General features: G+C 39.8%; 2 protein-coding genes across 2 annotated transcripts; both read right to left on the reverse strand.

Moving 5' to 3' along the window:
* Positions 1-279: 279 nt before the first annotated feature.
* On the reverse strand, positions 280-16,344 carry LOC309588477 (carbonic anhydrase 3-like; the record flags this gene model as incomplete). The annotated part of the gene is made up of 7 exons (XM_082307861.1): positions 280-399; positions 4,335-4,490; positions 5,406-5,471; positions 6,389-6,481; positions 7,329-7,447; positions 15,152-15,349; positions 16,299-16,344. 7 exons carry the CDS (start codon positions 16,342-16,344, stop codon positions 280-282), a joined length of 798 nt encoding a protein of 265 aa, XP_082163987.1.
* A 19,718-nt stretch (positions 16,345-36,062) lies between these two features.
* Positions 36,063-47,300, reverse strand: LOC309593371 (carbonic anhydrase 3-like; the record flags this gene model as incomplete). The annotated part of the gene is made up of 7 exons (XM_082317786.1): positions 36,063-36,182; positions 37,392-37,547; positions 40,113-40,178; positions 42,083-42,175; positions 43,748-43,866; positions 46,992-47,189; positions 47,264-47,300. 7 exons carry the CDS (start codon positions 47,298-47,300, stop codon positions 36,063-36,065), a joined length of 789 nt encoding a protein of 262 aa, XP_082173912.1.
* Between the last annotated feature and the right edge of the window lie 18,342 nt (positions 47,301-65,642).

Genomic DNA, 65,642 nt, shown 5'->3' on the forward strand with positions numbered 1-65,642 from the left:
GTAGTTGTTAGTAGCATCTTCTTTCTTCCTTTGTACTATTAACAAAAGCTAATGTTAAAGCAGTTATGAAAAGCCAAACAGATTCTTTACTTCCATTTTAATGATAGGATTTGCCTAAGTAAATGTTATCCTCTGAAAGTGAAATTCACATTTCACGACTCAGAAGTTTCAGCCTCTGGACTTACAGCTGGCATTCTGGCTAAATGCAACAGAGGACGCAAACCAAAACCATCTCTTAGTTCTAGAGGCCACTCAGGGACACACAACCTGAGCCAGGTCCTAGAGGAATGATGCGCTCACCATCCTGAAATACCGAGGCTGAGTCGGGCGCCAGTTATCAACCAGAGGGAGATCAGGTTCATTCTCTGCATTCTTGGATAGGCTGCGGAGCTTCGCCATCTGCAAGAGAGTAAAAATCGAAGCGTCCTGATGGAAATTCCTTGGGATCAAATCCACAGCCCAACAATTAAACCGAGGAGGCTGGCCTAGCCCCAGAAGTTGGGGAGAAAGTCTCCTTCAAAGCTGTGAAGATATCCTTCACCCCATCACCACAAGAACTGTACTCATGTTCTTTTCCTAGCTGTAATATTCTTAGAAATAGTCAAGACAGAAAAAAATCGGTCCTATCTGAACAGGATTGTGAAAAGTACTGTCATTTATGTACCGTCTACAGAACTGTGTACAGCCACAGGAACTGCAGGAAGTCCTCAGAAAATGTGCACAGAACAGCCTATGCCCTAATCAACCTCTCCTACTCTAACCCTGCCTTAGTGTCTGATTGTTAAGAAGCCCCTGGAATTGCAAGGTGTTAAGGCTAAATTATAAACTAATTGTTCATTTCCATGGTGGGTCTGTAGCAGAGATTCTGCTGCAGTGACACAAAAAAAGTCCATTACTAACAACAGGAATGTAAATCTGGATAATGACTTGGTCAAAATTTCAAATGCTTTGTAAACAGGGTCTGCAGCTTGACTCTTCTTGGCCATTTTTTTTTTTAACCAAGGTATGTTTTTTTTGAGGGATGCCGTAAGAAGAGTTCTACCCATACTCTTCAAAACTGTATAATGCTCTTCCTCTACTGCTTTTTGATTTTCAAAGGATGAACACATATCCACTTACAGATATATTATGTTCATTTGTTCTCACTGCCATGGACAACATCAGCCAGAAAGCACATCAGCTGTGATTCAGACACTTGACACTTCCCTGTTCGAACGGCTTACCATGAAAAGGATGCATACATTTTCCCATGCGTAAATTTGAAAATGTAGCCTCATGCATGGCACGCATCAACTTTGTTCGCAACTAGCTTCAACAGAAGGATCTGCCTTTTACGGTACAGAGTTTAAGTCCAATAGAAGCAGAACTTTTGTCTGGGCTGTAAAAGCTGGGTTCACTGTGACTATACTAATTCCAGTTTACGGACTGAGCCAGCTCAGGCATCTCAACATTGCTCTTCACTACACGGCTCAGAAAAGCCAGCTATCTCAGTTTGCCTGAACAATGATGAGGTCACATTTATAACCAGTATAATATGCACCAGCTGGATTATTCATCTGAAATTGAATTTCAGATTTCAGATCACGACTAATTTGTATGAGAACAATAGGAGATTAAAACAGTTCATCAGTTTCGTTAACACTGATAAAGTACTATTGGAGAAGAGATTGCTGGGCTTTATTATTATTTGTGGAAGACCTGCCCTACTCAGTAAAAAAAAAAAAAAAAAGCATATATTCAGCCTATCGCTACATAAAGGTGAAAAAATTAGTCTCCAATTGGGTAGAGTTATTCCACAGTTAAATTCCTATGCTTTCATTAAAAGTAATCTGAGCAGCTAGGCCACCCACTCCACACCTCACAGGGATTTCTGGTGAATTGATTTTTCCTGCAGAGTACTGATTTGCAGTGACTGCACTTATCCTTGTGGCTAATATACTATTACCATCTGTCTGCAAAAGCATCCAAGCAATCCACTGTAAATGCATGTGCACTTAAAATAATTACTATTAATGAGGCTGCCATGGTAGTACACTTTCTAGGATTAGAAATAATTGGTAACACAATCCTCTTTTATGAATACATTATTTAGACTGCAGGCAGTCTGGAGTGAGGAAAGTCTTTCTATTGTATCTGTATACAGCACCGCACATACACTGCCAATTCTGCCTGAAAAGCGGTTATCTCAGGATAAGAGCCAATGTCCCATCATATGTAGTAATTTCCTTTTTACCTTAAATGCTCCATCTTTTCTACAGTAGGGCCAGTTAGAAAACAGTCTGTCTGTTTCCCAAAACTCACTGACTTTGTGTAAGCCAAAAAAAAGGCCATGACCCAAATACAGCGGCAATCGAGAAGTCTTTTCATGAAGCTGGACTAATGATGTGGTTAGTTATTCCTTTAAAAACGCATTTTAAATCAGAGATGCTCAGTAACGACTACACTATTCCCAACAAAGTCTGTAGTTGATCTTCTGTAATATAAACCTCTAAGCAGATTTATTTTGTGGAAACCAGTCAGACCATATTTGTATTTTTCACACAAGCACCGGCTTCAAAATAGCCCACATATTTTGATTTTCAGATGGGCAAGGAAACAGGAGGCAGATCAATTCAATAAGCTGTGAAAATTAAGCTGTAAGTTATATGAATACGTTACCATATTTCATCTCTTGCCAGCTAAGGTTCCCATCAAACCTGAGTTCTATTCTTTAAAAGATAAAGAACCACATAAATACAAAGTAGTAGAAAATATATTTTTTTTTGGTGATACATGCACATCAATCAATGCAACAAAACACCTTATCACCTCGAGATCCTAAAATGAAAAGTTATATGTCTACATATAATATCTACATAATATATCAGTCACTTGATTAATGTTCATGTTCTCACTATTCTGGAGTCTTGAAATTTGTGATATCATATCATTATAGTCTGCTGAGTAGAGGAATAATCTCAGATGAGAAAACTGACTTGGGTGGTGCAAGTAGACTCATAGGCTGAAATGTGATGAAAGAGGGCATTCAAATTTCTATAAATGGGATTGAGGGGGAATGAGGATTAACAAGAAATACTTCTTTATGGTAAGTGACCAGAGAAGGCTTTCAAATTAACAAGAAATTATAGTTATCTGATGTTGCTCCTGTTTGTGAAAATTTAGCTGGTATACCTTCCAGAAACAGGGGTATCAAGCACCTGATACAACACTTCCGTAATTTTCTTGGTTACGTGATGCCATCTAGAATACGGGGCAGACAGAATCACCAATCCCATGAAATTTGTATTCTGATAAAAGATGTTTTTGAAAGAAGCATGCTATAAGAGACAGTTGTAAAGCAGAATGTTCAAAAAGTTGGAAATGCTGAGCTGCATTAGGTGAGAACATTGGACTCCTGCTTCATTCAGTGTGCAATGTCGTTAGGGTACCTGACTGTCCTGCTGCATTTCATTGCAGATGGTCACTTTTTCACAGCAGCTCTATTTCATAATTTGTCCCGTGATTACCCTCAAACATTCATCATAAGCAATGAGCACTTTGTGTGAGGAAGCTCGAGACAATATAAATCATTGAAAAAATCCTGTATAATCAAAGTTGTTGGTGCAAACCTAACATAAGCTTTAGCTAAATGTGTCAATGTTTTGATGATTTAAATGGTTGCAGGAGAATACAAGTTAATGGCTTGAGCTTTCCTACATTGGCTCTTGGTGTAATGCAGTTTTGAGCTCTGTGTAAAATAAAAGGTATGAGCCACATCCAACTCCATCCTTTCCTACTAGCAATATCTGGGAACACAGGGACTGGGAAACAAAAGAACTACACTTTTCTTTAGTTGATGTTGCAAGAAGTCTCCTGCCGATGGGAGCAAGAACTCTCATAAACAGTAACTACTACTTGCTGCCAGTCACACTCTAAACTGCTATAAACTCTTACCATCTACACTGTATTATGATTTTACTGATTTATAAAGCTCTCTCACGTCTGTGGATTTGAACCACCATGATGTCTGACATGTGCTAGGAAACAATGAGCTGTTCCTAGTACGGAAGGTCATCATCTCTGCTCAATGTAGGACTCATAAAGAAACAGAGAGAGAGATGGGTCTAATAGGTTGATTGCACATATTAGGTTGTAGACTGCAGTCCTTTGAAGATTTTTACAGGTTCCCTATGGAGACCCAAGGTAGTTTCTAAGGCATTCAGTTCTTCACTGTCCTTTTAATCATGCAATTTCTCACAGAATCCAATGAGCATTTTCCTTGTCAAAAGAATAAGATCAGGTTATGGCATGTAACTAAAAAGAAGTGGGTAAAATATTAGCTATTTGAAGTTTACCTGGTCTGAGCTGACTATGATAGGCTCTCTAAGAATAATCCAGGTGATGCACTCTTCGCAAGGTGGAGTAGTGAAAGACCCATGGTATGTCCAGTAGTCATGAGATTTTGGGAAAAGAATTGAAGGATCGAAGTTTGGAAAAGGAGCTTCTTTGCCCTTTAAAAAAAAAAAAAACAAAACCCACACGACAAAAACACACAGAAAACTCTTCAACAGCTCCAGTCAAGATTAGGTAAAGATGCAGCTCTGGTATTTTAAGAAACAGAGAGTGACTCCATGACTCAAAGGTATGAACTAAGGAAACTAAGCACACATCTGCACAAGACATAATGATGCAGTGTAAAGATAAGTGGACTGAATGACCCTCACAGATGGGTCCAGAGAAGCATGACACAACATACAACTCCATGATGCTGCTTCTTGTACCTGAGCTAACCTGACTCACATGCTTAACGCCATGTGAAGTGGCGTCCAGCACCAATGCACTTCACTCATTTCTGTGCAGAAACACTCTTCCTTCTGGCCTCCTTGCTTATGGAAATTCTGCCTATCTATTGAATACTGGATTAGGTCACCATATAATTAAGTGAGACAGGTACTCTAGATTTATAATGTTTGTGCTAATAACAAACAAAACAGCCTATGAAATGTGAGATTCTTATCACATAACGTTATCTGAGACACAGATGTCTAGTCAGTGGCATTTCCAGAGGTCCCTTAGGCAGGCTATTTCAAGACCCAATGGACCAATTTCCAAAGGTGCCTTTCTTTTGTCACTGACCACTGAGGGAATAAGAGTCCATGCCCAGTTTTCAGGCGAGTAAAGTCTGGTGAGACGACTCTCATTTTCACAAAATTATAAGGTCCAATAAAGCCAAAGAAGGCTCATATGTAAGTGGAAGAAAGGACTCTTCTTGTTAAGGAAAAGCTACTCATGGTTTTATTCACAAGTATATGCTGGCAATGTTGCAGACCAGAATTTGAAAACCAGAAAGTCACGCATCTTGATTTTTTTTTTTGTCCTGAGAATTTGCAGCAATCTTCCTATAATGAAAAGCCCAACGTTGTTACCTTTGTTTTGATAGCATTTATTTCTTCGAGAATTCTCTTCATCTCCGGTTTGGGAGTTTTCCCTACCTGTAAAGAAGAAAGCATGAGCTAACCAAAGAGTTCTGATCAATCAATTTTCTTCTTTCTCCTATTTTTTATATGTGCATCTAAACATGTATCAACTATAAAATTACAATGCATTAACCCAACTTATCACCCCTACCAGCTTAGTAAGCTATGTCTTCTGTCTGTACCCCAACAGATATTATGATCCAAATGAGGAAATTATATCAGTACAGAAACTCAGCATCACGAGTCATTTCACAATACAGATATTCCTGTTGACATTGAATTTTAGCCTAAGAAAGATAAACAACTCTTCAGACTCAAGTACAGAATTTGGAAAAAGTTTCATTCTAGTTTAAAAACCAGATTTCATGGTCAGGTCTACTGTTTGCAATTGTTGATCGCAACACAGATGTCCATCTTTCTACCTCTAGTTGAATATTAAGCATGAGAGAGCAAAGGCCAATATTTCAGGCTAAAGACTGCAGGCCCCCAAAAGGATTTTAAAAAAGGATGAGTTACATGTGTTGTCTGTGAGTTAGTTTTGCCTGGGAGAAAGTTCATGAAAAGCCTAGGAATGGTATCTGTCCTTGAAATCAGTCCATGGTTAGCACAGAAGACAGTTGACTGCTATTGGTCAGAGGTTCACTACTGACATCATGTCCCCAAAGCAGGGGCAAATACATCTGGATTTACAGCTTCCACCAGCCACATAGTGACACAATAGCTGCTGGGACAAGTCTGGGTAGTATTGGATACCATTTGAAATAACATGACTCATGCTCTATTACTTGAAAAGCATGCATTACTGAAAGTCAAGCCCTTCAATGTGGTATGATCCCTAGAAAATATATACAGAGGGTTTTGCTTTTTTAACCCTGTAACAATAGAAAACTCTACAATAGCAGTACAAAGAAGGGTTGCATGCTTCTGCTTACTTGCAAAAATATGGCCAAAACAGCTATTCCATCAGTTCTTTTCACAGCATCAAGGTAATTACTGTATTTGGGATTCCAGTGTAACAAATGTAGCTGGAAACAAAGAAAAATGTAAAAAAAGCCATTATTGAATAGCAAGCCATCAGAGGCTGAATTTCGAGTTCCTCATATACATGTGAGAGTTTGGGGCAACAAAGAATGAGGATTAGGCCTTCCAAAAAAAGAGGAAAAAAAAGGGACAGCAATTCATATATGAATTATATCAGCCATATATTACCATTTAGACTACTATTTGCTTTAAAATAAACTATAAACATCTTAATACAGAAATTGCAAAAAAGAACAGAAATCTCATCTTAAAGCTGAAGAACACAGAAAAGATGCTTAAGTAAGCAGGTAGAACATGCAGTTCAGAAGTCCTCTACTGATACGTGATTCACTTCCATTTGGCTTTCAAATTACAGCAATTCTGGCAAAGAATCCATGTGAATGTAAGATCTCTATATTATTAGTCTACAGTTCTCATCTTCCCTTACAATCCTAAAGTGGTAGAAAATCAAGGTAACACATTCTTCCTCCTTTCTGTTGTTACAATTTTATACTTCTGCTATAATACTATACTTTCAGAATACTGTTTTAGTAAGTTTGCATTGCTTCTTCGTAATTCAGGCTTGCTGCCCTATGTTTCAAGCCACGTTGGTTTGAGAACATGGAAACTTTTGTTTCACATAGTATTTTTCTTTTCTTATGCTGTGAGAATTACTTCAACCTGATTCACATTTATAAGAGTTGATGGGAATAAGAATAAAATGTCACAGATGATAAATAAATAGAAAGAACTCCTTGAAAAGCAGACAAGTGACAAATTTTGTCCCACCTGAATGATAATGACAAATGTTATTTCACACCCTATTTTAAAGTAAAAAGTGGTGAGTCTTACCTCTCCTGCATATCTCACTCCATTCACAACATGCTCAGAGCCATGGTCATCAGATGAACCCCAATGAAAGTGAAGCTGACGCAGTCTGTAGACTCCTACAAGTGGCCCACCTCTCAGCACTGCAATTGATAATCTGCAACAGCATTAGACTCAAGTATCTTCCAATTCTTTTAAAAGAAATATACATATATTTAAAATATTTACATACATATTTACTGTACAGATGCTCTACGTTCTGAGAGTACTGAGTACCTCTTGGAAATCTGCACTGATTTTAGCAGCACCTCAGGCAACCATCTTCAGCTATATGCACTTACACGCAGATGAAAATTTTTTGTGTCTAGGCTTCCATTACAGTCAATAGAGATCATTGTTTTAATTTAGCTGCATAAATGTGCATCTAGTACCTTCTGGGATATTCCAAAGACACCTGGGCAGGACTGGAAGATGTGATACAGGATCTGTAGAAGAACTGTACTTATCTAAAGCAGTATCGGAGGCAAGGTGAAATACATTAGGTTATCAAAAATGGCATGAGATACCTATGTTTGGGTAACTGAAGTAAGCCCCTAATCAGAACAGTCAAGCCTCTAGAGTAATTCTGCTTCCCTTAAGGTAGACACTCAACAGATGGTGACCTGAATTGCTGTCTAGACTCCATTGATTAAGTGTGACTCCATTTCTGTTGACTAGAATGGGAGTTTAGAGACATAACCCACCTACTTTTAAAAGCGCACATAAGACACCTAAATTTAGATGTCTTAATCTCCCCCTGAATTCCATCTAATATCTACCGATATCAAAGCACACAAAAATAGCCATGATTAAGATCAACTATTGAAGTGCAAGATGATAAATAAATTCCCACAAAACACTACAAATTGTGTCTCTTACTGCAGGCTATGACTTATTTGTTTAAAAAGCTACGAAGTTACTGATGCTGCTTCTGCTATAATGGCTGCTCCCTCCGGCTATGGAGGAGGAGAAAGAAAACAGCAAATAAGCCAGAAAAGCAATCACTGAGAAGGCAAGCTATTTTCCTAAAGAAAAGTTCAGTCTATGATGAACAATACCATGTATTCTGAACAGTCTTAACATTTTTACATTATATACCAAATGAAGGTGATACATTTGAAAGGATCTCACAATAAAAAGGGAAGAACTTCACATTCACCAAATACTAATTAATGTTAAATTGTCATTCACTTTATTTGGCGACAGAAGTTATAGCATTCGTATAAACCATTCAGCAGTTCTCAAGAACAGGTGTTTATATGCTAGAGAAAAATATCCTTAAATCTGAAAAGGAATGAAATCCATTATCATCTCAAGAAATAAAGTACTAAGAGTATTCTTTACTGAACATAAAGAGCAAGCTGTTATTCTCAAAAAATTCCTTTTACTTGTTCCCACAGACATTCAGTACTGTGGCCGATGCAGACATGGTAACAGTAGTAGCTAACAAGGCCATCAATTCTTCATTAAAATAGATCCGTAAGACCAAATAATCCAGTTTAAGGTAAAAATGTGTCATTACTTCCACTGATGGGCCATCAGCAAACATTTTCGATTGCGCATTAGGTGAAGCTCTGCATCACCTCGTGCCAACACATTCCTGTTTCACTCATCTATAAATAGGCAGTAGTTTTTACTTAGCACCCTTTAAACAGATAGAATGATGCAAAGACTAAGATGCCTATAAACCAACATCTCCTGAAGGACAAAAGGTGTTTTCTTTCTTTTAATTGCAAATATGTAGTATAAAATACAGAAATACGTGAAATGATCATGTAAGTAAACTAAATTTCCCTATGTCACTAAATGAAATTTCCCTATGCTTTAAAAAAGGTAAACAGAACAGTTACAAGAATGCAGTTCTCCAATATCTAAAACAAAAAATCCCAAACTATGTCCGCACAGCTCAAAGTTAGTAAAAGAAATCTTTATTTTTTTAAACATGTGGCTTGGAACCTAAATTCTAAAGGTATCTTTATCCTCTTGTGTTTTTGTTTTCAGAAAATACTAACACAAATAAATACACACCCATGTAACAGAAAAAGAACATGAACTAGAAGTTTATAAAAGAAACTATGGTATCTTTAAATCGTTTTTCAGTGGTGTTAAAATATAGCTTTATATTTATATACTTACATATTTATATGTAACAGGGAATTATTATAACAATTGTTACAAAGGAAATGTTCACCTCAAATGTATGAGACTGAGTTTTAAGGCTGCGATAGCTGTTTTCCTACCACAAAACACTTACAAAAGGATGCTTTTCTAGAAGGCCCCATAATTCACTCTGAGATCCTACCTGTGACACTGCATGAAACAAAAAGCAAGAGCTTTAAAAAAGGAGCCTGCAGGCTCACTCCCTGATATATGTGCAGCCAGCTTTTCTCTTAGTCCTTTGAAATACTGCATAATCCTTTTCACTTGGCTAGCTGAATGGCTGGACTTACTTCTGAACATTGGAAACGTGGCATTTCTGTTCCTCCTTCTGCTCTACAAGAAGTAACAGGATGCCACAACAGACTTACCAAAATGTAACTCCAGCAAACTTGCTGTCATTAAACTAACATGGCCCAGCTGCAGGAATATAAAAACCAGTCCAGGAAGAAAAGGGAGAAAAGTATTCACTCCTTTTGGTGCGTTATCATTGCAAACTCTCATCCCATTGCTCAATGACTGACTCTTTTTATATGGGTTTCACATCACCCTCCACCAGTGCCTGATACCAGACATAAAAATGTCATGTCAGTCTGAAGCACTTGCTCAAATCCTATGTCCCTCCCCATCCACACTGAAGAACGGTGCAGTCCTACATGGACACACATGTGGACATCAGTTCCAGTAAAAAAGCTCACCTTTTATTTGATCCGTCATAAACTGAGCAGCATGAGACAGAACTGGCTAATAAAATACTGTTTTTTTTTCCCACTCTCTATGTAATGACTGGGGCAGATGTTTGCCGCAGAGAGGACAAGTGTTGTACAGAAGGATGTAACTAAGGCGAGAAAAAACTGTGTATCTCACTCTCTATGTTTACACAGCAAAAGGAAGGTGTGATGCAGTTTGAGTGGAGATGACCACTCCACTCACTTTACCTTAGTTAGCAGAGTGTCCTTAACAACAGAAATGTGACAAGAAGGTTTTGAAGTAAGTGCAGCCACTTGCTGAGCGGCTTAGGTAGGGGTCTGGTTGTTAATCTGCACTAATGTCAATTGTCATCTATCCTCACTAAGGTAAAATTGGCAAAGTTATGCCTACACAAATGCCTTCCCTGCCTGCTGTGAAGGCATACTGTGAAAGCCAGGTGGAAAAAATGCAAGGAGCACCAAACAGACTCATGAGGAGAGTTGTGTTTATAAACATGAGAAGAAATAACTGTTCTTATAAGATTTATGATGAACTGGTAAACCACAGTGAAATTGAATTAGTAAGGTATTACTGCATAACAACTGAAAAAGACTCATTACCTTCGTAACGCTGCTTTGTAACAGAATCTAACAGTGCCATGTAAAAACCGCAGCTTTTAAATGTCAGTGCCACATTTTAGATGTTATAAAAAAGCCTCTGCTCAAAAGAGGATCTCTGTACTGAAACAGTCTGGCTAACTGCAGGGATAAAATGTGTTCCCTAAAAGCTTTAGAAACTGAAATTTCAGTTCTCACTGAAATTTTCTTTAAGCAAGCACTGAATAGATATGCAGAAGAATTACTTTTGTTTGTATTTGAACTTTGTACTCTTAACAGGGACAGACTGGCAAAGAGAAGTGTCTGACAGAAGCCTGTCAGCATGCCACCTACCCTCACCTGCACTGCAACACACCTTTTCCAGTTTCGTGCCTCTTAATCACAACCTGTTCATCAGTGAGCTCCCAAATGATCTTTGTTTGTGATCTACGGTAGGGCTGAAATCCCCATCTCCAGGGGCAGAAAACTGACGGTCCACTATGTAACTGTAGCCTCAGTAGACCCTTGACTGTTCAAGCATTTTTACCTCTAAATGGAAGTTCAAGGTTAACAGAAACTCAACTCCTAAATTCCCCGTACCCAAGCTCTGCGGTGCTCATATTAACGCTCAGTACCTTCACGCAGACACTACAAATGACACGTGTTTAACACTGAAGGAAGAATTTAACTTTGCTGCCTTTTGCGGTACGCGGTATAGCCATTGAGTGGTAAGTACCACAGCTACGCAAGCACTGGGATTTAGCTGTGCTACTCTTGTAATGGCTACTGGCTTGTTCCAGTGTAAATTCAGTACACAAAACGTTAAGTAACTTTTTGCAGGAATCAACCAGAACTTGAGTGTCTATGGACAGACTTCCCCCATTTTTCATTATAGTAACTGGATTTTGTCCTCATTGTTTTAGCACCAGTCAACAAATAAATGTTTGTGCACCAGGAACTGATAATCAGAATGTCATTTGCAAAGATAAATTAGTTTTCCTACAAAGTGTTACTCTAGGAAATGCTGTCCACAAGCACTAGTCATGCTAAAAGAGACTGATAAGCAACAAGCTCTCACTGCTTACAGTAACTGTCTCCTTACATTTTTTTTGCATCATCCACTTCCAAAGGCACACATTCCTTTGATAAGAACTGGAAAGATTCTGCAAACAGCATCAAGGTAACCTTGTAAGAAAGTGTACCTGCACTGAGGTACTCCAAGCCCTTAAATGTCACCCATCAGAAAGTCAGTAAAAGGAGAAGTAGGAATCTGTTTGGCCGATGAACTTCCATAGAAAGTGCCAAGGAGATGACAAAAACAACAAAATGAAAAGATGAAAGAAGGCATCCATTTGACATAGCCTTAGTGTATCTCTCCCCAGCTGCTGTGTCTGGGTTCCAGTACAAGACTTACGTATCTTTACTGTTTATTAAACAACTTAACTCCTTGATCTAACCATCTAACAAAGGCATTATAAAGAAAGTCAAAGAGTCATTAATTGTAAGGAAGTTACAAGCTATATATCTCACACAGCATCATGACAATGGTCTCACCAGTTAGGTGCTCTCAGGACACTACTCTGGCATGAATATTTTTGGAATTTTAAAAGCAAATGGACTCTGCTAGTAGAAATAAGATTGCAGCCCTAATTCAAAACAAAACCAGAGTCACTGTTGGATGTAAGAGTATCTGAGTTGCCATTCAGGCCAAAAAACATAGCAGTGGTAGGCTGCCAAAGTACCCAAGTTCTGGTATGGGCTTTATTGAGCACAGCCACCTAGAGGTTTTGATTTCAGCTCCCCGTTCTTTCCTAGATTTTGAGACTCCAGCCTCCACCTGCAATGATTTTACAGTGCTTAAGGTCCTTCTTCCACATAGGTATGGTAAGACAGGCAACTGAGTCCACAACAATCCATTAACTTCATGCAGGCAGCAGAGGCATGGCACAGCTCCTAAAGCAAATATCTGTCAACAAAGCCTTCAATAGTATAGCAGATTCTCAAAGTCAACCAGACTTTATAAATAGCTGGAGATAAATTCTCCAATTCGTTCCACTAGACTAACTCCAAAGATAACAGTAATAAGGCCTTTTTCAACATAATATGTGAATTACATTGGATGGCACTTTCCCCAGAAGCTTCTCTCCAATCATTTGGGTTTAAGAAACTGTCCCAATGGTGAATATTCAAAGTATTCCTGGCAGAAAAGACACAATGGAAGTAAAACTTGGAGACATCCAAAGTAATTTGTTTTATCACTCACCTCTGCAATTTATTCAGCAATCTATTTCATCTACCACTAATGAAAATCTAGATAGAACTACAGATAGGGGTATGGCCACTCTAACTGAATAAGTTAAGAAAATAAAGGAAGCCCTTAGTTTTCTGGTTAACTCAGAAATAATTCAGATAGACAGATAGAGTGATAGATGGATAGATAGACAGAATGTTTTTGTTCCAAAGGAATAAAAACTTCAAGTCTATATGATTGCTATTACATATGTATGTATTATGCAGCTGGTGGTTCCTTTACACAAAAAATAAGTCACTGTACATATCCTAAAAAACTTAAAACATGCTCAAGTCAGTAGGAGTATGCACAGTGGAATTCGTCCTGCAATTAGCATTATATTAGAGAAGGAACACCACCCACAGACTCTGCAGGCAATGGTATAACAAAGGAGACATAACAATAAACACTGAATGTTTCTTGCCTTCAAAGAGTTGAGAAATACACCTACTTTTTTTCCAGTGAGTCACTTTTTATTTCTGAGATCAGAACACCAACAGTTACTGAGCAGTTCCTCTGAAAAAAACTTCAGAACATTCCAAAGCTTTCTGCTTTTTGTGGCCACAGCGTTGAATCCATGCTGTAGACTGCTGTGCCTGGATACACCCTCCCGTGAAAAATCTGAGTAATTATAACAATAATTACTCTGACATTCACGCAGAAGATGCAACCATTGATATATCTGATGGTGTTCCAACAAATACAAGAGAGTAAAAAATGGTAAGTAATGGTCATGGAGGTCTTCTCATACGCCACAACTACATCTCTTTACTGATGTTTTGTGTTATCTGACGTTAAAAATGTATTTATTCAAGTAACATTAAAGATTCCCACTTTGCTAGAAAAGTAATCAAACTCTTGACTGCCTAGTCACTTGTGAGTTTCGATAGTGAATTAACTAGTCCAGCTTACATACATTTTGATCCTCAGTTTTCACGAAACTGAAGTGATTCATTAAAAATCCGTTAAATTAAATCCATGCCCATAGATATTTAAGATCAATCAACCTACTAGTAAAACTCTTCCTAGTAATTATAGCTGTCAATCCTACTTATAGTGTAATAGAAATTGGAACTTTAAATGCAGTTAAGAAATAAGTCTCATCACTGTGGAAGACAGACTTTCCAATATTTTACTGAAATTGACATTTCTTTTTCCTTTTCTTACCATCCCATGTACTATAAATAATAACACAATTCTGTTGACCTTGATACAAGAATAAAGAGTGAGGTATGCATTTGATTTTTCCTTTTTATCACAGTACTAATGCAATTTCATACTTCTTTCAGTCATGTTTTTTCCTTTGAAATATAGCCAACAGTATTAACATGAAATGTCAGTGGTTCTGCCAACATAAACTAAATATTTCTAGCACCTGTTAAACAGAACAAACATATCTCTTCAAAATATATAACCCACTAACTCTTAAAAGCTAGGCATTACATATACAGCACATTGTATGTTGTCATAACTATGAGTAGATAAAAGATTTTGGACATTAAAGCTGAAACACTGGAATTTCTCAGCCCTATAATCCTCATTAAGACAAAGTCTCATGAATGCTAAAGGGAGTTTTAACTGATTAAATACTGTGACTTTGTGGTAACATCTGGTTCATTACTTCATTTATCAGAAATCACATGGGTACAGTTTTCAAATATTGTAACTTCAGCCACATACACAGTTGAAGATGTTCTGCTGGGCATCTCAAATAGCTTGAATGGAATTCAGTCCTCATAGGTAAAGCGTGGACTCCCTGCTCCTGGAAAGCAACACAACTGCAATGGCTTTTGCAAGCTCAGAAATTTACCTTACACCTTAATTCATCCTGCACTAAGCTTGTTTGCAGCTCTCTCCATTCCCTCGGATTCTACCTATGGACTTCAAAAGTAGTCCCAGGCCTTTCCCACCAGTTGTGCAGGGCACTGGAGTCACAGAAACCTGTACGTCACACGCAGGCAGTACACAGAGACCTTCTGACAGCCATGAGCATTCAGAGCACACTCTGTCCTCCAAGCAGCTTCAGAAATAGTCACTGATATATAATGACAGCTTGAGATGAAAACAAAACTCACCTGATCTATCGAAAGAATCATCAAATACAACTCTGCAGGTTTTCCCATTATTGAGGATGGTCTTAGCTGCACCAGGATCATAACTAGCAAACCATGGTAGTAGGGAGCGATCATAATGAACCTCTTTGTTATTGATTTCAATAGGTGACTGATGGCGTCCTTTGGCAATCGGGTAATTTTTGTGCCACTGATCTGGTCCTAGGAAAAAATACAGAGAAATATCATGACAACCTTTTCCAGCTATGTATGAATTATACCTGTGTTACAATAAATGCAAGTTTGGCTTTGCTTAGCTACAGAACATCAATTAAATGTATTAATAAGTAGGTTACTAATTGCCTGGTTGTTAGTCATGCCCTGTCAAGAGCTTCACTATATAAAGAAAGCAATTAGATTACTCTGGCTGGAATACTGGATACTGCAAGTCATTCAACTGTACCTAAACTCTCATAGCAACCTCAGGACTTTACTTATTAGGAGACTGACAATAGGCCAAGGAAGGAAACTAGAGGGGTATACTCCAAGTCCAGCAGTGGCTAGAAATATGATGGGATATACCCAAATGATTCAAATGTGGCACCATGTACCCATCTGGAGAGAGGAAAGGCCACCGATATCTGAAGAAGGCAGGAATTTGAAACATGGATTTAAAATGTCATGGTTTTATCAAGAACTTCATGTGGGAAAAGCCTGACAGAGGCCGTGCTGTTGTTCCTACAGCAGGGGAGAGTGGGGGAACAACAGGCCACCCAGGTTTCCAACCTCCAAAGGCAGGAGGGACGGTGGCCATGCTGCAGACCAGCACTGCTCTTCCTGCACCAAGGCTAGCCTAAAGCAGGATTTTGAAGCTCTGACAAATTTTAAATTATATTAACAGTAGGAAAACTGACTTTATTTAACTTAGAGACCTCTGCCACGGCCTCTCCTTCCACCAGCTTCGCCTCTTCCACACCTGTGGAGGACAACCAACCGGCCACGGCACCCGGCCGCGCTGCCAGTGCGCAGACCCAGGCCCGCCTGGCGCCCCCATTCCCCCTCTTCCCTCAGGAAGCGGGGCCTCCCGGTTTGCCTGGGGCTTGCTCCCAGAGCCGCTGCCTGCAGGGGCGGCGGCCGCAGAGGAGCCGGGCCGGGCCGCCGCCCCACTCACCGTTGTCGCTGTCGTAGCCCCACGGGTAGTAGTTGGGGTTGATCATGGTGTCAGTGCCGCGCCCCGGCTCCGCGCCTCAGCCTCTCCCGCCGGCTCTGGCACGACGGCGGCCTCGTCTCACGGCGGCTTTTTATAGACTCCCGCCAACTCCATGCCCTTCCCCGCCGCCGGCGGGACAGCAGGGACGGCAGGGCCCCGACCGCCGGGGGCGGGGAGAGCCGTGCTGCCTCGCACCGCCCGCCCGCCGCCGCTCCCGCTGTCAGGCGCCCCCGCCGCGGCCCGCCGCCCCCGGCCCCCTCCGGGCGCCGCGGCCCGGGCGATTCTCCTCAGAGCTGCCGCGGCGGACGGGGGCTGAGGGGGTCCGGCTGGGGGGGTGTGCAGAGGGTGATCCCGGCGTGGGGCAGCGCGGGGCACCCGGCGGGGCTCCCCTGCTCCCCTGGCGTCCGGGGGCTGCGGGGAAAGGAGCCCACTCGGGGCAGCGCTGGGAGGGCCTGCTGAGGGGAAGGGGCTGCTGCCGCCTGCCCCGGCGCCGAGTAAATGGCAATACAGAGCTGCACGAATGCCCAGAACTAGGTACGGGCAATGTAGGAATGTTTTTCAAATTCAAATACGATATGTATACAGACAGACCGACAGACATGCACATAAAACAGGAAGCTCATCCTGGCTGGCTTCTGAAATTAAATTGACAGGTAACAGGCAGGCTGGCCGGGCTTTGGACGGTGGTTTGTAGAAAGCCTGGTTGCGGTTAAGACCGCGGCCGGCCAGGAGAGGCTGGGTCCCTCCCGCGGGGACCGCACCGGCGACGCGTTTCCCACGCACTGCAACCCTGATCTGGAGGCCAGCTGGGGCTGAGGGGGCGAGTCCAACAGCTCGGTGTGCAAACGGCTCTCGCAGGTTCGCACCCTTCCCTATGAAATTCCCACATGCGCGCCTGGGTTCCAGCACGGCTCCCTGCCGCGCGGTCTCCCACTGCCTCCGTAAACAGCTTCCCTGCAAAAATTCGGTAGCATTAATTGCCCCTGGCCTTTAAAAAGGTGCTGCTTCCTACTGCAAGGATTCTTGGAAAGTGGAAATCACCAAACTAGCTGAAGATCCAGTTCCTGCCAGCTCCAGATAAAATCTTTATTATCAAATTAAGCATGGGATCTGTTTGGTTTGCTTCAGCTCGAATTCTCCTTTCATTTAGCAGAGTGTTATGCACTGAATTGCACTTAAAATTGTAAGCATACTTGTTAGCATGCACGCGTTCCTTATGTGACTTGCATATGACACAAAGAAATCAAATGACTCCTAAAAAATATTTGTTATTCTGACATGTAGGGAATTATCAGGCGAGTTAGAGAAGACAGAGGTTAGCACCAGTGGCATAAAATGGATGAGGGACTGACTAGGCAGAAGACTAGACATTGGACTGAAAGGTAAATTACTGTGATTTAAATTTTAGTAGACTTCCTGAATAAGAAGTGAGATTATTTTATTTGACAGTAATGAAGTGGGGACGAAAGTACAAGTTGGTTAAAGAAAAATGCAAATGGCACAGGTTGGAAGCATGGGGTTATTGTACAGAAAAGTTCAGTACCCCCCGAACGTTGCGTAAACTATACTGGGTGAAATTTAGTAGCAGAAAGTGCAACATGGTGGTCTTGAATCATGGTCTTGGCTGACAATTTTTTCTGATCTGAAGTGGAAGAGAAGAAGGAAGAGTGGGATTTGTTGGTGACAAAATGTCAATAAGCATTACCAGGCAGGAACTGCTCACAAAGAAAAGAGGCACAAACTGGGAGCATGTCACTGGAGCTGGAGAGACTCTGGTATGACCTCCTCTGAAACAGGTCTGTCGTCCTCGTAAAGCTGAATGAGGATGAATTGGAACAGGTGCAGGGGAGACAAGGGAACTAAAGAGCCCCGTCTACAAGAGGAGACTATAAAAGCCTAGAGTGCTTTGCATAGCAAACAAAGGGTATGAGGGGAGTGACAGCTGTCTGTATATACACATCATCAGAGGGGTAAACACCAAGAAATGAGAAGAGTTATTGAAGCTGAAGAGCAGTGTTAGCCAAGGAACAATTACATATATGTGTGCCACGAACAAGTTGAGGCAAGATAACAGATGAAGCTTTGGGACCACACAAGGTATTCCGGTAACTTTGCAATATTAAAAGTGGAGACATGAACAAGGTACACAGGAGCTATGTATTTATGCCCTACAGAGCATGTACTTTTTCCCACCTCTTCCTCAATTTTCACTTCCATTTCCCACCATCTTCTCTCTGCCACGACCCACAGACAAATCTCCAGATCCAGAGCATCTCCCAGTGACTCAGTACACTTGCCAGACTTCTGGATGGAGCTATGCTGCAAACATGACCACAGCCTATCATCTGTAGCAGCCCAGGACTATGCGCCTCGATTTCCAGTCTAACATTTGCTCAGATGGAACCCAGCTCTCTTCACTTTTCCCAATTTCTCAGTTTATTTTTATAAAAACAGCTTTAAATTGCTCCTGAAAACCAAATTATTGTTAAGTCAGGGAAACAATAATGAGAAAATGTCTGGGAAGAGGAGAGGAAAAGAAATAAGAAACGGAGTTCTGGTGCCTCCTGTACTCCTTCATTGAAGTTGATCAGTTGGTCTCACCTGCCACATACAGAGCTTCCCCACTCTCCCCATTTTTCCAATACGTGCCCTGCACGCACCGAAAGAACTTCCTTGCCCAGCCAGAAGGCAGACGGCAAGAAGACAAAGCCCTGGCTAGTCTAATGTAATGTAATGTAATCTAATCTAATCTAGTCTAATCTCATCTAATCTAATCTTTAAAATTCACTCTGCTTTAAATGGGGGCTGTTCTAGATGAGCTCCTTCCAGAATTATTTTTTAAAAAAGTTTTATTAATATATCACAGAATTATTAGAACTCCCCCAAATCAAATTTGAAGGCTTATCACAATTTCACATCCACATCAGGACAGGAATCATGCCGGTGACATACCAACCATAAGGTAGGACATAAGCCAGTTTTGTGCATAAAGGCATCACTTGGCACTGTGTGCCAAATCCTGGAAGACTCCCACATGGAGGAGAGGCATCAGTACCAACAAAATCTGCAATAGAGGGAATATGGAAACTAGCAAACATCATGGGTAAGCAAAGACAGGGATTAGAGTATTTTGAGAGAAAAGTAGTGAATGATGCGAACTAAGCTGGGGCTCAGCATGGCCAATTCTAACATGCTACCTTAGCTACCAAGATTGCTTTCAGTATCAGTGCTAATTCATTTAAAGCTACTCTCTTTTAACACTCCTCCCACTATCTGTAATTGCACTCAGAGAAACAATTAGTCTGTTCACTGATAGTTACTTACCCACATTTGAAAAGGAATATTTTGATGATAATGATAACAATAAAGAAAGAAAGAGGGAAAAAACCCAAACCCACCCACAATAGATGTTTACTTTCATTGTTTTAGAGCCATTAGTAATTGCTAAGGAACAGTCTATAGCCTCACTCAGTTTTCTTAAGTCACTTGTAATATAAAGCACTGTATCTTTTACACCTACTTAAATGGACAAATTTGAGGTTGTACTTTACTGCCTGGGTAGGAAAACTCAGTAGATACTGAAATTTCTGTCCTGACCTCTAAGACACATATAGCATTTTTCCAGCGTCACTGTTTGCTCTGAACTTGGCATTTAGACAACATAAAAGGGACTGTGGAAGGAAGGAAGAAGCAATCTAAGAGAAAATTTTAACCTTAGACACTTTAACTTAGACCTTTAAATCAAATAAGTAAGTTACTTCTGAGGAAAAAAAAAAAAAAAGATGTCCTGTGTGTATCTGCTTTCACTGAGCTCTTTTTCTGTGGGACATGAGGGTCATCAAGAGTACCAAATGAGACAGGAGACTTCCTCCTGTCTTCTTCCTCTCTGATCTTCTTCCTCTTTCCAGACAGTGTTCTTACCCCTTCCCTCTGGATTTCCCTCCTGTCCCCCAGCCTGAGTACACTGTCTCCCTCAACACCTCTCTCCAGGTGAAATACTCACTCACTTTCTTCTCAGAAAACCCCCATGTAGAATCCCTTAAAAACACTGGCCTTACCAGTGGAAGACCTCCTCTTCCAGTAAAAGAAAGCCTTTAAAAGTCTTTACTGGGCTTTTCATTATCAAACACGGCCTAAGTTCCCTGCATGTTACAGATAAGGGAAGTGTTCTAAGCAAATATAGAGATGGCATAGAAGACAACAGTCAAAATTAAATTTGGTCTAAAGTGGAGGTTGAAATAAAAAAGCTTTCACGGAGCAAGTGATATTTACCATTGGACATCAACATATCCCAATCTGCCACAAATCACATCACGATATACTCAGCTATGCTTCCAATTTGGAGACTACTAGATTCAATGAAATACATTTTCAGGCAATATGTCAATAAATGCTTTTAAAGTATGGATACGTTATAGAAGAAAAATAAGCAAATATATTGTATATATCAGCATATTTTCTATGTGATCTCTAAGGCAGTTGAACAAATGTTTTTCCCCCAAATACTGATGTTTCAATGAGCAAAATGCTCAGATATGTGTCTTCCTTGTGAAATTCTGATTAGTCATTCAGGTTTTTTTATTCCTATACCACAGTTTTTCTCTATATGCATTTCTAAGACTAACATTACTTCATAAGTTTTAAAGAGGCTTTTTAATTTGATAATTCCTTTGGGTCCCAGCGAGGCTCCTCTTTTTTTTTTTTTTAAAATGTGTATTATCCATGTATATATATATATAGGTTGTATTACATCGTAGAGTTAGTATTGTTGGCATTTGCTCTTTATATAACAGTAGCAGTCAGAGGACCTATCATGCTAGGTGTTGTACAAACATGTAATAAGGCCTTCTTCAGAGGCCTGAGAGACAGATGGGAAGCAGGTAGGCAGTCAGGAGCAGTGAGAGTAGCTCATAATTACAGAGCAGAATAATGAGACAGTTAGTTAGAAATAGGATTCCAGGATTCTTGATGATTCATCCCATGAACGAAATCACTAGAACCTTGACTTCCAAAAAGTTTTGTTGTCCTAATTTATTGATGAGATACAGAAATTTATTTCAGGGCAGACCACAAGTCACAATTTGGTGGGTCCCGTCTGTGTGTTGTAACTAATAAATCTACTGCTGCTTTAGATAATGGTAAAGTCAGATTTACAAAAAAATGTAAGACAGACTTGGTCTCTAATTTAAAATCAATTTGAAGAATAATAGTCGAGTTCAGAGATGAAAAGTAGTCAAGAAGTGAGGTTAAAATTCACCAGACAAAATCTATCCATTAAAAAAATAAACAGGCAAATTCAACACAGATAATTCTATAAAGTTTCTAGCTAGATAGCCATTACGGTGTTACTGTAAGTATTAACCAGATGGTATATATGCTGAAATGTAAGTCTCCGTTCAAGAGTGGAGCAATCTGCTCATGTGTGCTCTGGCACTGAGGCTTAGAACAGTAAGAATTTGACCTCATCTCTTCATAAAAGCAAAATCTGAACGTGTCTGCTGTGAAATTCCCACAATTTGGTGGCTCCTTTCCACTAATGTATAGTGTATATTTATATTTAGTTTACATTGACCTTAAACTCTAAGTCTAAAGTGAAAAGGACTAGTCAAATATTAAACAGGTGGTTAAGTTTACCAGGATAATTTTCTAAAGCTTATACAAACCATTTATTCTCAATCCTTGGTATTAACTGATGTAATAAAATTCTCAGTCTTAGGATCTGAACACACAGAAGGAAAATCTGGAAGAGAAAACCACACTCTCTATAAACAGCAGTCCCACTTCCCAGTCTAAAATGCCCCAGCTCTCACTCTTTCTCTGACCATGTTCACTGTAGCATGTCTTTATCAGAAGACATTTGTGGTTCAAATGCCTTTAAATATTCCATTAAATGGTTTAGATGTAAGACTAACCTGAGCACTTTTAGAATTAGGGTCCAGATCCTGCCCCTTTACCTACCTTTTTAGAAGGACTGAAATATATCAGAACTTAAATAGTTCTGCAGTATAGCTAGTGAGAGGCAAAGTCCTAGGACAGAAAGCGCAGCATGAATCCACATTCCTTACATGTCATGGAGAAGTGCTGAACAAAAGCATCTTCTGTATCAGTAAGCTAAAAACTCTGAGGAACATGGTGGGAGGGTAGGTCTGCAATTGTGAGGATCCATCAGCCAAAGCCTTGATGCTACTGGTGGTGGTGGGAACAAAGATACAAAAATGACTTCCAGAAATAGATAAGAGGTTGTGTTTGCTCATGTTTCATAACTCACTTCCAGAGACTGGAGGAGGTTGCTATTTCTAGCAATCCTGACATAGCAGTTCCTCCCAAATTACTTTATTTAGGCTTTGCTCAAGGGACCAGGAATTAGTGCAAGATCCTTGACTGATTAGCAACCTATCACCTCTATATATTGTTTCCATCCCTCATGACGATTCACTTCTCTTTACAGATGCGTAAGACAAAAGATCGTTAACCCAAGAGTGTGTAGTCTCATTTTGAACAAGTACAAGAATAATTCCCAAAGAGGCAGAGGCACATAGTTGGCCAAGAGATTTAGGTTGGCCAGTTATATTTACTTCCCATACATATGCTTGGACTTTACACTTCAGCTAGATATTTTTCCACATAATACTAATCACCATTAAAACTAGGGCTTTTTCAGGAGGAATGAAGAAATTATTTGAAGCTTATTCTGAATTTAGGTACAGGGCATACACAAAAATGTTTTAATAAAAGGCTATGTACATTCAAAGTATCAATCTAAGAATTACTATATTTCTCTGTAGCATAATTGTGTCTTCATTCCTGGATTTAGACTTATGCATTTCTAAAACTCATCAAATAAGAAAGTATAAATTTTGCTTTCATTATAAATATAAAGGTACATTTATTCTTCCAAGTTATTCACGTATTTCACAGAAATCTCAGCAACTAAGATGCTTTCATCTCTAACTACAGAAATTTTCCATATTGACATTTTGCTGAGAACATAAGAAAGAAGCTATGAAGCTATGGCACTAGCCAGCCACACAGAAGGTCAAATTATAGAGCCAGTGAAAAGACTTTTAATGTATAACCATAGAAATTAATGTAATGCCAGCCTCGTTCTTTCATAACAAAAGAGTAAAGTTTGGGAAAGTTCTGTGGTACTTTTGTAATTCCTGTTATGAGGTTTAGGAAGAATCAGCTCCTGCTGCATTAGGTTATTACAGGTTTCTCATCCAGAGAATCTTCTTCCTTGCATGTTTTCTTTTCAGAACTAAGTGAAGAAAGAAATAGAAAGAGTAATTGAGAAAATCCACTATTAAAACAGAAAAAATCCTTCTTCCATTGCAAGGCAGATGAATAGCAATGACAAGTAAGATCAGACTTATCTTTCATCACATCCTACCACTTATATAGCATACCCCAACACCAGTTTTGGCTTATTCTTATAGATACATACTGCATCTTTAACTCAAGCATTTTTTCGCAGAGAGTAATTCTTTCCTTTTCTCTTTGCCTATTCCTCCTCATCCCTACATTGTTTGTACAAAGGAGAACAAGGCAATGGAAAAGCATTGCTCTCAAGAGCTGTACCTTTGCCGAAAAGCTACGCTTACTAACGCCATGTTTACTTTTCTAGAGTTATATCTATATTTGTAATACTGAATTGCTTCCGCAAGAGACTGAGAATGCTAACCCACCCATTTACATCTGTTTCACCACCAAAATAAACTTTTAATATAGTGTTTACAAAATGGAATACAGAGCAGAAGGACCAGATAAGAGATCTGTGGGAAAGTTATCCAACTTATCTGCAGTTCCCAAATTGTAAGCAATGAGACTACGGCAGGTGTTTCACGCCATCTTCAGAGATCGCATCCAGAGCCTTTAAATGTGAAGTTTGGTGGTAAGAATACATAACAGCTTAAGCAGAGAGAATTTGAGAGCTGAAGGTCCTCTGGATATTTTGTGGATCACCAGAAGAGAGCAGTGAAGTCACATTTGATAAGAACAGCTATCAGCTGCTTCTAAAGAAAGCTGGCAAAGTTATCTATAATTTTACTTGAAGAAAGGAAGATGCACAAATACTCCAGTTGTTTGACCTTTACTGAATATAAACCCCCCAAAACTTGAAAATCAGCTGGTAAGTAATTGGCTTAAGAAATATTAAGTAGACAATATTTTCCCATTTGTCATCGCATTATTGTGACTCAACATAGTGGTGTATTGATAATAACAAGTAGATAGAAATGCTACCATAAGGATTTCATATTTTATCTTCAAAAACAATTGTAAATAATGTTGCTGGCAATGACATGATCTTTAAAGGGAGTGAATAAAGCACTGCTTTTCAAAAGGATATAGTCAGAAAGTGTCATCTTAGTTTCGTATCTATACATGAAAAGCATCTGAAGGGGATAAAATCCCAGTATTATTAGCTACTAGGAGAGCCCTCTTACTGAACTGCTGGTCAGCTACAGTGCTACAGGCATTTGTACAGTAGGCTTGTTATTCAGTAAATCTGAAAAATGCACGTATGCAATAGAATAAAAATATGAGGGAAATGTCACCCTGACAAAAGGGAGGCATTTTAGTACATGCTACTTTATATATATATAAGCTTGCCTAAAACCAGCCTAGAAAGACCCAACCTCAGAACTGCAGCATATTTCAAAAATGTGTTGGGATCAGCATCACATAAGCCAGTTGGCTAAGCGTTATGACATCATCTTGATGACATTTCTCTGTCTGTCTGCTTGGACGTAATGTGATAACTATGGAACGGGTAGCACCATAGCACTCTAGCAGCTTAAATACCTTTGCAGTTTTCTGCAGATCAAATAAACAGCCAGCTGGTCACACCAGTTAATACCCTACTGCCAAGCTATAAACTGAGTGTTTTCCCTGTTCATCTTCCCATTTAGGCATATTTACTTATAAATCATTGAGTGATTTATTGGCTGAGCAGTAAAAAAGAAGAGGGAAATAAAAGGAAGAAGAGTGATATGAAGCCTCTATTGTGTGACAGAGAGAATAGCCTGGGCAAGGGGCATATGGAGCCCTTGCCGTAAGGAGAATGGGAGCTGAGTATGGGAAAAGGATATAAATTCCTGGGGCAAGCAGAAAAGAGAAAGGGGACTCAATAGGAACGAGCAGCAGTGAAGAAAAAGATGGACAAAGATTTGTGGCACAAGAATTATTTGCATGATAGAAGATAGGCTGGTCGCCAGGAGTCCATAAAACAGAGCAGGAAGAGGAGGCAGCTTACAATGTCTGTGAGTGGAGCAGCGAAAAGAGCCAATGGCAAGGTCAATAAATACATCCAGTAAAAGCAGTCATGCACTGGTACAATCCTCCAGCATACACAGAGTCCCCATCCTTGAAATTTTGAACGTTTATGATCAAAAAGAAAGAGGCAAGTCAAAGACATTGTGCTAATTTAAGTGAAATTAAGGTAGCTACTTATTCAGATATTATGAACGAGGTTTGGTCCAGTAGAGTATCCATTATTGTCCTGGAGTGAAATTTCATTTATTTACTGGCAAAACTTTAATGACCTGAACAGTGGCACAAAATACACCCTCAGCAAGTTCAAGGATGAAGTCACGAGCTGCTATCCAGAGGAACCCAGACAGGCTGGAGAAATGGGCTGCCAGGAGCCTCATGCCATTCAACAAAAGGCAGTGCGAAGTCCTGCACCTGGGGAGAAGCCACCTCCCTGCACCGGGACACGCTGGGGGCCAACTGGCCAGCAGGCAGCTTGGCGCAACAGGACACGGAGACCCTGGTGGACAACAAATGGAACATGAATCAGTGGTGTGTCCTTGCTGTGGTACACGCTGACCTGCACTAACAAGAGTGCAGCCGGCAGGTTGACGGGAGTGATAATTTCTGTCTTCAACACTCGTGCAACTGGTTCTGGAGTGCAATTTTGAGCCTGCTAGTATAAGAAAGACATTGAATAAGTGCTGCAAGTGCAGTGGAGGCCCGGCAAGACAGTTATTGGGCTGGAGCACATGACAGGCAAGGAGAAGCTGAGCACGCTGGATTCGTTCAGTCAGTAGAGCAGGCTAAGATATGCCTGCTTTAATTCTGTTTCACCTCAGTGCCTGACTGCAGAACGATGGCACCATACGACAGAACAGTTTTGGAATGATTGTTTTGTGCCTAGTACAAATATTCATGTAACATACCTTCTATTTTAATTAGGAATCTGGAAAATAATACAACAAAAAAGAAGCTGCAGAAAGCACCATATTGTTTTGCAGCTGATTGCGCATAGCACGCCTGGCAGTGTGCAAAAGACATTCACACGGTGCTTTTCATTGAGCATGCCATAGTTGGTGTGACATGTCACAGCCCAGAAGACAGTTTGTCATATGCCTTCCACTTCACTGAAATTCGTGCCAGGCTATGGAAAACATGGTAGGCATGAATGGAAACCTATCAACAGCCAGATCTTTCTCTGCCAAAATAAAAAGAACAACAGACTGAGTTAAATTATGTTGCTATTATGTCACAATCCCCATTTTTTTCCCACAGTTTCTATTGTCAAAGAGCAGAATCTGATACTTACAGACTAAAAGTAGATAGCTCTATAAAATAATCTTTCTGCCAGGATTTATTCTATTTTTATTGCTACTCATCTACAAAATTCCAGAGCTGCTATAGCATGCTCTGCTCCGCCACTTACGTTATTTAAAAGTCCATATGAACAAAAATCTATTCTGAAACAAGAAAAAATGCAAATTTTGTTAGCAATTTTTTCACGTTCTTAGGTAAAGGTTTTTATATGTGGGTGAACTAGAAAAAAACCGCCAAGTAAACACATTTAGGTGAATGTTAAAAATGTGTTGACACTCTTGGCTGGAACGCTGGTTAAAACACTTGCCGTATTTCAGCATATGTTCCCATCTACCCACTTTGCAATGCAGTGCAGCTACAACACATAATTGTGAGCTCATTTGGATAATTTCTGAATGCCATCCAGGCATTTCTGTCAACTGCATTGTTTTGCCTGCTACCTTTCAATTCCTTTCAAAGCCCTGGAAAATATTTGCTTCTGCATGCACACACACACACGCAAACACACATCACCCATGTTTAATTGCCAGAGCCGACATGTTTGCTTCATTGAATATATAGCAGGCTAGGTTGAACAACCAAAACACGCTCAAGAAGTGTATTACTCGATGGGCAGAGGACCACATTAGGTTCGGGATAGCAGCTTGCGTCACTACAGTAGTGGCGATGGTAATGCAAGATAAACAGAAACATGCATTTCTGTAGAAAGATCTCATCTGCAAAAGTCTACCTGGTGCTCATGAGATGGGTCAACCAGACTGCTGCCTAGTGCAGGGAGCTCATAAAGTACTCCAACAAGTCTGGCAACTCTTTGTCAGCCTGTTTGTACAGAAAATCCAACAAGTCCACATTTGCTGCACCAGTACAGTTTGCAGCCTGCAGTGACCATCTCCTGTGCAAAGAGAAGCATGCTTTTCTAGACCAGACATAGGTAAGCAAGAAAGTGTCACCAGGAGAAAGACTGATGATGGAAGCCCCCCCCCAAATCCTGCCAAAATTTAAAGAAAAAAAATCATGAGAGCAAACTCTAGAACAGAGCCTGCTGCTAGAGACAACCCTGGCACAAGTTAAGCAGTAAGATAGATAGCCATTGAGAGAGACTGGCAAAATACTCTATAGATCTTATCCAGTACATATAAATAGAGAAGCATAAGGAGGAACCATGTCCAGAGCAAGACCCGACGCTGGATACATAACACTGAGCCACAGATTATTTTGGAAACATAAGTGAGAGGGGTTTCTGGGCTGTGGCCAGTGTAATTATGGATATGGAGTTGGATTTAGCTTCTGTTATGGTGAAGCCCATGCCATTTCCTTCCCCTGGGGCAACCTGGGGCATATTCCAAATGGAGTAAGTGTAAATAATGAAGTTATTTGTATGCTTTAACTAAGTGTCCATCTAGTGATGGAAAAAATAGAATCAGATCATAAATTCCAGCAAACACCAACAGCATAGATGGATCATACAGAGATTCCCAGTGACAAGGAGTAGATGGGAAAGCTTTCTGCAGGTAATACTGCCTTGTGCCCTATCCATCTGGGCTGTTTGGCAAAGCTCCACATCCCAGTTTAAGATAATATGAATGTTCTCACATATTCCCTCCACCAGTTCCAGCTAGGGAAGCTTGACATTTTTTGTGCATCAGACAGCCCAGACAGTGAGTCAGAAGCTGAGGCAAGGAGACGTTCAACAGCTCGTCTTCTTCTGACGGGTTGTAACCATGCGTTGCTATGATGCTTATTTACCGGGCGCAAATGTTTCTCTATGCATGCATAAATGGAATTTATCTACTCCTTTTTCTGCCACATAAGGTACTCTTGAGTAGTAGTGTTGCCTTTTGTTCAGCATTTAGAGAATTACAGAGCAAGCGAATACCAGAAACATATTTAAAACTGGCTAACCCTTCAGTCAGATCCTGTGACAAGTGAACACTGTGCTTCCAGCATGGATGACAGAGAGTAACTAGGACAGCCAAGCTCAGCAAAGTAGCATGAGCAGCAGATTTTGTCAGGTTTCCGAAAATGACTATTGACTCTCAATACTCACTTCTATTGAATTTAACTAATACAATTTAAATTATTTATTTTATGCTATTAAATTTTAACCATTGAAAGTTCAAATTGATTGGAATATAAAACAACAGAAAGCAAAACTTGGTGTAACTCAGATCATATCCCTGGGTAAAAGGTCACAGTCAGGGTCCAGCAAGAAGTTGCTTTTATAAAGAAATGCTGGGCAAGATTCTCTGCATTAGACCTTCGCTCCCCATCACCTCTAAGAGCAGGAGGAGGTACCTGTATACACAGCAAATATTATGATTTTGGGGTTTTAAGGCTATGGGAAGCACACATAGGAGCTCTGGTTGGTTCAAAATATTTTATGGGACTTGTTACAGTGGCATTGAATAGTCTCATGATGGACACCAGTATAAGAACATAATTATTTTCACTGTTAATTAATACTGTATTCTTTTTAAGTTCTAGCACAATTACTACTTTATAGGCAGAGGACATGTTCCATATCCTCAACTTTATTTAGGTTACACCGACTCCATGCCTTTTTCAGGATTTTTCAGTGGTGGAAGTTATAGCAAAGTGCTCTAAGACATTAGGCATGGAAAGTATTGTTTCTAAACTTGCATCCCCTACCTTTCCCGACAGAGACAATGAAATCAGTGTTTCAATTATAGGTCTTACACACTGTTGGGCAACAAATCAACTTTCATCTGTTTATTCAAGGGTCGGTAGCATTTGTTTAGCTGTAAATTTCGGTATGCTGCAGACACCGATGCCATCCGTTGCTCAGTGATGCCTGACAAGAAAAATTATTCCTTGATTATACTCTTTCTCCAACAGAGATTTATTACACAGACAATGCACAACACTGTGGGAGCTTGTAAATTAGGGCTTAATGGCTGGCAGCCTGCAGTGTTAAGAAAAAAAAAAATTACTCTTCCCTGAAAGAAGCGAACTTCAATGGCAATACCTTTGTTTTTTAATTCAGTGGAGAAATTATCATAACCATGAAGGATGATTGAGACATCATGTGCAGGGAGAAAAGGGCTATGTAGACTGAAAGAGCTCGTCATACAGGCTCTTACTAGTATGCAGGGCAAGGTGTCCTGCAGTCCCGGTCTCATAATTACTCAAATCAGCAACCAATCTGGTGCATATCGGTGGGAGATTTTCATCTGTAGCTCCTCTTACCTTGTGACAGGATTCTTTGGGACTTTAGGAATGGAATTAGCTGGACTTTTCTCAGCCTATAGAAGCAAAAGCACTTTTATATAGACTTTTAATGAATAAACATGCAGGCAGAATATAAAAGCTTTTTAGATAGAAATGGAACTACCAACATTTACTTAAACACAGGATATTATAGCTCAAGAATAACTTGGATAAACTGCATTTGTTTCAATGCTTATTTAGTTACTCCTGCTGGACTAGAGGAGCCTGCACTGCGTGACAGCTCAGGCCTCCTGTTAGCTGCAAGCAGTGTCAGAAATGTGAATGCTGAGGAACTGGCTCCACCGTGTGGGCTATGGGAAATGAACATTGCAAGTCCAGCAAGAAGCAGCATCCTTCACCTCAGTTTTCAGTAAGGATGCTTGCATTGTCTATGGGATAAAGTTAGGATGAATAGCGGGAATGTCGGTAAAAAAGAAAAAGAATACTGGGAGGAATTGGAAGAATTAAAAGTCTTAATCCAGTAAAGCTTTATTATTGCCACCATACAGGTCTGAGAGAACTGGCCCATGGTGTCGCTGGTCTAGCCCAGCGAGGAAGCTGGTCGAACTCCAGGAAGGAGTTTTGAGTTCTTCAGCAGTTTTCTGACAGATCTTCTGCAAGATATTAGTAACAGCAAAAGAGTGACAGCGTGCTACTCAAATTCACCAAAGGCATGTTTTTCCCTAACACCTACTACATGTTCTGCGTACTGATGGCATGACAGAATTGGAAAAGCATGAGTTAACGTAAACCTCTCGCTTGGAGAATTAGTGGCACAACCAGTGAGACTTACTTTAAGATTTCCCATACAGATAACATTCTGTGTAAGCCTCCTGCGTGTGCTAAGTCCAGCTATGGTTCGGTAGTGTAACCACTTCTTCTGCATACCTGATGGCATCATCTCTTCCGACTTTCCTGTTGGATTTTCTCCTAGAAAGGCCGGATGCCATCTCCAGGGAGATCTTGTTAGATAGAGTTCTTAACAGAAGTGTTGCAATTTATTGTGCCAATCTTTTCAGTTTTCTGAAGCAGAGAGAACTCCTTTGACTGGATGGAGTTTGCTCTGCTGTCCTATGTAATTTACCATCTCACTTAACGATAATTGTCATTCTCATATACATATATTCCTATCAATCCTTCTTCATTTGCACCCATGTTCTTCACAGTCATCCTTATTGAAAGTGAGATATTCATTTAGACCGTGGACTTAGATTATCTTTGCCTCATCCTGATTGCATAGAAGCCACATTTCTTTCTTCTCCATCTTCCTTTTTCATGGCTGATTTTCCATCTACTATGTATTTTTTTCAAAAGTAAAAATCGACGTGACTTCTGACAAAGTTCACTTTACTTACATGATCTCTGACATCAAAGGTGATACGCTTTCCTTGGCTAATGATTTGCCTTTTCGTTTCGTACTGTCACTTACTCCCAACAGCCTTTTTGGTCATTATTCATCAGTAAGTGCAGCGTTCCTTTTCTGTGGTTTGCAGTGTAAGATCCAGAGATTTTAGAAGTTTTTGCTTTAAAGAACAGCGTTTCCCTCATTTAAGTGCATGGACTTCTTCAGTTCAGTTAACTCGCATTTACACAAATACTGAATACCTGCCTTTTTGAAATTAAAAGCTTTGAAGATGCAATTCTATCTGTCAATTTGAATGGAAGCAACCTGCAACAGTCAATGCAAGATTCACTTCAAGGACAAGAATACTTGTTCACTGAAATCCAAACAATAATTGCATAGCACATAATCTCCTGTTGGATTCATGATTAACTGATAAAGAAATCTGGCATTTGTTACATACAGGATTAAGTGGATTCTACACATTTTTGCAAGTATTTTGCTGTCCAGTCCAAATGCAGAAAGTTAAAATGTTCTATAATAACACTCTGTTGGTGTTTATTGTCCTAGTAATATCACAAGGTCTTCATCTGTATTCAAATCTGTTTCTGTGTTTTAATGAACACAAAACTTTACAGCCTTTCTGTCTCTCCCTCACAAATAACCCTGAGCTGGTCCATTTTATTTAATTTTCTTTAAGAACATTTCATTTTCTTTAAGAACAAAATGTGTTCTTAAAGAAAAGGTGAGTCTGATTTGATCTGCAATTCATCATTAGCTGTACATTAGCTGTAGTCTTTTTTGGGGGGAAAAATGTTATAACGTGTTCTATTAAATTCTTGGTTTGGGAAATAAAATAATTCCTGAATACACACTCTGTGCTGCAATACTGACAAAGATAAATGCCCGAATTCATTGAGATGGAAGGCAGGTAGATGAGGTGGAACACACTGTGTGGCTGCTTCCTGTGCTGAGGCACAGGACAAAATGCCTCAGGAAGAAACAGCTATTGTTTTATTTTGCTAAACTCACTGACAATATGAACATTCTTTAACTCTGGTTACTTGGCAAATAAACACCAACAAGCAGATCCAGGAGAGTCTTTCTTTCAGATACAGTAAAAATAATAAATACTATTTTCATTTTGTAGTAGAAATACATAACCATAGCTGGTTGTATACTGAGGATCGTACCAGGAATTCACAGTTCAGTTATGAATTTACACCCAACTGAAAGATGGCCACAGCTGGCGGGAAACTTGTTTCAGTTAATCAAAAAGCTTTGAAACTGTAGGAATAAGCTTTTAATTTTCTAGTAATTGCTGTTGTGAGGTGTGGAAGGCTGGAAGGTGGTAATTCATCTTAATAATTTGCCTGCCCTGCTGAAATTAATATATACATTATATACACTAAAGTAGTCAAGGATTTAGTGCACCACACTGCTTAGGGTAATTTTTACTTTTTTTTTAATTCATCAGTGCCCAGAGGCTTTTTTCTCTGTTTAAGATAGATGAGGCAGCAGGATTAGAGTCCACATAACATATTCTTAGTTTGTTACCAATGTAATCAGTACTAAGCTACACTATTCATCAAAGAGAGAAAGGCAGTGGAACAAAACTATGTACGCTTTATTCTTCAAGACAAAACCAAAAGTGTAAAGCATATTTGCAGTGAGGTTGATGCTTTTGTGTAGTAATAGTTTGATAGTGGAATCAGAGCAAGTGCACGAGGGAATAACACAAATTTCAGTCTGTATTTTCCTTTGTGCCAACATCCAAAGCATGTGTTTGCTGGTTGAACCAAACCTACTATGTCAGTAGTTGATAAACTTCTGCCTATTCTGCCTTTCAAAAGCAGTAGAGAGAACATGCATATAAAGCAAAGTGCACTCAGTATCTGATTTTGTGGGCAATTAAGATATTATTTCACTTTAACAAGTGTGCTTAAAAAGTATAAATTAATCAGGAAATTTCAGAATGATGTAGCACTTCAGCTAACTGATCCATGTGCTTCTTGCAAGAAACTAAAATTCATATCCAAGTTAGTGATATTCAAGATCAGACATGAATGTATGTATTTTGGGAAGATGTAAGAGAATGTTTGTGTCCAGGCAAGAAATAAACACTTTTTTTTTTGGACCTGAAAACAGAGAACAAGTGATACCATTCTGATGTCTCATATTTTTGAGGCTCTGTTTGATTGGATACACAGAAACCAGGATGAGATATTAAACTAAATTCCAACAGCTAAAAAGGCGATTACTAGAGTGTCTGTCCACCCATGTATTACAAGCATATGTATCAAAGAAGAGAGTGGCGAAGTTTTCTAGTACATTCTTGTTACTTTCAATCATCACTCAGCAGTAGAAATAAAACCAGAAATCAATTTTTTATGTAAGTCTATTTATTGGTTCTCTGAAGACACAAAAGCTGTTATTTCAAGTGCAGGCAACTAATCTTGTTTTATTGCCCCAATAACAAGAGATTAAAACATCACAGTCAATGGCTTTTAGGTAGAAAGACTCAAACTCTTGTCTCAGTTATTTGTGTTGAAATTTTCTCAACACCAACTGCATATGGATATGAGAAGAAATTTTACATGTAAGACATAGTACAGTAAAAAAAAATGTTGCTTATGAGCTTTCTGTAGAAACATTTTTATGTGTTGAGAAGATTTAAAGATTCAGGAGTTTAAAGAAGATCTAACAGACTCTTAGTATCAATACCGATGCAAGTGCTGCACTCATAATATCAAAAGCTGATCTTCTGATAAGATTAAGCCAATGCCAAAACATTTGTAAACAGGATTCAATCAATACTTTAGTTTCTGCTGACATGAACTTGGTTTTTAAAATGAAACTGCTTTATACTAAGAAAAAATACACTTCTAATAAACTGAAATATTAATTCTCAATGGGAATCCAGCAACTCTTCGAACATTTCTACATGAATACAAAGGATCAAACTCTGCCCTCAGTTTCATTCCTGAATTCTCACTGAATTATGCTGGTAATAACAGCAGAATTTGTCCAGTGTTGCCCATTCATTACTTCCCCGTTGGAGCACCATTTTTTGAGTAAAGCTGAAAAGCAAAATAGTGAAGAACTGGGAAATGCCTATTCTAGCTGTTTGTAACCCTGCTTTTTTCAGACTTTGACATATGCCTTATAAATGTTGCTGTGAATGTGTTTGTGGCAACACCTGCAGAAGAACACCCTCTGGCACTGACTGATGAGTTGCAGGAATATAGAGAATCCAGAAGCTTCGTTTGCAGGAGGCTTTACGCACCAGCTTTGACCACCCAATCTCCTGTATGTACACTACTGAATAATCACCCTGATCGTGAATATAACGTAGGAGATCTTTGCTCACATAGTCTGCATGTGGGTTCAACCTAGATGGTACTTGTGTTATGCTGTTTAGGAAGCAGGCTGAAATGATAAAGTTTACATGATGAAGGACAGGGGAAGATGATTTAGAAGTTTCTGTCTGCCAGTGATTCCTTGCTCAGATCGTATGTGTGCGCTGACATGTCCCCCCAGAAAGTAACAGAGCTAAACAGACTCCACTGAGAGTCCCTGACTACACAGAGTCACAGTAAACAAACACTTAGGTGACTTAATCTGGATTTTTCAGTAGTGGGGAAGACAAATGACACATATGAGTGACCCACAAAGGCCCTCTCCATATGCAACAAAATCCCTAACAGGTGAAATCGTTACTATGCAGATTAAGATGTCAAAAATAAAAAAAACAGGCAGAGCATCAAAACTAAAAATCCATCATCCTGGGAGGTAACATAGAGCAGCAGAAGGCACTTCCCCCTCAGGAATACTACAGCTGCTATACTAAATACAAGGCAACATGACACCAGCAGCACTCTCCAGCTGGATGGGTGAAGTAACAGCAGCAGTGAAAGAAGAAAAGATCAATGGGCAGCAGCACGACATGGCAAAGACAGCAAGTGCTGAAATGACAGCAAGGTATCTTCTCTTCTTCACACACAGGAGCCGAGTGTGCCTGATTGTATCCCCAGAACGCTAACCTAATCTTGGATAACAAACTATGAACAAGAGAGGGAAGGAAAAATCTGGTATATTAAAGAGGAACTTATTCTTTGGATGTTCGCACTGGAGGTGGGTTATCTGAGGACGATCACTACTAGCGATGCTGTAGGAGCAGGCATTTTACCTCCTGTTCATGGACTGTTGACCCACTGTTATTTCTGCTTCCCTGAACTACTGGTTCATTTTTCTGCCTTTACTACATTTCCTTTGAAATTAATTTTAAATATTGAAACTGAGCCCATTTTTCTTACATGACTACATGCCAGAGAAGTGACACTATCACAAATCCTGAGGCATTTGTGGTCAAGAATCACGTATATCTCATATTTCCTTATTAAGGTTAGTATTTGCATACAGTATTTTGTCTGCTTTCAAAATCAGATTCAGTTTTACCACTCAGAATTTCAAGCTGAGAAACACAGATCTGGATCCAGAGGAAAAGCAGTAGACAGCAAAAACTAACTACACTTTGGGATACAGGGATTTTCTCACTCTGGTTCAGCAGAGTGAGACTTGAGACTTCACTTGAATGAGGCTTTCACTATCCTGCCTTTCACAGGCTGAGGTGGGCGCCAGTTATCAACCAGTGGGCTCACAGGTTCGTTCTCACCATTCTTGGAAAGGCTACGGAGCTTTGCCATCTGCAAGGAAGAAAAATTAAAGTGTCCATGTGAATTTACCTGGAAGCAGTGTGGACCTTGATGCCTACAACAAACTCTGAGACAGAAAAGGAATTTTCTTTTATAATGACAAGCATACTGCTAGAGATTATTGGTAGAGATCACTGCAGCCCAACAGCTAGCACCGTTTCTGTGGATCTTTACACTCTTCATCCACAGAACAGTTCATCATCTGACCCTTGCCTGGGCTTCTTTTGGATTTTTCCCTGATCCACACTTACAATGTGGAAAAGAATAGGGGCCTCCTGTGACCCTGCTGGAGCTGGACTGCAGTCAAATCACTTGTGAAAATATGACTATCCATGAAGGAGGATGCACATTTAAGTCTATGCAAGGTAGTCTGATAGAAAAAGCTGGTCTGCAGCAGTTCGTATTTAGTTCTATAAGGCAGAGAAATGTATGCCAACTGGGTTATTAAGTTCAATCATGAATTCAGCACTTAGCCATTGTTCTCCAAATTCATTTAAATTCAGTGTTGCTTTGTTGTTACCCTTTCATCAGAATGCAAAATAAATTTGTTCTGAAAACAGCCAAATCAGTAAAAAGGCTATACCCTGACTTGTACTGCTGAAGCAGAAAATAGTATAAACAACCAAAAGTTTTAATGCAAGAACTACAAAGAAGGTCAACTTATCCAGACTGGCTCTCTATTCTTTTTCCTGTGTAAATGCACATTTGAGCGATATGAATACAATTAGTATATTAATTTGGATTAAGATTCAGGTTTGCAGGTTCTAGCTAGTTTGATCCTTCTCACTGACAGCTTTTAGGAGGTCAAGATCTGGACCAGCAATTTGTTAAACTGGGAAACCAGCTAAATGTTAGTCTCACTTGCCACTTAATGCTGAAGCACAGAGAACGAACTGAGGCTGCTGTGATGGCTGAATTTTGTGGCTCGGGGGCACTTCTGCCTATGCAGGTTTTCAGGATTCCAAGAACACTTCTGCTAAAGCTATTTCCAGGAGGTGTCTAGGAAGACAGCCTGATTCTCAAGGTCAGTTTTACAGTCCATTGCAACAGTCCACTCTGCAGGCAATTTCTCACAGTCCTCAGCTAAAGCCTTCCTTATCAAAAAAGGCAAGGTAACACAGGGCTTGCAAATCATCACACTGACATACTGAGACACTGCTGAGAACGGGTAAAGGAGTAGCAGAAGTAGCTGGAGTTTACCTGATCTGAGCTGACTTCAATCGGCTCCCTCAAGAGAATCCAAGTGATGCACTCCTCGCAGGGGGGTGTAGTGAACGAACCATGATAGGTCCAGTAGTCCCGAGATTTGGGGAAAAGAATTGAAGGATCAAAGTGCTGAAAAGGAGCCTCTTTCCCCTTAGAGAAACAAAAACAAATTCTCTGCAGTAACTCTAAGGATATGCATCTTAAAAGACATCAGTATCTATGTTATTATAAAGGGAGTAATTAAATACAAAGATTCATGCAAAAGATCAATCTCCTTTTCTTCCTGTCAAGCATTTACCCTGCAATTAATAATAACTGACATTTTGATTCCATTAATAAATTAAAGTAAATTACAAACTGAATTGTGTGGGACCAAAGCAAATTCATTGTTATATTTTTCTATTCTGGAATTATAAAAATTTTGTTTTATTTTGGGTCACCTGGGATAAAAGTTAAAGGCTGTGGCACTGCAGGTACTGGTACCCTTTTTATCCAATAGAACAGTGGCCAGGCATTTATCCCAGATTCGTTACAGTCTTCTCCTCTATCTGAAGGAATTTAAATCTGCATGTCTCTTTCTTCCCAAAATTGTGCTCTAATTACATTGTCATGGTGACACTCTCAATCTTTTTGTTGGCACTACTACACTTAATGTAAAAAATTAAAATATTTCCTGGAAGAGCACTGGATCCTGAATGTCTTAAAACTAAAGGTGATTATCACCAGACAAGGGAGAACAGCAGACACCAGACAACATTTCCTGAAAAGTTTTTCTTTTCCACCAAATGGGATACTCAAGAGAATATCTCCACGGAAGTGTGATGAGACTTCCTTGTGGCCTCAGGGTGACTAGAACTAAACAAGAAAGTTCAGTTCTCTACTGGTATTTAGGATGCAGTTCTGGAAAGCAAAATCTATTATTCCTAATTCTTTCTTCTATCATGGAGAATCTTCTCTTCTGGGAACAGAGTATTACCCTAGAAAGTGCAATGGGAGCACCTGAAATCTTTTCCACACATCCTTGCACAAAATATGGGTGGAAAGAATAACATCAAGACTCCAAATATATCTTCCTGACAAAATTATTCTGTAAATTCAATACGAGTTTGCAAATAACTCCACAAACAAAATTGTGCTTTTTCAGTAAATACAGGACACTGTCCAAGAAACTCCTCTGTCTGTAATGTATCATAACAATCGAAACTGCATATGTGATAAATACACCAGTGATACCATCCATTAATTTTTCCTGAAAAGTAAGTAATCTTGGTAAAATGTATGTGATGACAGGGGAAAAAAAAAAAAAGAGATAATATACAAGATGTGGTTGTTTGCATATGCACCTATCTTTCTCTGCTTTTCTTTAACTATTGTTTTTTCCAGAACCCCTACAGAGAATACCTGTATATAGGAAATCAGACTTCTGTTTTTTTGCTGTTAGAAGTCATAAAATCTCCAGTTAGGCAGTCTCAGATAGAATGTAATGGAGTGGATATCACTGCCATCTTGTCATCATTACATGACACAGTGTTTCATAGGGTGATCGATCAACTTTTTATTAACTGTGGCAAAGCTCTTCTGCATGTAAATGGCCAAAAAATGATATAGGGATTATGAGAAAAAACTGAATCTGTATCAAGACAGAGATCATTGACACAGCACGGGGAGCAACGGGTAGTGCAAAAAAAATGACCTTCAGTTCCTTCAGCAGAAAGAACTGAATTGTATCTGAAGACTAAGAAAAGGTTGAAAAAATAAAATTAATAGGACTCTGAGTGAGGAGAGAACAGATTTCAGGCTCAGGCCCACACATCAATGGCAGTACATACATACATAAATTAAATGCAAGAAATTCTGCTAAATTTGGAAGAAAGTGCTTACAAAATTTGTAAAATTCAGTCCTGGTGATCTGGTGCTATGTTCAATGTCAAATAAAAAAAGGGACTTTTCTTTTAGCGTCATTAGAATCATAAAGCTTATCGTGAAGTAGATTTGCTAAAGTATAGCAACTTAGAGGTTAGGTTTATGTTAAATAATACTGTTAAATAACAATAGATGCAGTATCAGAATTCTCTGCAAAGAACTCTCTTCTGCAGTTGTACCTATGCAATAGGTATGGACTTTGGTCCTTAGATCATTAGTTAAACTGAAAAACAGTTTAGAATAGGCTTGCAATGCTATTTGTGCTAATATCATAGGAAGACGGATCCTAGGACTGGTGCAGAAACTGTACCATGTAATCCCTTTTATACATTAATTCAGTTCCATCTTAAAACTAAGAAAGTTTTTTTAATGTCTCTTACACTGACTGGGAGCTTGCTCCATCAGTCCTACTAGTTTCTTCTCATTTCAGGCTAACTAAATTTCTGACTGAATTATATGCATGTTTCGGCCACTGCTGTCCTCAAATTCAAAAAGCTTTTCATTTCTTCTTGATATTTGAACATTAGCATATTTTTACAGAGCAGTATCAATAAGACTATCAATTGTGCATGCAAGGATTGACACAAAATCCTCTTCAACAAGAATACTTACAGAAGTGAGGAGTTAAATGTTTACTTAAGTAAAAGAAAGTGTCCTGCTCCACAGTCAAATGTAGCACCAGAGGTGATACTGTTAGGTATCAGAATGATGCCAAAAAGAGTGAATCTAAACTTCTGATTTCTGCTTCTGCTGCTTTTCAACTACATTATACCACAAAAATTGTTTTGATACCTTGGTCTTAATGTTATCAATTTCTTCAAGAATTCTCTTCATCTCTGGTTTGGGAGTTTTTCCAACCTGTAATGCAAAGCGCAAGTACTGTATTTTTTCATGTTCCACAGTATTTGAAAGAAATTCAGTACATCCCATCTGTCAAGTTAGGCAGCAGTACCCTCAGAGTACTATGCAGTACAGACTGACACAAAACTATGAGTATTAAAAGAACATCTGGAATAGCACACTCGAGTAACTGTTTAATTGCTTTGCAATTAAGAAATGTGTTGAAAGACTCTGCAAGGTATTTCCCGCTGTCTGAGGAACAAACTGCTCACTCAGACCGTGTCATCTACCAGCCTAGTCCTTGGCTCCTGGTTTGAAAGCAACCCGTAACCACTGTGAGATATATGAGCACTCAGCAAAGTGTTGATTGCCTGAGCAGCTGGAGTTCCTGCAGACAGTTCAAACATTCTGCAGTGCATATACAGTCAGATCAGACTTGATGTAAGACATATGATGACATTCATGTCATGACCTCCTCAAGCTATGCAGGGGGTCACTGTATTGTTTGTGTTCATGACGTTCAGCACTTCCAAAAGCTTTGACATGGCTCTGCATCCCGGAAGAGTAAAGATAGTATTCATAAGCCATGCTGTTATTGACATGTCTTGTTCCAAAATAGATTAAATTCAGTTCTTCAGGAGATAATTCAACCTCCGTTTTAGCAATACCCAAAAACCCAGTCATGGAATATGACAAACCCAGAACAAAACAACAGCTCCTACACCGACAAGCAAGAAGGAAACAGGGAAAGAAGGCCAGAGAAGATATAGTGATACTACTTAACTTTTCTAGACCTTTTAGCTGACCTTAGCATGGTTAATAGGAACATAACGTTATACTATATAAGTTGTGTTTTACAAGATAAAGCTTTAGCCTAAAATAGACCAAAAAAATGACAAAGGAAGAATAACTGAAGGACATAGTCATAGGGGAGAATCCGGACAGGTGCTGACCTTCTGTCACTTTCAGTTTAAACTAACCACAAGCAAAAAGGTCAGGCCGGCTAACAGTATAACTGAATTAAAATGACATTGGATCTAGCCTGTCCAGGGACACTGTGGTAAAATTAATTACATCCACTTGCTATTGCTTGTATGAATGCAGCTTACTAGTGATAAAACAATAAAAGGAGAACTATTCGCTGGCACTGTGTTCAAGCTGAAATGCCCACCTGTAGGTAAAATGACAGCCACATAGCTGAAGTTTGCATAATTTATCACTATTAGATTGTCTGCCTGTTAGTGTTTCTCAGTGACCTAGACCACATGCAGATTTGATAGTAGGACTGCTTGCTTTCTGTTAAGTTTATAAAAAAATCAATTGGAAAATATCGGTACGGTATTATTTTGTTATGAAGCTGCTGTATTTCACAGTTAAAATGTTCAGTGAACTTCTTTTACCATCAATTCTTTCAAGTACTTGGTCTTTTTGGAGCAGGTTTGTTGATCTCCTTTCGATTCCCAGCTCATATGGGGATTAGCAAGAGACCAAGGATGGGAATCAGTCAACATAACCTTGCTGACAGGTAGATACAATACCTGCTAGCAGACAAAGGGCAGGAGGAAACACTCTTCCTATGCCGACTGTCCTCCTCACTCAGTACACAGCACAGCACAGAGCTGGTCAGCTATCAGGGACAAAGTTAGCAAGTGTCCCAGGCTTGAAGTTGTGTGCCTCTTGTTCAATACCACCCGTGATATGTGCCACTGGTGTCACGAATGGTGTCAGAAGTCGGCTCTGAACGGGTTAGTGCATGGAATCTGGAGGGCCCAAGGACATATGTGACTTCAGTCTGTGCATCGCTTTGAATGTTTTCCTGTAAAATGATACAGTGCAGGGAAAAACGATGGGAACTTTTCCCCTGGCACAAGAGAAAGATGAAAAATACAGAAAATTATAAAGACTGAATATTTGCCACTTACTTTCAGAAAAATGCCCACAACAGCCACACCATCAGGTTGTTTCAAAGCTCTAGCAAAATTACCATGTTTTGGATTCCAGTGCACCATATGTAACTAAAAATCAATGAAACCTCAGTTATAAATGCAAGAAATTGCCAACAGTGCAATCTCACAACCTTTTACATTAAATTAAGAAAAGTTTCCAGTACACAGTAAGTAAAGGAATGGACACGAAGAAGAAAACTATACGTATTTCCTATTCCTGTTCCCATGCTTCCATGCGCTCACACTTTCTATAAGCATCACTTTGCATTTAATTGAAGCATAAAAGAAGGAAAATGGAGTTTTAACACACAATACCTTTAAAAATTAATCAGACAATTCAACTATAAACAGTTTAACCCAAGCACGTGACATGCACACATGCAGTGCATAAAACACCTACTGACACGCACTTCATCTCAAGTAGAGTTTTAGATCTTCATGTTATGCAGATAGCAGCTCAAGGATTTACACTGGCTTGTATGCAGTACATATTGGTTTGTATGTCTTACTCCTCTTGGCACATTGTACTGGAAAGGAGTGGAGACAGTAACCTGACATTTCTTTCTCATTTCTACTAAGTTTTTACATCTCCTTCCAGAAAATCTCTGGCTCCTGCATATAGCTACAAATGCTGCAACTAGCAGAGTGGAATCTCAAAATAAGTAGTGTCTGGAACATAGCGCCATACAAAAAAAATAGCAGTTTGGTGCATATTTTGAATGCAAATTTTTTACTTTTTTTTTTTAAACACAGTAACAATTATGTAAAAGAACAACAAAATAATTTGCCCTGAATATAAATTAATGTATTGCTCTCTGTTTCTTTTCTCTTGAGGATAAGGATATCATTGCTAAGGATAAAGGTGGAGCAGCCATATATCTTTGGTTGCATTGTAGCAAAATTTCATACATTCCAGGCTTTCTTCTCCTCTCAATAAATATTTGAGTACTGCAAACAAAAGCAAAGTAAAAAGTCTGTGCTTGAACTAACCAATAAATAGCTTGAGGGAGCAGAATTTGTCTGTTTAGTCAGCCACAGAAAGTAAAACACTAACACAGTTTGGCTGTGGCTAAGTAATGGGAAAAAAAACCCCCAAACATCTGTTTTCCACAGAGTCCTGAAAATAAACACAGAGATTTTAAAGCACAGATGTTCAGAAACTAGAGAATACTCTTTACCACTCTGAATCAGTTTTAAGGTGGATCTAATTTTGAATGTCAGTTTATCAAATGTGCTTTTAGCAAGTTTTTCTATTAATCAGTAATGCTTTCTGAAACTAACTTAGTAATTCAAGCTATACCAGAAATGGCTAAAAGCCAAAAAACATCAGCAGAAAACAGATCTTCTTATTTGGAAATAACAGATCGCTTTGTCTCAAATATTTTTAAAACATTCTAAAATACCAGCAAAAACTCTTTCTTGAGGAAGCAAATTCCATGTTAGTATATACTTGCAAAGATACATTTGTTGGCAGATGCAACTTATCCCACTGCATGCTGATGAATATTCACAAGTTTCATAGGTTTTAGAGAAAAATCCATAGCTAAATAGTTGCAAAATGGAGAATGGTTAATCTGTTCAGATGCACAACCAGTCAAATTCCAGTTAGTACTGAATACTACTATTAAAAATAAGTCCTACCTCTGCTGCATATTTCACCCCATCTATAACATGCTCAGAGCCATGGTCATCAGAAGAACCCCAATGCAAGTGAAGCTGACGCAGCCTGTAGGCTCCCGTGAGCGGCCCACCTCTCAGCACTGCAATTGATAATCTACATCAACACTAGCCTACAAAATGCTGACGCACACGTTTACTGAACGGGGACCTATACTTTGAAAGTGTGGGGCACCTCTTGTAAATCCAGCTGATTGATGTGGGGGGTCACAACACTCACCAGTTTACAAGATTGGGGCTGAATTCTGTTATCACTCAGGAAGAGTCCTGTTTGACGTGAAAACTGCGGAAGCTGCTGTGAGTCAAGCACAGCATCAAACCCCAGAAGCCCAACAAGACCCTTTTTTCTTGGCAAGTGGACACACTATAGTCCCTGATGTGGAGAGAGAAGGGAGGTATTCACAGCTGTTTCTTGTCAAGAAACGGTCTGTTGTGAAATGGTTGGGGATAGGACTGGGAAATTAACCCAGAGGTGCTTTGAAGCGTACCTCTAGTCCATGACTGGCATACCTTTGGCAGTTCAGAAAACTAAACAATGGTTACAGCACAGTTTGCTGCTTCTGAAAAAAAAAAAAAAGGGTCTATTTCTTGAAAGTGAAGGAAGAAAAGAAAGTTTAGATCAAATGAGTTAGAAAAGTGTTCTTGAGCAAGCAAAAGCTATAGTCCACATTTAACGTTGCCACCAATTAAACAAATTAAGAAGCTATTATTTCTGCTGTTCTTGGCCAAATAATGCTGACCACACTCAGCCTGACAGTTTACATCAACTCTGACTTTCAAAACATCACACCTGCTCTTTCAGTTTGGGGATTCTTTTGAGCATGGACTGCTTAGAGGATAAGCTCTCAAATATGTTTTTCATTCATTACCTAAGGCAGGAATGAGACGTGTTTCCTTACACAGAAAGCTGATAATGCAGTGCCAGAAGACCTTGTTTAAATAGCATTCAAGTTTGAACTTCTACCAATAGCTTTGAAGTTCAAAGTTAACACTGAAATAATATTTAAATCCTCTTGTGCCCAATGGTCTCAAATTAATTCTTGATATCATATGTATTGGAATACCTACACAGAGCAACAGGTTTGACTTTGCAGTTTCTCTTTTTAGTTGGTAGGTGTCACAGCCATTGGGGGGGCAGAAACAAAGCACTGTGTTGAGTTTTAGGCACGCAGTTGCTCTTATTTTTTGAGTTTGTTCATACATAAATAAATTTCCATAACTAATTCAATACAGTATTGAGTAAGACTTCTGTAGAAGCCTTTAATGGAAAATATGTCACATAATAATAATAGTAGTGATAATATTATTATCATTATTGTTTCACTTTGAATGTAGGAAAAATAAGACATAGACTCTAAGGCCCAAATCCTCACAAGTATTTGCTTGCCATTTCACACTGGAATCAATGGGAGGCAGGAACTTTCAGGAGCTGAATTTATGTGATTTACCTACATTTGCAAGCAAAATCAATATCAGAGTTAGAAACTCATTTAGCAGTCTTTTCTTACAAGTGGCCCTTTCCAGAGCTCAAATACTGTGAAGCACTTGGAAAGAGCACTTCATAATGGTATGCAGATCTCTCTAGCACAAAAATAAATCTTTTTAACATTCAAAAATTTCCATGTGATTAGATCAAAAAAAGGCTATCTTCAAGCTAGATTTCTTTTTCCAGTTAAAATCGGATCTGTGATTACTACTTATCCTCAGCTGCTGCCACCACAGAAGAGAACAAATGAAGGTAATGTTTATGAAATGCTTTCTCATGTGGTTTTTCAGAGCTGTCAAACATTGTATGTGATTCCAACCAGACACATCCCTATGAAAGGTTTGAGCCCTAAACTACTGTCCAGCAGCCTGCAGAAAGTTAGTAAAAGGAGCAGGAGTGAATGTACACACTGGGTGTCCAGAGGAACAAGAGATGATGGGGAGGGGAAAGGCAGGGAGGGAACGGAGGGAAGATGATTCGGAGGAAGGGCTGCACCAAGGGCTTCACTCTGCTTGGCCAAATCAGGGTCTTTTTCCAATACAGTTCCCTGGGCAGACACGTTCTTGGGCAGCCTCTGTCTAAACACTTCAGCCTTTAGGAAGCTGCAAAGACAGAGCAGAACCACCATGTGAAAAGGTTCATAATCAATTTACTTCCCATGCTTTGAGTCACGTGCTTGTGGAAGAGCATTCCGTGTTATAACAATAAGTGCAATTTACGGTTTGAGGCCACTGTGTAGAAACTGTGGTAATTAATATATACTAAAGCACCATACAAATACCTAACAAAGAGATGGTCCCTGTCCTACATAGCTCAGATTCCGTCTGAGAAATGTGGAACAATAACAGATAGCTGTAAAGGTAAATAAAGGAGCCCAAGGAAACAATGAGCTCATCAAAATAAACAAGAGAGAGAGTGATCTTTCAATGCACTGCAGATATATTTCATTAATTATATAGCTTGCTTAGAACAAAATCCCAAAACAAATGCCATCAAAGCAGATGCAGAAAAATACAGTGGAAAGTAACTCTGTTTTCCATTAATTAGATTGCTTTCCTTCTTGATAAAGGACTGATCAATATTGCATGCTCTTGAGATGTCTTCGCATTATATGATATCGTGAATTTATTATTCATTTTGATTGTTGTTGCCTGTCTGCATTCAGAGCTACACACTGATACAGCCCTGGAATCCGGTTTTGAACAATTTAACGTAGAGATTAGAGACTGCTCTCTCTCAATTAAATAACAAAGCTATTTTCATAAATGCTATTTTCACAGCTTTCAGGCTGTGGAGGCTCTTAAGACTTCCCATACAAACAGAAGAAATAAAGATCACAGATGGTGGAAACACACAGGTTTTGTTTATGAAGTGCCTCAGAGCACGCACTAGAAGCCCCTGGGTGACACTCTCTCCCCTTACACAAAACCTGAGGATGCAAAGTCCGTGCTGAAGGAGGTTACTTCGGGAAGAGAAGTCCACCTTCCTCCTGAGTCTGTATTTCAGGGGTGCCCCTGCAGCTACAGCCTCCCTGTCCCAGCTGGGGTGGACCTAAGCAAGGCTGGATCCACCAGAATAAACTCCGGGAGCACGTTTTTTACGTACCCAAATACTTTTCTCCATCAGCCTCCGTAGGCCAGGTACCACAGGACGTGTTTTGATTTCCAGCACTTTGCAAACCTCAATTCCTAACAACCCCCAAAAGCTGAACCAAAAACCAACCTGATCGATCAAAACTGTCATCAAAGACGACTCGGCAGGTGCGCCCATTATTCAAGATGGTTTTTGCTGCCCCAGGATCGTAACTGGCGTGCCAGGGGGCCAGAGAACTGTCGTGCTGCACGTCCTTGCTGTTGATCTCAATGGGCGACTGCTTGTCTCCCTTGGCCATGGGGTAGTTCTCATGCCAGTGCTCGGGTCCTGGGGGACAAAGGCAAGGAGATGTCGCTGCGGCTCACCCCCGGCCGGCCCGGCGGCCCCGCCGCCCCACTCACCGTTCTCGCTCTCGTAGCCCCACACGAACTGGGCCATGGTGCCGCTGCCCGCGCCCCGTCCCTCACCCTCCTCGGCTGCCCTGCCGGCGCGGTGGCCTCCTCCCTCCCGCCCTCCTTCCCTCCCGCCCCGGGGGGCTTTTTATAGACCGCCGCGGCTTCGCGTCCTCCCCTGAGGGGTGGGCAGGGGGAGGGCGGCGGCGGCAGGCTGCGAGGCGGGCAGGGGCGGGGGGCGGCCGCCGGGCCGCGGGGAGCCGCGGGGAGCCGAGGGGAGCCGCGGGGGCGGGGAGAGCCATTTTCTCCCCCCGCGGAGGAGGCAGAGGGATGCCGGCGGGACCCAGCGGCTCCCTTCATCCCCCTCCCGCCTCAGCCCGCCCTGCCCCGGGAGTGGGAAGGAGGCGGCTGCGCTGCCCCCAGGGCCCGACGAGAGCGGGCGGGCCGGGGCCGGTGCTGAACCTGCGGCAGAAATGGCGGGAGCGGCCCGCAGCCCCCACGGAGGGACGCGGAGCCAGGCTGGGGTGGGGGAGCGGCTGCGTGGAGAGCTAACCTGCTGCACAAACACGGGGAGCCAGCCAGAAGGGAAGGCAAGGCCCCAGCCCGGCCCACCCTGCTCGGTTTTCCCGTCTGCGGGCAGTGCTGCAGGCGTGAAGTCCGCCGGGATGATTTTGGGCAAGCTCCCAGGGCCGGCGGGCTTCAGAGCTCTGGCTTCACTGCTCTCACAAATACTCCCGTTTAACAGCTCCGAAAGACACCGTATCTGCCTGAAAAGATATCTCATAGCCTGCAAAACCACGCTGCTACGCAAAGCTAGCTTCTGCCAGCCCCAAATAGGGCCGTTGCTGACTATTCGGCCAAATTCGGGTTTGATGTTGTCCAGTCGATTCTCCATCATGCGGGGTGCTTTACACCAAATGCACTTCTCGTGTTAGGCAATTTAGCAGTCGATATTTCAGTCAGGAAAACAGCTGTTTTTCAGATGATGGAGAGGCTAGTGATGGGTATGGTTGTGTTAGTTGGCTTTGTCTCTACATCTATGTTGAATACTCAAAGGTTTTCTTTCAAATGCCAGCTTCGCTGCAGTCTCTCCCTTGGCTTTGTCAGTCTATGTTATCACTGCTGCAACTGTATCTACCTCGAGCTAAATACTACCTCAAACTACATACCTCGAGCTAAATAATAACCCAAGCTAAATATTTGGGAGTCAGCCAAGAAGCATCGCGAACCATGGAGATTTCCAACATAGTTGCAGCAAACTTGCTCAAATGCTCCTTGTACCCATCAGCACTGGAAAGTAGCATGGAAATAAATCTGCAGCTTTGAGAGGCTGTAAACCCGTTGTATTGGTGAGGTACAGGGAAAAGGTTGAGAAGCTGCAATACACAGAGCCTAAGATTAATTTGGTCGTATTTCATGTCCCAAAACCAGCTGGAAGATAAAGGTTCCCCTTCTAGCTTACCTATATAGCTAGGCTAATAAATAACTAAGTATGGACTTTGTTTAGGGTAACTACAATAATTTCTTTAAACTTATTTAGTAAATTCTTGTTGCTCTGAGGTTAATCATAAGTAGACATCCTCCATTTGAGAGAAAGGTAGGACAAGATCTCTCACTTAGGAATCTGCATCTGAGAAGATTTATGTAGAGATGTATATAGTATCTTTACATAGAGAAAATATGTCAGATTGAAACTCACTAAACTTTAGCAACTTATATGACATTGCAAGAGGTGTTCCTCTTACCACCTTTAAAGATACAAAGATGTGCTCATTATCAAAGTGTCCTTCACCAAATGTAGTTCCATATCTTTCTTAGGCATAATTCAATTAAGAAAATACTAGGAGGTGATTTAGGTACAATGGTATGGAAAATTACATCTTTTCACTTTCAAAAGAGAACTCTGAAACAAAAGAAAATACAATCTTTTACTCTGTCATCAATCAAATGGATAATGTCACATTTGTTGCAAGGACAGGCATGTAAAATTGACACCTGTTGCAATTTTAATTCAGAAAGCTTAGACATTAATCCTTTTGAAATGTTTTCTACCTCATCTTCCTAGAGGGAAACATTTGTGAGCTCATGAAGTTCTAATTGGAGCAGCTCTTTTTCTTTCTGTGTAAACGGACAGCTTCAGTGGGCTTGTTTATTGAAGGCTCAGGGAGACTTTTAACCAACTTCATACATAGAAGGAATGCTTGTTGGAGCCATTATGGAAGTAAGGGACATGATTTGTATTACACTGAAAAAGGTGCGAGTCAGTTCTTTCCCGAGTATTTCAATTCATTGCTCTACGTGAGAATTTGCGCAATCGTCTCTATTAAGGAGACCCATGCCTACAGCAGAAGTCTTCATATTTTAGCTTTCCAGTGAGCTGGTCCTGTTCCACCTGGAGGAGCAGCTCTTTATCAGCCTCTGCACGTTGTGGCTTCTAGGCACTGACTTACGCATAAGTGACAAATGCTAGGATCAACAGTGTAGGTACTTGGAGTCAGCCCCAGGCACTGAGTCATATCACAGTGTCTCACTGACTTTGTGGTGGTGGTATTCTTTTCCTGTTGCTTTCATCATCAAAGGTAGAGCAAAAAGAAAATATAGTAGCTTTATCTGCATTAAGAGATAATCACAATAAAATTATTTTTGCATCCCTTAGGACCTACGTTCAAATTTATCCTTTTCTTCTGATAGTGGCTCAGAAATTCATTATCATCTAACTTGCATAACATTGCTTTCTCTAGGAAGTAAATAATTCTGTTACGGAAAAGCCACTGTAACTAAGAAAAGGCCACAGTTTAAAACACTTAAGAAGAGTGGTGTTATCTAGTGCATTCACAGCTGCATTGCAGTGATTTGTTTCTATTTTCTAAACCTCTGGCATGTTTAGAAAGCCAACAGCCACCTGAAATAGCAAATGGGAGACCATAACAAGATCAACCTATACCATTCATGAAAAACTTCAGGATTTCTGCAAGGCCAGCTGCTATACCTTCACCCACAGTACCACAGTATGCCACTAATGAAAGGATCTTCGCAGTATCTTCTGAAAAGAAACTATATTATACCCATTGTTCAGGTGGAGAATTGAGGTACAACATTTTTAACAACATCTCTTATACACTTTAAAAAAATCCTCGCTGAAATTTTTTACCTCTGAGTAGGCAAGAAGACTGCAAAACAGCAGGGAATCCAGTACAGCCCTCCTTACTCGGCTTTCATCAGGTCACACTCGCTCAGGAACATATCTGCATGCAGTAGTACTCGGTAGCACTGTAAGACATAGGAAGTTGACACCTGTTTCATCAGAAAGATAAGGTTTGAGAAATCGGGGAAGGAAAGGTAAGAGGAAAGCTGGGGAATTGAAACAAACTGACCAAAGCAAATGGCAGATGCCAGCAGCATCAGTAATGGCTGAGGCTAAAAAGTATTAGTAAAGTCATTATTTGTGATTTTAGTTGCAGAAGGAAAGCTGTGCATCTGTTCATAGTGTTCTGATTTCATCCTTAAAGGTAGAAGTGATCTGAGCGGCAACTGGAGATTGCTAGGTGAAGTGTAGGCTGAATAAATACTAAATCTGGCTTCCCTCAGACTGTCCTTTAGAATGATCCAACAATACAGCACATATAATGTAAGGACTTAAGTAAAAAGCTAGTGATGTAGCATGGAAAGTGCTGTCATTAAAGAACGCAGCTGATGTTTCAGCTTTGAAAGATGCCTGCCAGACAGCTTGCTATCACTGCTGTATCTGTAAAAATGTAATATCAAGTAGTATAATCCAACCCCAGTGGATATAAACCCGCAATCTTCATGCTAAACTGCTTCTCTGTTATGGTAATAAAACCACCCCTGTAAAGTAGACAAGTGCATGCAGTGGGATGAAATGAGACCGAAAGTGAGAGGTTTTAGCCTACACAGTAATTGCAGACATGCTCTTCTCTAAAGCTGGTACCCAATCACAGGATCACAGCTGGGCAGCTGGTGACAACAGTTCACTTCAAAAGCTTATCAGAATAAATAAAACATAGTGGTCCGGTTGGATACATCACCAATAAGGTACTCTTCATCCAAAAGAAGGTTTTGTACATTTGTCAGCTAAATGAAAGATCGAAACACAGGGACCAGTACTAATTAACATGCTACAGCTATGGGACACTGTCTGTTGGACTTGCAGTTCAGATGCAGCATTTACTTCTGCTAAACAAACAAAAGGCGTAATCATGCTCATCTCGCTTACGAAAATCCCTTACCTGAAATCACAGACACTTTCTTTGAGAATGGAAAGCAGGAATAAGCGGAGTCTGGAAAATGGCTCAGAGCCATGGCTTTACCCAGAGCACACAAAGCACGTACAGAAGAATGATGCATGGAAAAGTGACTTACAGCAGCTTTGGGCTCTGCCAGCCATGACTGGCTTGGCCAATACCTTGACATAACTAGAAAAACCAAAGTGCTGCTCCACCCCAGCATGCCAATTTCCAGCAGTCTCCAGGGGCCAGCGTGACAGCTAGAAATGGCTGACTGTAAGGGGACACATAGAAGTAAATATGCCAGCAGGATGTAATTCAAGAATTTCCCTGCTCGAAGCTAAGTTTTCCAGGTTCCACCATGCTCAGGGCTATTTCCCATGGGTGACTTCATGCAAAGGGCTTTACCGGAGCACAGAACGTGCCCACAATGAGCACATTGTTAAATGAGCAGAAGCATTTACTCAATGCCTGTGGCCAATCTAAATATAAAATATATTCCACTATATTTAATAGCTTGTGGAAGAAAACAATACAACAGAAAGGAATCTGATAATACACAATATGGAAGGGGCAGCAATGTTTTTTGACATATTGCACGTTGCATGCCAGGCAGTGCAAGAAAGGCATGTCACTCAGTGCGTTTGATTGAGGGATGCCATGGTGGCATGCCATAGCCAAAAAGCCAAATTGTCATATGCCTTCCACTTCACTGGGATGCCATGCTATGGAAAACATTGTAGGCATGAATGGAAACCCCCATTGACGGCCAGATCTATGTTGGAAGATCTGCCAAAGGAAAATGAGAAGTATATTGGGTCAATTTTGTTGTTTTTATACACAATGAGTTCTTTAGCTACATTTGCTTTATTTGATGAAAAGCAGAATGTAGCACATCTAGACAAACATTAGGCAGACTTTTAATGCATCTTTCCATTTCAGCAGTCTGCAGTTCGGACTTTAGGACCTTGCTTGCAAAATCCCATCATTCTCTTGTTGTGGCTCAGAACATACATTACCATTTACAGAACTTAATATTTAGTCCATGATATACAATAGCCATGGAAACAATAAGGCAGACTTCAGTTTTAGCAAAAGGAACTAAAAGGTGAACAAGTTTTCCTTGTGCAATCTATTAAAAGGAGAATAGACTTAAAAGAGTATCAGTAGAAAAAAAAAAAAAGAGTAAATTTATTAAATATCACATACAGATCTGATACAACAAAAATATACTGCCTGTTTAAGACACATCTTACAGATCTGAAAAACTAAACTGATAAACTCTGCAGAAAGATGACTCTTCTCTTTTTCCCATAGGGATTTGCTTGTATGGCACTCACACTGAAATCCAAATCTGAGCTGGGCTGTCTACTTTTATACACACTGGCACAGTCTGACTTGAAATAATCCAAGTATGAAACTCTGACCTATACTGTTTGCTTTTATAAGGTCTGGACGTGTCTGTTTGGAAATTCCAGCAGATTGGCAACTCTTCTGTATCAAGGTAGAGTTTTATGTATGACCTTCATCTTGTGTGATACTCTGGCAGTAACATCTACCTGGGAACAGTCCTAATGAGATCACAGAAATGCTAAGATGAGGCTGGAGGAGTTCGTAAGAGTTTTACAAAAGACATCTCAATGATAGATGTCACATAGTTACCACTGCAGCAAATCAGAAATACTTCATGCATATTTTCCAGTGAGACACATCCTCCTAAAAGAGAATTTTATCAGAAAATCATTGGATGTGTTTCCAGCCCTTGAAGTATGCCCGCTGCAGGCAGCGGAGTTTTCAGCTCTTAATCATCTTCCAGAAATCCCTTGAGATGCCTGTGTCCCAAAGCCCCGAGAAAGTCACTCCTTATGAATCCATACCATTTGTGCACTTTGAAAGGTCAGAGCATAGCATCCCATTTCTATCAACACCTGTGCTTCTCTTCACTTTAACGGAGTCAAGATTTCACTCTGAGACCACAAAACAACTTTGAAAGCATCATCCGTAGGTCATAAAAAGATAACTTGATGTGTGGAGGTATAAACATTTATACATGTATAGCAAGTGTAAGGAGTATGTAATTAAAAAGGAGCCAGTATAAGGAACCCCATGCTTGTCAAATACACAAATTTCAGCAACACATATTAAAGAGCAAGTATTACTAGAAGAGAGGGAAAAAATGCATAATAAAAAGACTTCAGTAACTGAGAAACAATATTGGCTGGAAATGTTAATGTTCTCAGAACAGTTTAAGAAATCAACAATATATCAAAAGCTTTTTTTTTTTTTTTAACAAACCCCACAGAAGCAGACTGAAAGAATCTCATGCAGTGATCCTAAGGTATCATCTTTAAAAATCTGTCTGAGGGTACAGTAATAGAGTAGTACCTCATTTTGCAGTTGGTAGTATGTTACAGTCTTATGGACAAAATCCTCAGATTCCATCCTCTGCATTCTAAGTCTCATTTCTATGAATTTATACTGGTGCATCTCCATGGGCTCCTCTGCAATATTCAGCTTTCTCCAGCATGACCACTTACAAGCTTGGGCTATGGATTCTACAACACGTCTGCTCTTTAAAGTTGCCAGCACAACTAGCTGAAATGCTGTTGGTCTGACAATTCAGCATGACTCAGTAGAGTGGTCTGTCCAGCACAAAAGATTTTGCTAGTTTCTCTCCCTCCATTCCTACCTTTCTGTGTCTTTCTGTTTCTCGGTCTCTTTCTTCAAAATTTTTTAACTTTCTCTGTGGTGTTACTCTCCATTCTCTACAAATGTGTTGGTTGCCCAATGCATCTTTACATTATGTATTTTGAAAAAAAATCCTACTCTTTTTTCTCCTGAATGGATGCCAAGACTTCATGACTGGTTTTGATGATCAATGCTAGACACATTTATGTGATCCAATCAAACTCTGCCATTCAAATCTCGTAGTCATTTCAGTGACCTTACTCGGATGCCCACAGTAGCGCTGAGGTACAGCAATATGTTTGAAGTATGGAGCCAGAGTACTCAGACCCTTTCAGAGCAAAGCTCTTGACTCTTGACCTTAAGGATGCTTCAGTGCTACCTATAAAAGCAGTAAAAATATCAAAGTAATACTTACCTTTTGGATATTTTAATTGAGGGGTTTTTATTAGTAAACCCTTTATGTCATTGTGGAACTGTTCCTCCTAGACAAGGACAGAATCTTTTCTGGCACAAACACTTCACATCTTCCTAATTTGTCTGCAAAGACGACTGGTAAGGGCCTTGATGTGATAAGCTAGAGGTAAATAAGGAAAATATGCTTCCTGCTCGCAATGAAGACAGTGACTACTGTTATATTGTGCTGCACTTCAGGCTTTTTTGGAAGCAGCAACAGCATCATACCAAGGAGTGACACTGAGAGGTGCCCTCTGGTATTTGCTGCTTCTGCCACTACAATAATGGTCACAGCTTATAATCAACACATAAAGAGCTCAGTAATAGTGAACACTGAAACTCTTTTTGTTATCCTAGCTTGGGACCCTGACCCCAGAGCATGCAAGCGCAGTCCGCTGGTAGCCACATGTGCAATCTGGAACTACAGACTTTGGCCCTCCCAACAGTGGTGACTGTATATCCTCCTCAGAGTGTCACAGGCACAGACCCTAATCACTGTCATTGTAGGAGAATGCACTTTTGACTGCGGAAAGTGGTTGAGGACACAAATAGTTCTCTTTGATTCTTCACATTTGCTTGCTACTGGGTTGCTGTCTTTCCCTCAGTTCTAGCAATGTCAAGAAACTCTCCTTTCTACGTAGTCAAGCATTCATTCTAGACTTTAGAAATGCTTTTGGTTTGCTCAGAGTTAAGATCAATGAAACCTTTGTGTTCAGGATGCACACCAAGCTGCATTCTCTGAGGACATGAATGATGCACCAGTTCAGTACTGCACAACCCGGATACATAATATAACTGACCCAATTCCTTAGTAGATCTTATTGGTTAGTTTTAAGAAATATGCTGGGCTGAAATGGAGAAATGAGGATTAAATATATGATAGTGAAGAATCACAGATCAGGAAATACCTATAAGTCTCAAGCCAGTCAATACTAGTGGTTTATATAACCAAGCAGTATCTGCCAATTTCTCAAACATCCCACATGGACACAGCAAAGATTTCCCAGCTATTCAGAAAGCAAATTCTTCCAGGACAGCACAACTGTAGTGAAAGGGATATGAGAAGAAATGAGAAGCCATTAAAGCTAGTCCTGTCTCTAACGCTGATGTCCTCTAAGGACCTGTGGGTGTCACTCCCTGGCCAGCGTTCACATTACTGTAATCGTGCAGAGTACAGCACCCTTCTCCCTATCTCACAAGTCTGTGTTAAAGATGAATAATATGATTACTGCAAACTCTTATTCATGAAAACAGCCACACAAATGCTAAATGTTAGCTACCTACTTGTTACAGGAACACCGTTACTGAAGTGAAGAAATCTGATCTGTTCTGGGTGTCTGTATTTCACAGCATCACCAATCTATTTCATTATTTTCTTGTAGAGTTACAGTCTGCCAGTAGCATGCTGGGTGGAAAGAGCAGCAGATTGAACACCCACGGCAACCTGAAATTTATGTTAGTATTTCTCAGTTTGTGTCCCTAAACATTAGTGTTTGTAAAGCTAGTTTCACTATTCAGTCGTCTTCTGTGTGCTTCTGGCTGGGCATTTTCCCAGCTTTAACTACATGCTTTTTGCAAAGGTTCTCTACAGAAATTATAGCAAAGTATTTTAAGGCATTAGACATGGAAAATATTTTTCTAACCTTGCATCACCATACCTTTTTTGACAGAGGCAATGAACCTAGTGTTTCAATTATAGGTCTTACACAAACAATTGGGCAACAGGCCAACAATTTTCATCTGTGTATTCCAGGACCAGTAGCATTTGTTTAGCTATAAATTCAGAGATGCTGTAGGTTATGATCTTCTATCAGAACTGGGAGAATACATGCCATGATTAAGCCCTTTCTCAAAACAGTTTAATCTAATTAATCACCTTCCAATTAAACTCCAGAGACTAAAACCTAATAAAATGTAATAAAATAAGGTCTTTCTGATGGGAGATCAAGAAGGGAGCATATGCTACTGCACTCATTGTTTGTCTTCCAGATGTCTTACATCTTACTACTATGTAAAAAGAAACGTAGAGATTATGTGAGAACATTACCGTCATGCAATGTTTGCCTTTTCTCTCTCTCACCTGGAATGACGAGTATTAGTTTGGACAAAGCAAGAGTAAAGTACAAGACACATCTTGAATTCCTCAGGAGGCTAGAACTGGGTGACATTTCTGCCTCTAGCTTTTATCTTTTTATAATTTTTTATCATTTTATCTAATCTATGACTTGAATATACTAAACTGTGAAAGTAGAGCCATTCTGTCTTTAAATGTCGATCTGTCTTCATTTTCTGGTAACAAATTTTCATACACAGAGAACACACATACTTGTGTAACCAAAATGTGCTTGCAAATATATACAAGTAACTTCTTAATACTAGATCCTGAGTAATGAAAAATATCAAATTTCAAATAAACGTTAGTGGCACCAGAGGTAGTATCATAAGTCAAATTCTCTGAATAAATGTCAGATGTCATACATAACAAGAATAATTTTAATAATTTGGTTTATTTTGAATTTTTAAAAATAAATTTAATTTGAAAATACAGTGTTTCTTAACAAAATGAATGTGTCAAAACAAAATGTTTTCTTTTCTAGTATTTCTCCCATTTCTTTCAACTGTCCCTATCACCAGTTCATCTTAACCCCCTGATGAGAAACTGCATAACCTACCTGCCTAAAAAAAAATTGTTCAGCTCTGTTCTCAGTTGTATTACTACAAAACCCAGGGAACTGTATGAGATTCCAAATAGACTTATCCCTCTAGGTGCAGCAAATGAATGAGGGTCTGTAAACTCAAATACCTGCTGTCAAAGGCAATATTTCAGTGATGAGGCTCTTAATTTTTGTCCAAATCATCCTACCACCCACAGATAACTCCCTTTCTCAACTGCAAAGTCCGGTGACTTGTTTTCATATGCCTTCACCTGTGATCGTCTCTGAAGGAAAGGCAGATAAGGGTTTTCCTCTATCAGCCAAACAGTGCTCACTTCAGCAACTTGTTAATGCTTTTTCAGAGAGATTTTTCCGCCTTGAAAATCAGACAAAAAGAAGAATTTCTGATCAGCTGTTTAGATCGGCTGAAAGGCAACAGGACAGCTGGTACAACTGCAAGCTCGTGCAACTGTAAACAATCCTTGCACATGCTTTCATGGAGTGCTACTAACAGTTTCTTAAAAGCATGTCTCACAAGGGTGAAGAAAACCCTCATCCTGTAGTGCCATTCTTCTTTTCAAAAGGTTTATGTTCTGAACAAGTTTCTCAGTTTGCAAAGAACCAGAGAACCCAAGGCAGAAAAGAGTAAGAGCAGAGAGTTTTATGCTATTGGTAGAAAATTTGATGCCCAGATAAGCCTGCAGAATATTAGCAGTTTTTCAATAAAAGAGCTAGTTATGATATTTTCTAATGCTAATATTTTATTCTGAATTCCAGCAAAATAAGCTCCCCAATGTGAAAGGACAATGAACCAAACCTGATAAAAGTTACCTTGTCACAAAAAAGCATAAGATCACCCTTGTATTGCATTACAAAAGCCCCAGTCTTGCATCTTTTGTTCAATAGGATGTTACCCTGGACCTTGGGCTGGTAACTGGAGTGTTGGGGGATACTGTAAACACAACTGCCAAAGGATTGCCTGCTGTGGGAAGGAGTGGGGAGGGCAGTATTTCAGTTTTATAAATAAATTCTGTTTTACTCAGCTATTTTGCTGCCGTGCTGCAGATTGCCCTGTGCTCAAAAAAGAAAAAAGTTTAAATATTGCCATCATCTGAGTATTCAATGCATTGTTCTTAAGTTTTTATTTTTACTTCTCTGAGTTTAAAAAAGGTCTGTGTTTAACTGTGTCTTTGAGTATAACAAAATAATAAATTGTAATCTTGTGAAAAAATGTGTTTAGTATGGTAAAATAACAGATAATCAAACCACAGAAGCATATATAAAGAATTCCATCTAAATAACTGGATTCATAGTCCGTGCAGTCAAGTAACCCTTACGCAATACAGTCTCTAAAGTTGAGGGCTTAAGCCATCTCATATGGACTAGCAGTGCTCTAATCCCCAAAGCTAAAAAAATAAAAAGAGGTATCTTCAGTATCCTTGTTTCATTATGCACAGAACAACACCTTCATTGAGCCTTGCTGAATTTATCAGCTTTGACAGTGGTCCTTTGCTTTTGGTAATAATATATGGCTTTCCTTGTTTGGGTGGTAGTCTACCAATTGGCATCTAATAACACTGGCTACTAAGCATCCTGAAATACCGGAAAGTGGGCATTCTGGCTGTGCAGAGTAATTTGATATTCGCACAACGTACTGTCATTCTGCACGTGTTTGATCTGTCTACTGTATGTGATGTCAACATACAGTAAGTTGACTGTGCACGTGCAGATCAGTAGTGCAGTATGCGTGCAGGAGGTTTGACGCGTTCTGCATTTACTGCCCACGCACTGCACAGAGGCAACAGGAGCACACCGCATGGCTGTACGAGACTAACGCCTTCCTCACTGGAGATTTGTTTTGTCTTGGGGGGGTTGGGTGTTTTTAGAAATTACTTATTAAAATCCTTCACACATGGAATGGGTACAAATGCCTAAGGAAGCATTAATTGTCTCCTTACCCTGCTACCAAGGGGTTTTCTAATTGCACAATCAGCTTAGCAGGCTATTGGTGTTGACGGTCCTCCTCATACAAACGTAGTCACCTCAAGCTGTGGTTCAGGAAGCCCAAGGTCACATATGAAAGTGTTTCTCTGCCAAAGATTTATATTTTAATAGTCAGCCATGCTTATATACAGAACCCAATTGCAGGAGTGCTGCTAAACATGAGTCATTTGCTATTACGAGAGTTTTGCTGATTTTCAGAGAGACGATGCATTAGAAACTGATGTCTCTCCTTCAACAGTCACCATTGTAGCTCCAGTGCCTCAGTGAAGGCAAGTCACGTCCCCTGCAGGGAAAACCTCCTCATGGATCCCATAAAATATATTTATCATCCATCAATCAAACAGATCATAACTCTTAGCATTGACTCAGAAAGACTAAGATTTACTGTTACTAGACAGACACTTAGATATTCAGTGAGTCATTTGCTTCTATGGCCTAATAACTAAAGCTTTCATTTATTTAATACAACGAGGAAGAGAACAGGAATTCAATAGACCACTGATATACACTGTCACAGTGACAGATTTGTGCTATGGAGGACAAGATGCTTGCAAGATAGTCTCAGACCTTCTTCTGCCCCCAAAATTAGAGAAAAGGACTGCTGCTGGCCAACTGAGCCATCTAGCACACAAGCTCAACCTAGCAGAGGATTTAAGCACATGCAGAATTTTAAGTTTATAACCAGTTCTTTTGATTTCAGTTGGAGTGCTCACATTTTAAGGATGCTTGTATGCTTTATAGACACAGTTCAGGTGTTATTTATTTTAAATAACAGCAGTCAGATTTTAAAGTCACATAAAATTTAAGTTTTGAAGAAACTATGAATTTGTTTCAAAAATTAATGTAACTTGATCTTGTTATGAAATTAGCTTACCAGATGTTCTTTGGGTGTGCTGGGGTGGACTTGGGAGAATCAAGCCTCCGCTTCCCTATTTAGTCAATGTATGTCTCAGCAAAGCACATTATTTGTGTTCTCCTGCATCTCTAGCAGATGGCACAAACTGCCTGTCCTTTGTAAGACAGCATTTGCCACACTCCTGAAAAGCCTTCACATCATTGCTAGTAGTCCTGCTTCTTCTCTGGTGCTTTTCTTTGTTGCTTGTCAACAGCAAAGGCCAAGCCACATTTGCTGGTCCTCTATGAGAGGAAGGAACTCCTTCGCTTATTCTCCATCAGGGTTTGAACGGTTGCATATTTGTGTACTTTGAAAAACTCCCTGGGGATAGAGAATATGATACATGCAGAACAGACACAGTCATCCTTTATCAGGTTATTATGTTAATACCATGAATATTTGTAAACAGTAAATAAACCAGCAATGAAACCACTTCTGAGAAAAGTAAGCTTGCTTTTAAGAGACAAGGGCTTCTGTTCTCTTCAGCAATCCATCTGCTTTCTTAAGAATTTATAGAACAGAATAGAGATTAAAGAAGTGTCACCTGTAGGCATGCAAATAAAATTAACGTAAATTGGTGACAATTAACTGTGATGTGCTTATTATATTCCAATATAATAAGTAAACAGTCATTCAGCAATCATAGCATCATTAAAGGAAACGTATCATCTGTTTCAGAGAGCTTACAAGACTGTCCTGAAATAATGGCAGATGATGTTGTGTTTATAAGATTTGTTTCTCTGTCTGCACTTACTACATGACACTTGATCTCACTATGGCATTGCACTTTGGAATGGAAAAAACCCAACAGTTTAGTTAGGCTTTTAGGAAGCATTAGCTAATTATAGCTTTTATAATCCCCTTCATTTAGAACTAGTCTCCTGTTTGTAATAGCTGAGATCATCCCCATCTTGCAACATCCCACATGGTCACTTGCTAGATACCCTGTTTTTCCTGCAAATATGCATCTCTAAACTCTTAATTCTATTAGCTTATCTTAACAAAGTAATAGATTCTGGACTGTTTGCTGTTTTACTTTATTCACATGATTGATTTCACCACAGATAAAAATTCAGAGAACAGACATTATCTATGTATGTCTTAATCCAAATGTAATGAATTATGAAAATCATTGCACAGCAATGTTCAAAATTCCCTAGGCAATGCCCACATCTCTGACTCATTCTTCTTCTCTTTAACTCTGGACATATTCTCTATACAACACATTCTTTGATCATATCTGATCATAGAAAATAAACAGAAAATAAACCAGCTTTGCTGAAACTCAGTGTAATTCTTATCTAGTGTTCCAATATTTTTCATAGTGACAGGGAAATGTTTTATAACATTCCAGAAAAAACTTCAGTCACAGAACCAATAAAAGACTCAGATTGGAAGGGACCTCAGGCCGTCACCTAGTCCTGCACAAATAGCAACCCCAAAATATCTCACATATATTTCAGAACATGTATTAAAATGGCATATATTAGTTTCACTTAGCATATGAACTGCTTGCAAAATTTATTCTTAAAATGGTTGCTAAAATTTCATTTCACTTCCTGAGACAAATTTTGGAAAGAAGTAGAAGAACTACTGGTCTCAGTAGCCTCTGGATGAAATAAATATACTTCCAGCATGGTTGGCCATGTAAAAAGAAAGAAATGTGTAGGGTTAACATACAAGAATCATCCAGGTGCACTGTATGCTGATGTTCAATAAGATAATAGTGAAACAACAAGCGAAAATAATAGATCTGAAGTCCAAAGTCTCACATTAGATGAGGTTAACCTTCCTGCAAGGACAGCAAGTTTTAGTGCAAAGGCAACAACAGTGTCACATGGACAATTAAGAAAACATCCAGAGCACTACATCTGTAAGAAAAATAGTGAACAGAAATTCCATGGTCTCCATCAAAGTACAGAATGATTATTACAAAGGACAGAAATATTTTATTGCTAACATCAAGGCTAAGATAGCCTTGTTCTATGTATCTGCATTAGAGATACTCAAGGTGTGTAAGTGAGGGAGCCACAGGCTAGAACTCTTATCCCACCAGGTTCTCCTACGCATATATTTCCTTTCCGTCTTCCCACACCTTCAGTTCCAGTCTGGCCCCATTTTATTCTGCACCTCTCGAGTTTTTTTCTGCATCCCTAATACTTCTGCAGGTCCTTCATTTCCTCTTGGCATCTTACAGCCCAGACTCTTCACAATTTCTTGTTCAGTTTCTAAAACACAGAACCCAAAATATCTTTATTTAGAACTGTTTTCTTGTCACTTCAGAAAGCTGTCAAAGAGTGCTGTTTATTGAGATCATCTGAGTGCTTTTAATCTTTCACTAAAGAAACACAAGGGTATACTCATTTTGAATAAGAGCAGGCATATTTTAAGACACTGTTACTGGGAAGTGCGAAATTGGGAAAAACTGCAAAGGAACACACAGAATGTAAATTCTTCACAAAAGTAATAATTCCTATTTTTTTACTATCTATTCTGCCAGGTAAAGGTGTTCATCAGAGGTGAAGTGAAATATCTGGGAGACTCTTTCATGGTCTCCCACATCCCTGCTCCGTCAGTTTGCAATGCAATGAGCAGTGGCCAGGGAGATGGTAAGGGATAGGGAGATTTTTTCAGGATTTCTTCTTAACTTCTCTGAAGAGGTAAGAGCATGAATGCGTGGGTGTGCCACCATGCACTTCTCTCCCTTCAGTAACACTCTTCCTTTCTGTCTGTTGTCATGCTGAGATCAACTCACTGGCTCCTTTCCTCCATCTCAATGTTTACATTGTTTCAGGTTTTCAAGGCCATCTCTGCACAGAAAAGGGCTGGAAAACTTTTCTTTTTTTAAACTGAGAGGAGACCCGCAGTCTGCTCCATTGACTCGGGACTCACACAATTCTCTCTGATCCTTTGCCAGTACACTAGAGTTTATTTTTTTGTTGCCTCTGTAAGAGGAGTAGGATAACTAGGTAGTACGGAGTGTCATCTCATGGTGGCAGGGAGCATGGAACATGTGGTTAATCTAAACTGCAACAGAAACTAGGGGAAAGAGGTCAAGCAGATCCTTTTCAGGCACATCAGGCTTTTATCAGACATTTGGGAACGCTGCTGTTCATTTAAGAATAGAAAAGATATCATGATATATCTATTAAAACAACTAATTCCTCTTAGTCCTGTTTAGCATCATGGGGCTCAGTTACATCCCAGTGGAATGTCCAGTAGTGAAGATGGTTATGGACTGAATATGTGCGGTTTCTTGCAAAAACCTTGCTCGGTTTCTGTACAAGTTGCATTAAATCTTGATCGTTCTTCACATTCCTGTACTTCTGGATTACATGCTAGGATGTCTCAATTGGGATGCCTGCTAGTTTCACTTCTGTAAGAACTCTACATGGGGCTAAGGTGGGTTTTTCTAGTGCAAATCCAGAAATGGTGTGTCTGTAGGTGGCAGAGTTGGTCTAATGGTTCTGAGCTACTCGTGAATTCTGTGGCATTCCTGAAACTACTTCTGTTTCTTAACAAATATGATTCTTAGATTGCCATTGTTAAGTGGCAGTAGGTTTCGAACATGCCCCGGTGAAAAAGGAAAGGTACCGAGAAGTCGCGCTGTGCACCAGCCAGGCTGCCCACGTGCCATCAAGCAGCTGGATGCGTTTGGATACTTCTACAGCTTGCACTGTGCTTGTGGAGTTTAATGTGGAGCATAAAAAGAGAGAACACTGCTAGCATAATAATATCGTTAGAACGGAAATCAGTGAAACTACATCTATGATACATAACTATGCTTATGTGCATAGGTGCAAAACTTGCATGTGTGCCTGTCTGCATGTTGTGCAGGTGTTTTTTCAGCAGTTCAGTAGCTCAAAAAGAGAAATACTTTTGAAAAACAGCTGATACTGAAATTATTATTTTTTTCCTGTCCCTTTGTTATTAAGAACTCTTTTTGAGAAACTGTGACAGAAGCATTGCATCCCTAACTGGGTCACAGAAATTACTCTTTGTGACTATCACCAATGTGGGCAGTAAAGTTAAAAGGTATGGCAAATTAAAGTCAGAATAGCCAGCCAGAAATATAGCCAAATAATCCCTGAATCGAATTTTAAACAGTATTTGATGAAAAAAAGTTCAACAATAATAAAAAGAACAATAACCTTTTCAGTAGCCATATACCATTTGTTTTGCTACTGCTGTTTTGATAGAAGAGGTAGCACTTTTTTACTCACTCTTTCTGGAGAAACCACAAATTTTAGTGCTTTGTCACTGACAAAAGAAAAAGAATCTTCTCAGAATTTCTGCTGCTCCTGTTTTTCACTGCTTAGTCTCTTAGGAGACAGGAAACAAAGAAATATTCTCAGCCACCCAATGCAGCTTACAATAAAACACAAATTAAATCTTTCTGTAGCATTTTGACAAAAATCGTAATATCGGAAATTGCTTTCAGACAATGACCTTACCCTAGAAAAATAGTTATGTTAGAAGATGTCTTTGAATTGTCCCATTTCACCCATGTTTCAGGTCAAAGGTATACAGGCTAAGTTTCTTACTGCTGTTTCTTCACTGTACTCAAGCAAGCAGCAGAGGGCACATCTCCCTGCTGAAAGCCTTCCAAGCAGGAGGTTGTGTGACTATGCCTCAGTCTGCTTAAAATGTTTTCTGTCTATATCAGGAGCGATGTTTTGATAAAAACACTGCGGTTTCCACAGTCAGTAATACCTCTGAAAGAAGGCATTTTTCTTTTGCTATTTATCCAACAGTCAATTCTGTACAAAATCGTGAGATTTACTTATGCCTAATGCAACGTCCAGAATACAGGTGTTACCACAGACCGCTGAAGTAATTATTTACATACTGTTTTGTACAGAACTCCAAAAATTGAATATATTTGGTTACCTTGGACAAACACCTGCTCCATACATACAGCTCAAATGGCACACAAGTGTGATTTTCAACTTATGGCCCCAAACTCTAAGGTCTGTGGATTCTTTTCAAGGTGAAAGACAACTGAGAAGAGCAAGCCTGCTTTCAGTAGGCTTTGATTTTCTGTATCTTTCTGGTAAATGTTTAAGCATCTGGAAATCAAAGGTCTGAAAACCCCTAATGTAGGGCAAGTAAAACGTACCATCATAGCAGTCTGTCTTTCTCTTTCATATGTTATATCTATAAACCAGATTAAGTCTGTTGCAGCTATATATGCTTCTTTCCTATTAAGGTACAGAATTAAAAGGAAAAAAAAATGATAGAACTACCCCATCATTTCTGATACAGATTGTTTAATGTTGTATCAGCATAACTGCAAATAATAAAATTTGTATTTATTACCATGCCATGTCCACCTACAAATCTGTTCTGGTACCTAAATGTATTAGTTGCAATTCAATATATTCCCCGAATAGGAGGTGCCTAATGACATTTATAAAGTTTTGTTGGTATTTGTCAGAAAATATGGACTA

Source organism: Platalea leucorodia, assembly GCF_965183815.1.
Source record: "Platalea leucorodia genome assembly, chromosome: 1".
In the NCBI taxonomy this organism is placed as follows: Eukaryota; Metazoa; Chordata; class Aves; order Pelecaniformes; family Threskiornithidae; genus Platalea; species Platalea leucorodia.